This window comes from Bidens hawaiensis, unplaced genomic scaffold (assembly GCF_021521415.1).
Source record: "Bidens hawaiensis isolate Kalapana, Puna unplaced genomic scaffold, B.hawaiensis_p1.1 tig00012279_1, whole genome shotgun sequence".
Classification (NCBI taxonomy): Eukaryota; Viridiplantae; Streptophyta; class Magnoliopsida; order Asterales; family Asteraceae; genus Bidens; species Bidens hawaiensis.
Window position 1 is genome coordinate 547,982 of NW_027491998.1, and position 72,089 is coordinate 620,070.

At 36.8% G+C, this 72,089-nt stretch overlaps 2 protein-coding genes and 1 pseudogene across 4 annotated transcripts in view; 2 read left to right on the forward strand and 1 right to left on the reverse strand.

Annotated features, from left to right (window-relative positions):
* The first annotated feature begins 41,223 nt into the window (after window positions 1-41,223).
* On the forward strand, window positions 41,224-46,443 carry LOC143540569 (putative cyclic nucleotide-gated ion channel 5; annotated as a pseudogene). Its single transcript, XR_013136613.1, has 8 exons — window positions 41,224-41,410; window positions 42,734-42,784; window positions 42,917-43,493; window positions 44,219-44,431; window positions 44,509-44,810; window positions 44,892-45,003; window positions 45,092-45,328; window positions 45,581-46,443. The product of XR_013136613.1 is annotated as a putative cyclic nucleotide-gated ion channel 5 (transcript).
* A 4,336-nt stretch (window positions 46,444-50,779) lies between these two features.
* LOC143540570 (ARF guanine-nucleotide exchange factor GNOM-like) lies at window positions 50,780-57,743 on the forward strand. Its single transcript, XM_077033593.1, has 3 exons — window positions 50,780-50,828; window positions 52,486-54,947; window positions 55,750-57,743. Exons 2-3 carry the CDS (start codon window positions 52,516-52,518, stop codon window positions 57,413-57,415), a joined length of 4,098 nt encoding a protein of 1,365 aa, XP_076889708.1. The 5' UTR covers window positions 50,780-50,828; window positions 52,486-52,515; the 3' UTR covers window positions 57,416-57,743.
* A 9,062-nt stretch (window positions 57,744-66,805) lies between these two features.
* Window positions 66,806-72,089, reverse strand: part of LOC143540571 (uncharacterized) — a 7,425-nt gene continuing 2,141 nt past the window's right edge. The window contains exons 4-6 of one of the 2 annotated variants that reach the window (XM_077033595.1): window positions 68,448-68,855; window positions 68,215-68,361; window positions 66,806-67,470 (exon numbers count right to left, since the gene is read on the reverse strand). In XM_077033595.1, coding sequence (XP_076889710.1) covers window positions 67,326-67,470; window positions 68,215-68,361; window positions 68,448-68,855 — 700 coding nt within the window. In that variant the 3' untranslated portion in view covers window positions 66,806-67,325. Of the gene's footprint in view, window positions 67,471-68,214; window positions 68,371-68,447; window positions 68,856-72,089 lie in introns of both variants that reach the window. The other variant, XM_077033594.1, reaches the window with a different exon arrangement.

Consider the following 72,089-nt stretch of genomic DNA (forward strand, 5'->3'; position numbering starts at 1 on the left):
CATCCACAATCTCTCCCTCTTCAATCTCACTATCAATAACAATTTGCTCTCCTATCTTTTCTATCTCCTCAACAGGTAACACATCATCATCACCCACAACATCATCATCCAACATTTCTTCATCATCCACAACCACAACATCTTCACCACCTGATCCACCTGTTGTACCAGTTGACTCCCCCTGAGATGTGGAAGTCCCAAGAGTTTGTTCAGTTCTTGGCAACTCACCACCTGCACCTTTCGATGCATTGGGATCATCGTCTCTATCATGACTCTTCTTTGTTCTCAACTCGTCGCCCTTGCAGCTCGTCTCCCCCTGAGATGCTAAGAACTGCTTTAAAGCATCAAAAAGTTTACCGTGCTCAACCAGGAGGGACGATTGGATCTGATTTTCTGCTACAAGGCGCTGGATAGCTTTTGTCTGGATTAGATTTATTCTCGACTGTTCAGCAACCACCCTTTCAAGAGCCGCTATCCTTTCAGAATCAGACAAGGTAGCATCAAAATCAAACCGCATGTGAGAAACGTCTTGAGCATAAGGTGGAGGTATTCCCAGACTGACTGGAGTATCAGAAGCAGGCTGAACAATAACTGCGGGTGGTATTATGACAGATACAACCAATGTGGACTCAACAAATCTTGCAACAACCTCCGATGGAGTAACAGTAGGAGGTGGCAAGGAAACTATCTCTGGAGCCGGAAACTAAAATGAGGTTGGTGGAATACCAAATGATGATGATGTAGTCACGGGAACACTGGAGGTGATCGGTACTGTTACAGTCATCGAAGCTGAAACCATGGTCATACCAGATAACGAGGGTGGAGAGAAACGAACCACCCTTGAGCTTTCACCAGCTCCCGAACCCTCACCAGTTCTGGCCCTCTTTGATCGACATATCAACTGGTCTAACTCCTCCTCGAAGTCAGATTCACTTTCATCTGAGTCTTTCTTTCTCTTACCATGTATTCTTTCTTGTGTGACCAGAATCTGTCGTGCTTCAGCGATATCATCAGCGGAGGAGTCAGAGTCGGTTCTCTCAGAATCTGCTACAGACGTAGCTACCATCGAAACATTCACACCAGATGCCTCAGCTTCTGGTGCTTGAACCTCTGCAGCTGGATCAATCTGCTCCATATCAAAGAACCCTTGGCCACCAAAAGCAGCTTCAAGATCTACCTGTTCCTCTGGAGCTGCAACAGGATCAGCAGGCAAAGCCTGCTGTACCACAGGTGGTGGTCGAGGAACATCTGCCTGTTGCTGTGCCGGGTCCCGAAATTCATATCCACGAGGAGCAATATAAGCAGGGTTCACCAAATAACCAAACAATGGAGTGTGCCGCGGACGAAGCTCTGGTTTGCTACGTGCGCTTGACGACATACATTGCCCAAAGATCCCCTTACTTACACTCTCAACATAACGGGGCGTCGTTGAGGTAGCATAGGTGCTACATGATTCAAAATCATCTGTAAGAATCTGGGGTACATTAAAAATCTTTCACGAGCGACCGCGCGTCTCTGACGATCGATTTCATAAAACACCATCTGACTGAAGCTGTAGGGCTTGTTGTAAGTCAGGGCTGTCATAGCAGACTGCATCGTTGCCCCCATACCGTCAGTACCAGCTTTACGACCCGACATGCACACAATCATCACGTGCATCAGAAAACGCCACTGATCCAGCAAGAATCCCTTTCGCCTTTGAGTGTCACCCAAAGGACCCGAATAGCCCATAAGTAAAAATGCACCATCTCTGAATGGAGCTGAAAAATCTGTAGGATCATCTCTAGTTTCAGTCCTGAACTGCAAAGCGACTCTGATCTGATCTGTTGAGAACTGCACCTCCTGATTGTTCACTGTGGCGCGTATAACCGGAGGCTCAACTCTACAGTCATATTCTACCATTCGCCAGAAATCTTCAATATTCGATAGAGAAATGGGGAGAGTTGTAGTACTAGCGTGAAAGATACGTGAGCGAACTAGGAAGGAGATGATCTCGTGATAATCGTCGATACCACTAGCATCCGGATCCAAAGTAATGTACATGTTGTGACCCTGAAAGAACTGTCGGTTGTTGTCACCACCTTCGTCACCACCAGCACCACCAGCTCCTGCTACAACAGCCATATCTTCACAACAAACGATCTAAGTTAAAACATCGACAAAGCAGATCATAACTTCGCTTGGTACCATAAGCGAAGTTATGATAACATCTTATGTGCAGGCGAAGTTAACCATATGGCGAAGTTGAGTACCACTTCGCCTTAAACATAACTTCGCCTGATAACAAACTAGAACTTTTAAATTAAATAAGATTAGCAGCAGGCGAAGTTATGCATAAGGAGAAGTTGAGTATAACTTCGCCTAACCCTAACTTCGCCTGAGAACAACCAGACTAATTAATTAATTATGAGCAGGCGAAGTTATGCCTAGGGTGAAGTTAAGAACAACTTCGCCTAAAGCTAACTTCGCCTGAATCTGAAACGGCGTAAAACAGAGGTCCGATCATGGTTTGTTTGGTGTTTTTGTGATTGAAAAGATGTTACTATGGAGATCTAGACGATTTACTGAGTTACCAACACATTAGAAACAGATTGGTTTATCAATTGTTTAAAAGTTAGCATAAACAATGTCACACATCAAATCACCACGGCCCTTGATTATCACCATTAGTATGAATTACATGTAATACCGAGCCTACACACCTTTAACACGGATTGGAAACAGATAATACGGATTCAAGGATTAAGTACGCCGAGGGTTAGGAGTGTATATAAGTTCGCCGAGGGTTTGACCAGGTTGACCCTTATGTAGGTTTGAAAATGCAAGGGCGAAGTTAACTTTAACTTCACCCCTGTGACAACTTCGCTGGTCAACAGATTATCATTAACTTCGCTCAAGGTCAACCATGGTCAACTTCGCCTCTTTACAAGTTCGCCTAAAGTGTACTCGGAAGCAAAGTGTGTTCGGAAAACAAAGTGTACTCAGAAAACAAAGTGTGCTCGGAAGTAAAGTCTACTCGGAAGCAAAACACTTGTATTTTTCAATTTTTAACTAGCACAAAGTCTACCCGGAAGCACTTTCCTAGCACAAAGCGTACCCGGAAATCAAAACACTTGTGATTTTTCAATTTTCAACTAGCACAAAGTGTGCTCGGAAGTAAAGTCTACTCGGAAAGCAAAACACTTGTATTTTTCAATTTTTAACTAGCACAAAGTGTACCCGGAAGCACTTTCCTAGCACAAAGTGTACCCGGAAATCAAAACACTTGTGATTTTTCAATTTTCAACTAGCACAAAGTGTGCTCGGAAGTAAAGTGTGCTCGGATTACTTAGTGCTCGAAAACAAAGTGTGCTCGGATTACTTAGTGCTTTTTCGTTTTCTTTCACATAACACCAAGCATGCTCGGGAGCAAAAGTGTGCTCGGTAGCAAGGGTGTGCTCGGGAGTACTTGTGATTTTTCATTTTCTTTCACTTAACACCAAGCATGCTCGGGAGCAAAAGTGTGCTCGGAAGCAAAAGTGTGCTTGGTAGCAAGGGTGTGCTCGGGAGTACTTGTGATTTTTCATTTTCTTTCACTTAACACCAAGCATGGACAACTTCGCCTCTTTACCTTAACACAAGTTCGCCTAACTTAATTTACAAAACAGGACCTTATAAATTTGATCAAAGTACAACTGTCTTTTAAAATCCTCCGTTAAAGATTTAAACTTTACGATCAAATAACCAAGTGACCAAGTTTTAAACCATAAAACAAAATATGCGTGTGAAAATTGTAGTAAGTAAATAAAAGGGATCAAATTTCAGTCTTGACGAGAACCTGCATGTTTTAGTAAAGATCCGAACAGGAATCATACTAATTAAGTGGCTGTCACATAGATCCATGTTCAGCGGTATTGTGACATAAAGAAACAGGTTGTAAGCAGGTATAAAACTTAGTATGGTTTTCATCGCTTCTGTGATACGGATTAGGTTCAATTAAGCTCAAAATTTAGATGGACATCACATGAGAGATTATGATGCCTCCTATCTATTCTCAAAGTGTATTTGGCTTTCCCCAAGTCAACCCGAGTTGACCTTGACCCGTAGTGTCTGATTAAACAGTAAGTACATATCGATATTTAGAGTCTTCTTCCCGTTCTCTTTCTTGCCTCTTGGTTGATATTTGAAATAACATAAGCTTCAAAAAGGCTTAACAACATTTTTTTTTTAAATAAAGATATTAATACAGCTTCAAATAGTAGACGACTGCAAGTCCCGAATCTGGATCACTGCAAGTACTTGACACACCATCTTCTCAGGAATCAGAACACTCACGGGCTCGTGTATGACAGGGTAATCACTTTTCTGCCTATCATTCGAAAAGATGTATATGGAGACATGCACAATTCAGAATGATTCTCCATATTAAATCGAGGAGATTTAGTTTGTATCACTTCTACTTTTACGCACCATAACTTACAATGGCTGTTCTAGAGTCTTTTAGGCCTAATAACTTCACCAGTTAAGCACACAGAATTAGTTTTTCTATCACTTTCCATGGTTGGATCAATTTTCTTTTAAACATTGTATTGAAACTTCTTACGAAGTTATAGACTTGAAAAATTATATCCTCTCCCTTTTAAAAATTTTAAATTCTATCGCTCCGATCAAGTCAAAGTCTTCAGGTAAACGGTTATCCTGAAGATCCAATGGATCAGCTGAACCGACCACATACGAGTATGTGTCCTTCTAACTAAGTATGAATGACTATTTTTCAGCGAAAGAATAAAAACCCATCATAAACCGCCCCGGTCACTTTCAGTCATCTGGTTAATGGCTATCCTCATAATTTACTAGTAGAAGTAAGGACCAAACATATCCGAAGATATGTCCTTCAAACTGAAGCAACCGACATAATTCTAAGCGATAGTGATGTTTTTTTTTAAATAAAAACGAAAAAACAAGGTTACTCGGGATCGATCATCCCATTCAGCTCAACAAGATTTTGAAAACGGGATCGGTCAAACGCATTAGTAAAAATATCGGCGAAATTATCCAACGAATCAACCTTTTCAAGCACAATTAATTTCTTCTCAGCACAATCCCGTATAAAATGATGACGAATGTCAATATGTTTAGTTTTGCTGTGTTTGACGGGATTGTTAGTTACTGAGATTGCAGCAGTGTTATCAATGCAAATAGGAGTTTGAGTGAAATTCAGACCGTAATCGCGCAATTGCTGTTGTATCCAAAGAACCTGGGAGCAGCAGTTCGATGCTGCCATGTACTCTGCTTCGCAGGTGGAAATGGCTACTGAGGTCTGCTTTTTGCACTGCCACGACACCAATCTTTGTCACAAATCTGAGACACACTCAACAGGTTATGCTTCAACTCTTCTACAAAATTCACCTTCTCTAACTTCATTTTTCCATTTGTTACAGTTCCAATACCACTGATTCTACCTCCACTCTCTCCAGCGAAACTAACCCTACCACCTTGAACAGGTTTCCAATCACGTAACAATTTCTTGTTACCAGTCATGTGCCGGGAACAGCCACTATCCACAACCCACAGAGTGTTTACAGCCCTGTTCGACTGTTCCTGCACAATTAAAGAAAAAGATTAAAATCTGGGGACCCAAGATCTACTGGTCTTGGGTCGATTAAATCTGTTGACCGGCATCCAGTACTTTGGTTGCCCAAAGTCAGTTTGAGGATGATTTCTGTAAGTTCTGAAAGGAAACCTTTTCGAGGATTGACTATGAGGCCATCCAAACCTTAGTGAATTAACTGAATTATAATTGTTGGTTTGGTAGTTAACTGGGGAAAAATGAGACCGATTTCTTTGAAATCTTGGATTAGTCCAATATCTGAAATTTGATGAGTTCGCAATCTTACCCGTATTATAATTAAAATTCCTTTTATTCTCAGTTTTTGAAGGCCTCATACCTCTAAATATTCTCTGGTTTAGAGGACAATCAGCAATAAGGTGTCCTATTTGATTGCATCTGAAACAACTTATGTGTTCAACTTTCGTCTCAACAGTTGTTGCAGATGTCGAGGTTGCATTACTACCCGTTTGTCTAACATATGGTGGGACGAACGGGTTTAGGTAAGAATTCTTTTCATCAGGCTTATATTCCTCCCCACGTTTTAGTAACACTACCTCTTCTTTTATCTCACCCGATTCGGATGACTTGTCCGAATTTGATGAGACAGAGCTAGGAGCAGAAATCTCAACATTGGAAATTGGCTTACTCGTTTCGCTCTTATTAACTTCAGGTTCTTTAGTCGAAATTTTGACTGGAATTGTCTGACTAATCTCAACATCAGCAGAATCCTGATTACTAGGATTATAGGTATAGTTATTGTTATACGGTGGTGGAACTTCAGAAAATCCAATTCCCCCTTTGTTAACCGGGGAACGTTGAACACTTATGATGTGATCTAGCATAGCTGATGAATTTCTAAATTGTTCAATTTTTTTGTTTAGTTCCACCACTTTTACCTGGTAATCAGCTATTTGTTTATCTCTTTCAGCAATTAGTTTGGTTTTTTCTTCTAGCACTTCATAACTAAGATCAATTACTTGTATTTTATCAGCTAGACTGGCTTTAAGACTTCTGATATCTTTTTCACTAGCTTTTATTTTTACCGAGTAACTGTTTTCTCTAGTTTTATTATAGTGATGATCTTCTTTTAACGTTTAAAATTGTGCGCCCAAACTAACAAACTGATCAGTTATTGTTTTCAATTGTTCAGACAGATTTTCACATTGCATACAATGAAGTTCAGAACTTACCTCAGAGAGCTGATCGTTCACTTCTGCCATATATGCTTGATTTTCTCCCGTCTCCCTCTCACTTCCTCCAGTTTCGATGTTTACCAAATTCGCCTGTTCGAACACTTCCTCAACTTGTATATTCCAGTTGTAGCCACCATTCTATCTAGAAACCATAGCCCTATTCTCACTGCCTCCCCCATTCTGTTGTGCAGGCCTGTTCTGACTTCGTTCGACTCTCTCATTTGTACATTCCTTAGCAAAGTGACCATTTTGTTGACAATTGTAACATCGAACCTTTGATTTATCAAACCCTGGTCTTTCCCCAACGAACATCCTACCCGTTTTCTTCATGAATCTCTTTACCCTTCTTACTATCATAGCCATTTGCCACTGCAGATCCATCTCTTCTAAATCATCAGCATCAATCTGATCATAGTCTTCATCCAATGTTGCAGGGTCGACTATTTTACCTTTGATGTAGTTCTCATAAGATGCAATGAAGGATGCATAGAGAGCAAACTGTTATTCAGCTGATTTAACACTCATGGGCATCTGTGAGTAGTTGTAGCTCGGAACATTTGACGAGAAATTTCCCGTTGTGGCTTGAGGTTTTGAAGGATTACTACTTCCAGCTACGAAACATACATCGCCATCCATATTGAGAATCACATGACCATCTCGAGTTGAGGTTGAGTTTGATTCTCCCTTTGAGTGGTAGGCAGAGGATTCTGATTTTGAACTTGAGCTTGGAGTGACTTTCGCACCATACATTCCCGGATCCTGAACCTGATCAGTTGGTGTCTCCTTCCGAACCATGTTAAGTTCAAAATTTCGTAACTTATTGACTGCTGTTTCCAAATCAATATTGGCAAAGTCTTTATCCTCTCTCATCAAAACCGTGTACATTTCCCATTTCGGTGGAAGAGCATCAAGAAGTTTCTCTACTATCTCTTCTTCTTTGTATTCAATAGAGTAATTACTAAGTTCGGTCATCAGGTGATAATATCTTGTGACGATATCGTCAAGTGATTCATTTTTCAAATACTTGAATACAGAGAATTGGGTTTCTAGTAGCTTTGTCTTGGAGGCACGTATCCCCACATTACCTTCATAACGATTTTCTAGTGCTTCCCATAGCTCTCTAGCAGTTTTGTACTTCTTGAAGGTATGAAGAATCTCTTGTAGAAGAGCCATGGTTATTGCTGCATGAGCTTTACTCTCTGCCTCATACATTTTCTTTTCCTCCTCTTCCATCTTACTGTACTTCTTAATTTGATCACAACCTTCAAACAAGGATGTTGGTGGAATTTATCCATCTTGAATGCAAACCCACATCTTAGCGTCTTGATACTTCACGTACTGTTCAAACCGATCTTTCCATGCAACGAAATCGGTACCCTTAAGCATTTTTGGAGCCTTAGTAGCTGAACCGGCTTCAACCTCCATTTTTACTAGTTCTGTAATGTTTATTGAAGTCATAGTTGAAAGAAACACGACTCGAAATAACAAGAAAGTATTTAATATTTAAACAGTGACCAGACAGCGAAGTTGTGACAACTTCGCTTGTTAACTTCGCCTGATCCTAACTTCGCCTTCTCTATAACTTCGCTTAAACTCAACTTCGCTTAAATTCCTAACTTCGCTGCTTACAACTTCGCCTGCTCTTAACTTCGCCTTCTCTATAACTTCGCTTAAACCCTACAAACAGTGACGGCAACTTCGCCTGATGAACACAAGGTTTTTGCAGGTTTTAATTGGACGTATTGCGAGGTATGCGAGGGCGTAATGGGTTATATTTGATGGTTGGAGATGGGTAAGACACAAAAACTAGGTATTTCAACGTAAACTCGTTCCGCGAATAGTCAAACGGAACGATCTTAACACCCGTGTGATAATCCCGAACCACACAATCACGAGCAAAAGCTCTTATACCAATTGTAGGTTCCCAGCCGGATCTACACAGGAGTATCTCGTAACACGAGGGTGCCGAATCCCCACGTAATACGATACGAGCGTAAGATATATAATACGTTGAGACGATACACAAACACACGTTACAATACTAATAAACATGTTGTATTGCAACACTTCAACACGTGATCTCCAATATCACTTACACGTTCTGCCCTTAAACCTTTTCTAAACAAGCCAAAGTTAGGCATATATAGGCCTCGACAACTTCGCCTAACAGACTAGGCGAAGTTGTCTTAACTTCGCTTGTCCACAAGTTCGCTTACATCAGGCGAACTTGTGTGACACCATATCTAAAACTAAAACAACCAATCTAACACGATTACAGACACATACAAAACACTAGATACTGAACTACTGACATTATGCACCAACACGGAAGTCTAACACTGAGGCTAGTAACAGTGTGAATGGGTGGAATAGGAATAAGAATTCATTACTTAAAAAGTCAAAAGTTAACGGTTGTACTTACAAGGATTTCTTAGCCTGCAGCCAACCGAATTATCTGGAAATAAATAATCTATTTTAGCATCGCGTTGGTTAGATTAGACAGAAGCTATTATAAGAACCAGTAAATGTGTTGAAGAAGATAAGACATTGTATGCTTCTAATCACTTCATTAATGAAGCATTAGAATGGTGGAACACAATTCTCCAAGTAAAAGGCAGCAACATAATTTACACTATGACTTGGGAAGAATTCAAAGAAATGGTAGAAAGAAAACTTTGTCCTCCCAATGAAAGAGAAAAGATTGCTAAGATGTTCTTAAACCACAAGATGGAAGCTGTGAGTTGTCGTGAGTATACGAAATTCTTCGAATACGCAAGAATGGTACTGTCTTTGGCTTCGCTAGAATCAGTACTAATTTCTCGTTATATTTGCGGATTAGTATATGAAATTCGCGATCTAGTAAAGTCGGCTAGACCACAAACTATTGAAGAGACAGTTAAGCTAGCCAATACTATGACAGACGGATTAATCCGAACACAGGAAGAAAACAAAAAAGAATGATCTGGCCTAAATATTACCCAAGTATTTCGAAAGAAATGAGCAGATCAATCCTTTTCTCAGCCTTTCTGTAAAATCTACAAAAACAGGCACTCGGGAAGATGTGCTTTTAAGAAAATTAAGTATTGCAATTATTGCAAAATGCCAGGTCATACGGATGAAGAGGGTAGAAGAAAAGAGAACCTGTTTGCTACAACTGTGGAGAACCTGGTCACATCCGCCCAAAATGTCCAAAACTGACAAAGGTGCCTGACAACAAAGAAAAGAACACAGACGGACCTGAGAAGAATGCGTGAGATTTTCAGTTTACTGCACAAGAAGCAGCAATGATTCCAGACATCATTATGGGTATGTTTCTTGTTAATGATGTTTACGCTAAAGTATTGTTTGATTCCGAAGTAAATTAGAGTTTTATACATGCAACTTTTTGTCAAGCTTTAAATCATCATTTAACCAAACTTAATCAAGTTTGTACGGTAGAAATAGCCGACGGGAATTTCACTCATATTCGTGATGTACTTCAAGAAAAAAATATAGACTTGATAGGTCACAAGTTTAAAGAAAATTTACTTCTAATGAATTTGGCGGGATTCGATGTCATATTAGGAATTGACTGGTTAGCAGCCAATCATACTTGAATCTTATGTAATAAAAATTGTGTTGAGATTCTTACGCCAATAGGAGAGATTATTACAATTCAAGGAGACAAAATTTCTAAACCCACAAAGTTCATATCAGTAATGAAAGCGGAAAATTACCTAAGTAAACAAGGCGTAATGTATATGATTTGAGCTAAAGGAAATTCTGGTAGTATCGGAATATTCTGCTATTTTTCAAGAAGATTTACCTGAATAACCGCATGATCGTGAAGTAGAATTCAAAATTCATGTGATACAAGGAACATCACCAATTGCTAAAGCACCATATAGATTAGCACCAACAAAGTTGTTAGAATTAAAGAAGAAATTAAATGAATTGTTAGAAAATGGTTTCATACGGCCAAGCTCATCACCTTGGGTATCACCAGTACTGTTTGTCAAAAAGAAAGATGGGTCGATGCGTATGTATATCGATTATCGAGAATTAAATAGGTCACAATTAAGAATCAGTATCCACTACCGATACTTAATGATCTATTTGATCAACTTCAAGAAGCTCGATATTTTTCTAAGATCGATTTACGTTTAGGATATCATCAATTAAAAGTACAGGAAGAAGACATTCCTAAGACTACTTTCAGAACAAGATATGGTCACTATGAGTTTACAGTTATGTCATTTGGTCTAACCAATGCATCAACTGCATTTATGGATATGATTAATCGGATATGTATATTGGATAAATTTGTAATCTTTTTTATAGACGATATACTTATTTATTCCAAAACTAGTGATGATTATGTCAAACATCTTTATACACTTTTGAAACTATTGAGAAAAGAGAAGCTTTATGCTATATTCTCAAAGTGTGAGTTTTTGTTACAAGAAGTACACTTTTTAGGCCACTTGAGTAACCATGAAGGTATTCATGTGGACCCTACCAAAATAGAAGCTATCGCTAAATGGGAAATTCCTAAAACTCCTACTGAAATTCAAAGTTTCTTAGGATTAGCAGGATATTACAGACACTTCATTCAAAATTTTTCCCAAATACTAGGTCCGTTAACCAAGTTAACATGTAATTGTCAAGTTTGAATAGGGACCCAAGAAAGAAGAAGCTTTTACCTTGAAACAAAAGTTAACAAATGCCTCAATACTTGCATTACTAAAAGGAATTTAAGATTTCACAGTTTGTTATTATGCTTCCAAATCAGGATTGGGATGTGTATTAATGCAACGTGAAAATGTTATTGCTTACGCATCTAGATAACTAAAGAAGCATAAAGAGAATTACACAACACATGACTTGGAATTAGGAACAATAATTTTTGCCTTAAAGATCTAGAGACATTATCTGTATGGCAGTAAGTTTACTATATTTACAAGTCATAAACTTTAAAACATATTTTTGGGCAAAGGAGCTCAACATGAGCAAAGAAGCTGGATGGATATTCTTAACGATTATGATTGTGAAATCCAGTATCGTGAAGGTGAATCTAATGTACTAGCCGATGCATTAAGTAGAAAAGAGCATGAGAAACCTAAAAGAGTATGAGCTCTAAGGTTAAAACTTCATATCAATTTAATTGATGAAGAATAATGCTTATAAACAAGCAATGGATGAAAATAATATTGCTGGTGAGAAAATAAATGGTATCATTGATCAATTGTTCAAAGGAATGATGAAATTCTTCGAATAGAAAATATAATTTGGGTACCATGTATAGGAGGATAGCGATAAAGGATTCTCGACGAATCTCATAAATCCAAATGTACAATGCATCCCGGAGGAGATAAAATGTGTCAAGATTTGAAGAAAATCTATTGGTATATAGGAATCAAAAAGGACATAACTAATTATGTTTTGAAATGTGTAACTTATTCACAAGTTAAAGCTTAAAATCAAAAGTCATCAGGATTACTTTAACAATTAGAAATGCCATAATGAAAATGAGAATTAATAACAATGGATTTTGTTACTAAATTACCTATAACAAGAAGAGGTAATGACACAATCTAGGCGATTGTGGATAGATTAACTAAACCAGCTCATTTATACCAATGAATGAAACTTTTAAAATGGAACAATTAGTTAAACTGTATGTAGACAAAGTCATCTCATTACATGGAGTTTCATTATCCATTGTATCTAATCGGGATAGCCGTTTTACTTCTTATATTTGGAAAATTTCCAAATATCCATGAAAACAAGGTTAAAGTTGAGCACATCATACCATCCACAGACTGACGGTCAAAGTGAAAGGACCAAACAAAATGACGGTCAAAGTATAACAAAAGTTAGTGGAAATTAGGATGACCATTCTTCTATAATAACAGTTATCGTACAAGCATTAATTCTGCCCCATTTGAAGCACTTTATGGACGAAAGTGCAACAGTGTGTTGGGAAGAAATAGAAGTAAAACAATTATCAGGTCCTGAAATTATACAAGAAAGTACTAACAAGATAAATCAAGTCAAGGGAAATAATAAAGACTGCACGAGATCATCAGAAAAGTTATGCGGGCCATCGACGCAAACCATTAGAATTCCAAGTTGGAGATAAAGTGCTACTGAAAGTATCTCCATGGAAAGAAGTAATGCGATTCGATAAGAAAGGAAAGTTGAGTCCAAGGTTTGTTGGATCATTCCAAATTATTAAACGAATTAGACCAGTAGCCTATCAGCTAGAGTTACCAGAAGAAATGACATGTATATATGATGTATTTCATGTAAGCAACTTAAGGAAATGCCTCGCTGATGAATCACTAAAAGTACCCCTTCACGATATAAAAGTAAACGAAAACTTGAAATTCATTGGAAAACCTTTGCAAGTTGAAGATAGAAAGACCAAGAATCTCAAGTATAAAAGAATCGTTCTGGTCAATGTGAAGTGGGATTCAAGGCATGGACCAGAATATACTTGGGAATAGGAATCAGAAATGAAAAAAGAGTATCCACATTTATTCAAGTAGATCTCGAGGACGAGATTAAAAATAAGGATGGGAGACTATAACAACCAATAAAATAAGCAAAATGAAAAGTGAAGAGAATAAAAGAAGTAAACTCCATCCACATTGGCGGAGGAAAGAAAAAGGAATCCTTCCACCTTGGTATAAATAAGAAAGTGAGTTCTTAGCCCACATCGCTAGATTATAAAACTAGTAAGCTCAAGAAGGCTGGCTTATATGATACTATTCATATAAGACAAATCACACCCGGTCATCCTAGCGGAGGGTGAGAAGAACCTGACGCGCACATGCACAGACGAAGTGCGATGGGCGCAATGTGTCTCACTTCGCACGCTCGCATCGTTGCGAGCCGCTTTAGAGTCGCCATAGTATTTCTGTGGAAAACTAAAATTTTTAAATATCCTCCCATCGCGCTACGCGATGGATTTATATTTGTCTCATCGCGATATGCGATGACGTGTAAGTTATCCAGAAACTTTTCGCGACAGCCCCTTAAGTAACCCATCGTGATACGTGACGTGGAGGTTACGTTGACGAGACACGTTTCCTGCCACATGGCCTAGCTAGGGCTGACTCGACAGAGCTACAGGCTCATCACGATACGCGACAACCTTTGTTTATGTCCCTCACGATACGCGACCGGTTCCAAAATCAACTATAAATAGATTGGAAACGGGACATCCATTCCTCATTCAATCTCTCAAGATTTATGTCACACATTTTCTTATATTAAGACATTGGTATAATACCCTAGTGTTTGTAACGATACCCTCTCCGATCGAAAGAAACTTTTTATACACGAATCCGAAAGCCCTGCCTGAACATGGTAAAACATTGTGTCATCGTGTAAAGTTTCGAATCTCGTGATTATCGTTATGATTATGGGGTTAATACTAATTTAGATATGGTACATTGTGTTTAATATAGGTTCTTAATATAAGAAAGCTCTCTAATTATAAACTTACAATGTGAGACATTCGAGTTTTTGTACAGCTTACATTTGCATGAGACAACTGGTTTTCTAATATTGTCATGATGATTTTTAAACTTATAAAACTTATGATAGATAGTCAAGTGTTTTCAAATATATTTTCAAAGGGTTTCAATTACATTACAGTAATTAAGTCTCTCTAGACTTACGAGATGCTTACTACTGGTATTGTGGGGTTCTGTATACAAGGTTTTCCTGCTGAGCTATTACACGCTACCAATGGGACAAGTGTTAGCCAATAAGTAATATGACAACAATCACAGATACGGTCGAATAACAAATACATTTCAGTAATTTCTAAGCATACATATGTAAAAACATTTTAATGTTATAACTGTAAAATGTGTCATTTGTAAATTAATGTACTCACTAGTATTTCCTACTGATCAAATATTTTTAAACATATTTCAGTTGACTTGTTAGAGACAAAAGAATGATGCATGTGGGCTTCCAGGTTTAATAAGTGGCTTGTCACCAGAATTAAGAAACGTGTTTTGTAAATTAGGGTTTATCCCTATAATACTTATGTTTGTATAAAATGGGTTTTAATTACCATTTTATGAAATAAGAATCATGATGTTTTTATAACTCTGGTCATTTTTTATGACTACGGCCGGATGAGATATTCCGCTGCAAATTATTTTAATAAACACCTATACTACCAGAGTTGTGACAACGATGAGAATTTAAATACCACAACTGAGCCAAAATAAAAAGGTTTGCATACCTTAACGAGTAACAAAATATATAAGTACATATTTCAAATGACGATCAACTTTATAACAGCCTAGATAGAAAAAATAAAGTATTAGAATCAAAGAAGGAATGGTGGTCACAAAGAAAGAACGAGGGATTATGATTTAATGCCGCTTCTTTATTATTATTATTATTATTTTACTATTTTTTTTATTTGACTTTTAGCCCAATAATTTAAATTTGAATAAATGGATTATGGATAGATAAGAAGTTTAGGCCAAATTATTATAAGATAATCAAGATCTAATCATATTTTATAAGATTTATATTTTTAGTATATATAAAAAATCTACACACTCTTAATAAAATATTAACATATGATATGTCGTTTTCACGTTAACTCTCACAAATTATTTAATTATTAATTTAATTATTTAAATATGATAATTTATTAATACTATTTATTTGTCTATCTTTAAATATTGTATCTTTTATCTTTTTAAATCATTACTATTAATAATATATAAGTGAATTATAATTTTAGTAATTATAAATGAATCAATTCATTATTTCTTAAACTAACTTATGTTATTTATATTAAATAGTAAATTATCTGAAATCATGTAGTTAATTTTGCAAAATTTAATAGCATATACATACACCTCATAATTTTGACATTATAATAAAAAAATTAACTCTAAGGGATTTGACCATGATATTGCCATGGTCTCCTATTTAATTTAGTTACCACCCATCTATCAATTATTTTCAGAAAATTAATCAAACTCCATGTAGATAAATCATTTAAAAACTTTCCTATATGCAAAAAGGATTATTTATTGAGTATTTACCCTCTATTTTTATTTAAATAACGGTTTTAATTTTCATATCGCATGTAATCATTTTAACTAAATATCCTATATATCTGATAATTTTCAAATAATATGATACAATATAAAGATATTTAGAACCCTTTTAATTTACACATGTTATTCACTAAATAAATATGCTAAAATTTTTATAATATGTTTTATATTTTATAATATTTTCATATCTTAGGTATTTAAACTAATGTTTATGTTTGCCGAGAAACCCATAGATTGAGGATATTATGGTTGGATACAAAAAAAAGGTAAAATGGCTCTACCTCTTCGAATATAGAGTCTCAAAGTGTATTATGTTAGACCCATGTAGTCTCAAAGGAATACAATAACAAATAATGCCAGTTAACTATATAATTGTTTATATTTAAATTGTTAAAAATGCTTGATGACTTTGTGTTAACAGTGTATAATAAATATATTGCAAAAAATTGTATTTTATTATTTATTAAAGACAAAATAGCAAAACTAGTCATTTATGGTTGAACGTTTTTCAATGGACATCATTTAGCAAAAACATGGCAGAGAGCATATTTCGTGTTTCAGGTCCATTTCACGTTACGTCCTCTGGCTATAACCTAGCTAGTTTTTTTCATTAAATCTGGTCATGTGCCTTGCACATGAGGGTAGTTTTTTTAACTCTATCATTTTTGGAAATAAATGGAATAAATACATTTACGATCAAGCAAATCTCTCTCTCTTTCTCTCCCTCTCTCTCTCCCTCGATCTTTCTCTTAACAATCCATATTGTAGGTTCCCAGCCGGATCTACACGGAATATCTCGTTCTACGTAGGTGCAGAATCCCTACGTAAGACGTTACGAGCGTAGAAGACGATACGAGTTAACACTATCGAACACACGTTACAATAAGCAAAGACACTTTGTATTGCAACCGGAAACACGTGATATCAATCACTGATTACAGAACTTGTAAACACGTAAACTAAACTTGTTACAAAATAAGCCGTAACCTAATGAATATATATCACGACAACTTCGCATGGCATGTTCAGGCGAAGTTGTCACTAACTTCGCTTATCTAACAAGTTCGCCTATATCAGCGAACTTGTTAGCTAACTTCGCTTACATACAAACACAAATCCAAACGACTCGATTACAGACACTATATACTGAACTACTGACATCATGCACCAACACATATCCACCAATTTCCTTCTCTCACTCTCTAACATTCAAACCCACCACTACCACATGCCACCGCCACCACCAGCCTTCACATGTCACCGTGACCACCAATTTCAACCAACAACAGAACCTTCAGTTCTCCACTACACGCTTTGAGAACAGCTTCCCGTTTACACTCGCTGCCTTTTTTAATATATAATGCATCGACGTAAAGCCGACAAGTTGTCGTAGGTGATTCAGTGTTCTTGTCGGCGTCTAAATTAGTCGAACCAGACATGTCATCATCACTTTCACTCCTCGTGGTGAGCATGGAGCATCACCGCATGTCATCGAGCAAGTAGAATCGAGCATATTAGGGTTCTAGGGTTTCTAACTTTAAGTGAAAACATGAAACATACCTGGTGGTCAGATGGTGGTGCACGGTGATGGCTTCTTGAGGGTATATATATATATATATATATATATATATATATATATATATATATATATATATATATATATGGGTGGGATCTAGAGAGAACTCCTCTTAAAGAGAGAACTAGAAAACTAGAAAAGAATTATTTTTAACTATTTTTAAAAAATTATTTTGTGATTTTTTTTCTTTCCTCATTCTAATAAGATGATATTGTTCCTAAAAAAAAGAGACCTTCGATGTAATGCGTATGTGCATTAATGTGTATTATATACATATATATAAAATAGTGTTTTATTGCATATAATACAACACAAATACATTATCCAATACACACTATTGTATATATGCAAATACGACACTAATAATTGTATGCAAAACACATTATTGCATATATGTGATACAACACTAATGCACATATGTACTATATCGATTTTTTTAATTTTTGTATATAATATAACACTATTGCAAATATACAATACAAATAACTATATATATGCTATTCAACACTATTTCAAATATTAAAATGCACACTATTGCAAATATGCATTATAAAAAAAGTCGATGTATTGCATTACAACGTTAATTTTTTAATTTTTTTTTATTTTTTTATTTTTATATTTTTTTGTGGTGAAGAATAACAACATAAAAGAAGGATGAAAGAAAAAAAATTAAAAAAATATTTTTTTAATTAAATTAAAAATACGTCATTATTAGTTCTTTATTTCTCTCCATAAAATGGAGTTCTCTCATGATCCTCTCCCTATATATATATATATATATATATATATAGTTTTAATTATTTAATTAATTAATAAATATGTGAAATTACAAAACTACCCTCATGTGCCTTGCACATTACCATATTTAACAATAAAAGTTAACTAGGTTAGAACTAAAGAATGTAACGTGAAATTGATTTGAAACATGAAGTATGTTTTTGGCAATTTCTTTTGCTAAATGATGTCTATTGAATAAACATTTAAAAATAAAGAACTAATTTTGCTATTCTGTCTTTATTGAATATCTAACTTCAACTAATTCCTGTTGTAATACAACAGTCTCAAGCTAGTGTATGTATATAATCTCCCCCTCCCCCCCTAAAAATTTGTAACATCCTGATTTTGATAAGAATAATAAAATAAGTTTCGTTTATTTAGTAGTGTATCGTTTATCGGTTTAGATAAATAAAATATGAGTTGGGCTTGTGTTGGGTAAATAGATGTGATTATGGACTTGGCTTAAAAAGGAAAGAGATAAAGACCATGGGCTTAAGCCCACGACCCATCATATATAAACAATAATTAACCCTTAATCCATTCATTTACACATATTCCATACACCACCCAAACACACACTTAAGCTCTCTCTCTAGTTTCTCTCTTTTCTCTAGCCGAACCCAGAAGGAAAACCTATCCCGACCCGAGGTAATGAAAGTATGATGTTGAATGGACCCAAACCCGTTAGATCTAGCCGCGAAATGATGAACTGACACCCTCAACCGTTAAAGTCACGAGATCCGGATGGAATCGGGTATAAACCGGTTAAAAGATGAGCTTCGGGGTCACCCTAGCTCAGATCTGGATCGATCGGGACGAAAAACGGTGAAACATGGTGTAAAATGGGGTAAAACACGTTTTTCCGGCCACCGCCCGATTTTCTGGCACGGTGGCGCGATTATTTAAGGTTGTCAGAAAATGTTTCGGACATTCTTTGACCTAACCTAACCCTAATTCGTTACGAGAACATAACGAACTAACCCCAGTTCGTTATGCCAATTCGCTAGGAAAAGGTGACGAATTAACCCCAATTCGTTATGACCGTTCATTAAAAGAAGATAACGAATTAGAAGGTTCAATTCGTTACAGAGGGGTCATTCGTTATGCTGACCAGTTCGTTATATGGGTTCAATTCGCTATGATGTTCAATTCGCTAACCAGACCAAACGAATGAGGTCCAATTCGTTATAAGGACCAGTTCGTTATAAGGCCCAATTCGTTACAAGGACCAGTTCGTTATAATAGTCAATTCATTATAAAGTAACGAATGGGTTCATTCGTTATGAACCCAATTCATTAAGAACTGTGTAACGAACCAGAAGTTTGATAAAATGACAGAACAGTCCCTGGACTTATAAAAGAATGATTTAATTACAAAGAAGCCCTTGAACTTTTAAGTTTGCAAATTAATTAATGATTTAAAATTCTAATGGAAAATGTGTTAAGACAGTTAATGGAAATAAAATTTTTCCAAGCTGACCTGGCAGCCCGACCCCAGCCAGGGGCTCTGCCCCTTGGACCCTGCTAGGGGGCTGCCACCCCTAGACCCCGCTGCCAGGGGCGCTGCCCCCAGACCCCGTTCGTTGGGGGTTATAAATAAACTAGAGACACGTTATAGGTAGCGATAGATAATTGATACGTGTAATTGTTATACAGTTAGTCGTGCACAACTCAAGAAAGGAATAATCATAAACGGTGAACATAACCGCATTCAGGTGAGTTTCTAGCCCCATTCCTTGTTATGTTTTCGGGGCTGTGTGCATACTCAATGTGATTTGTAAATACACTTATCCTAAGTGATAAGTGTTTATCCTATGTGAATTATGTGAAAGGTATGATTGACTGCTTATCGGTACGTGAATGATCTTCGGATATTGCACGTATTGTCAAGTTATGATTATGGATATAATGCTATGTATAATGTATGAATGATATGTATGCATGTCATGAATGAATGTAAGAGGTAGTCAGGTACAGAAGAAAGGGACTGAGCCCTAATAATACTCAAGGCAGAAAAAGGGACCGGGCCCTAATAATATCCGAAGCAGAATAGAATAAAGTAAAGTAGAATTTAGAATAAGTATGAAGGTAAGTATGTATATTATGTACGAAGTATGAGAATATAAAGTATGTACGAAAGTATGTAGTAATGAATGTATTGTATGTTGTATGATTAACTAGAACTCACTCAGCGTAGCTGACTTTTAGGATGCACGCAGATGAGTAGAATGAGACAGCTGGCTTGAGCAGGGACACATGGCAGAAGAATAAGGGACTGGCATCCTATGACTCAAGTCATTTTACAATTTACGTTTTGATTTGAAAGACAATATGTTTGATAAGACAAGTTATGGATTAATGTGTAATGTTTTATGAATGTTTTAATATTCCCTGAATGTTTTTATTAACTCTGATGATTAGAACTATGTTAATGAGTAAATCCAACGTCTAAATGTCAAGCACCTGTAACGGTGTCTTACAAAAATACGAGTCTCGGCTAAGGGTGTGGCTTTCACACCTCTCTGGGCGCCTTTGTGCATGGGGTTGATGACCCGCATGCATGGTAAACCGGTTCGAGTCAAAGGAACTGAAAGTCCTATGACGTGTACGGATCGAAACACCGAGTAGCGAGTCTACTATATATAGCACAATATGTGTAAAACATTGTGAGATAAAGAAAACAATAAGATTTCACTTTCTAATATACTTTATGTTTCACTTTAAGCTTCAACAATACAAAGGATATGATAGATCAAATCAATACAAGAATGAATCACTCTTTAGAATGAATGGATATATCTTATATTCATAGACATGCCTATCCAGCGGATAAGACTTATCCAGCGGATATGACATATCCGCCGTATAAGTACTTATACGTTGGATATCAACATATACGTTCATTTTACATTTAAGCCTATTACAAAATACAAGATTCTAGCATTAGACATTATGTAATAACAAACTCCCCCTTGGATGATGCTAGATCTTGATCTCTTCATAGTGTCATCCCAAAAACTTTTGCCCTGTACGTTTTGCGTGTTTCCTCAAATGAAGGTTGTGTAGATCCTCCTTGACCTTTCGGCCTAGAAACACCAACATGTATATAGTTAAACCTGTTCCACGAAGATCTCGTCATCTTTTCTTTATGTTCTGCTTCAGTCTCAGCTTCCTTCCTATCTTCTTCCTTCCCAACAGTTATTCGACTTGTTTCCCAGACTCTTCCAGAATGAATCTTGTTCACAACTCGTTGGAACTGTTGAGCCTGCACTTCACCTTTATCATAATACACTTGAATCTTATGATTCTGAAGCACTTTAATGTCTTTTTCAGAACAATTTATCAACCACATAGGATCCAGAACAGCTATAACATCATACTTTTTGTTTCCTCGGTCCATGTTAATCACAGATTCCCCTATTGATTCATTATAGTACCATCATAGAATGAATCATGAAAATTCTATTCCATTGGATACAATAGTATGAGTTTCAAAGAATCAAGTTTCGAATATCTCAAAGTCTTGACAAAATCCCCTGTTTCGGGTTCTTTCTTAACTTGAGAAACATGAAGCTTAGGTTTCTGTGGAGTCCAACTCTTGAATCCACACTTTGACTTTCGAACAATGAAATCCCATATCTCTGTAACATAGCCTTCCTTTGGAGCATACAACTATTTCTTTTAACAAATATCAAACACATCTTGCCATGGTAACGATTGTAGCTCCATTAGACTTTCAAATTACTGCATTCCAAATTGTCTATTCACAACCATCTTTTGAATTTTCTTCAAATAAGCAATACCTATGCATTTTTCCAAAGCAATGTCTTTCTTTGTCTTCTTATAATACTTGACTGGTCTGAGACATTGTTTCTCAGGTTCAACTTGGTGGTCTTTGAACCATTCATTCTTTCTTTTGCTTGTAACCTCATCGTCAATAGGTTTACCAAATCCATCGAATTCTTGACTAATTATTTCAATCTCTTCATCTAAATCTTCATCGAATTCACCAAATTCTCGATCATCAGGTGTAACATATCTAACAGGTTCTTTTTTCAATACCTCTTCTAACAAAGAATCATCAAAAGGTATGAACTCCTGTTTATCATAACAAACTCCACCTATGTCTCGTTCAATATCAAAATTAAACTCTTCTTCAGTGACATTCAGCATTTTAGCTAGATCAGCTCGAGTCATAACAATCTCACCCTCCTCGGCTTCATATACATTACCTTTATTTTGAAATAACGTTGTTGCAATCGGATAAACTTCATAGATCTCAGTATCTTCAATTGTCTTATCTTCAATACTATCATGTTGTGCATGATCTTCGACTCTTATTGTCGAACATGAACTTCACGAGTTTTACCACCTGTTGAACTAACTAACCAACTAGTTTCACCACTAGAGCCATCATCGTCATCATTATCAAGATCATCATAATATTCACCAACAGAGAAATCTATTTTACCTTCATCTTCCTCATCTTCATCATCATTCTCTTCAACAATCAGTTCAAATGGTACTAACTCCAAAGGTTCTATAGTCAACGGTTCATTAACTTTTGATTTATAAGCAACCAAATCCATCACAAGTTTATCTACCACAGGTTGTTTGTGCCACTCATTGTTGACGACGATCCAACATTCTGTTTAGGAATATCTTCAGGTAAATTGATAGGTTCTTCTTCCACCTTACCTTTACCCTTTGGATCAACTTTCTCTATATCATATATCATCCGGAACTCACATTCCTCTAACCCAACATCTCCTCCATATACACGCTCAAAGACAGTATCATCGGCCATCTCTGTTTCAGAAAATAAACATATACCCAACTTTTCTTCAATAATAACAAAGTATTTCATATGTTGGTTGAGTAGATCTGCTTGTAAGTAAGTTTCCTTTCACTTTCTGTCAATCTTGCTTTTATCTCAATATTATCTTTCTTCAATCTTCCATTTTCCTCAGATAAGCTCTCAATTCGTACATCTTGTTCTTTAACATGACCTTTCAATATATCAAATTCTTGTTTAGAAGGTCCATCAATGAACATATTTGATCAATTTCAGGAAAACTACCAAAAGATTGGCCTTGAGATGTAAAATTTGGTGTAAGGCCCCGTTACTGGTGCCTCACATTTGGGCGTTGGATTTACTCATCAACATAGTTCTATTCATCAGAGTTAATAAAAACATACGCGGAATATAAAAACTTTCATAAAACATTACATTAATCCATAACTTGTCTTAAAATAAACATTCTTTTCTTTCAAGATATCCTAACATTAAACATAAACGTCTGGAGTCTTCCAATGTCAGCCTCTTATTCAATGTCACGTGTTCCCCTCAAGCGAGCTGTCTCATCCTACTCATCTGCGTGCATACTAAAAGTCAGCTACGCTGAGTGAGTTCTAGTTAATAACATAACATACTTTACATACATACATACATACATACTTTCATTCATACTTTCATAATTCAAATTCTACTTTACTTTATTATATTCTACCCCGGATATTATTAGGTTTCGGTCCCATTTCTGCCTTGGATATTATTAGGGTCCAGTCCCTTTTCTGCCTCGAGATTATTAAAGGGCTCGGTCCCTTTTCTGCCTTGGTTATTATTAGGGCTCGGTCCCTTTTCTGCCTCGAGACTATTAAAGGGCTCGGTCCCTTTTCTGCCTTGGATATTATTAGGGTCCAGTCCCTTTTTCTACCTTTCTATCTCTTACATTCATTCATAGCATACATGCATATCATTCATATTTCATACATAACATTATAACTTGACAGTACGTGCAATATCCGAAGATCGTTCACGTACCGACAAGCAATCATTCTTACCTTTCACATAATCACATAAAGCATACATTTCTCACTTAGGATAAATGTATTAACAATCACATCGAGTATGCACACAGCCCCGAAACATAACACGGAAATGGGGCTAGAAACTCACCTAGATCATGTTTCTTTCTCCGTTAATCGTTATTCTCTTCTTTAACTGTGCCCGGCTAACTATTAAATATATATTTGTTAATTAACCATATAATTATTTAAGTTGGTATTTTAGTTAACCAATGTATTTTCTAAGTTGGGCTTGTTGTCTAATTATTACACATGGGTCAATTTGGTAGATCAGGCCCATTGTTCATTGTAGCCTCTGGGCCCAACTGACCAGACCTAAAGTCAACAGAAAACTATGTTGATCGAGAACCTAATCTGGCCAAGAACTCGGGTCTGACCGAGATCTCAGGTTTGACCGAGAACTCCTGCTTGACCGAAATCTTTGGTGACCGAGAACCCTGGTCACCGAGAACTCTGACCGAGAACTCTGGTCACCGAGAACTCTCATTGACCGAGAACTCCAATCAACCGGGTTCTCGCGTTAACTGAGAACTCAAGGTGGAGGCTCAGGTCACCGAGAACCCGTGTCTGATGCTTTCAGATCTTATTTTCCTATCTTTAAATCCATTCTAGGCTCAAATAACGGTTAACGGTCCATTATTACACTTTTAACCACCTATATCCCATCCTCCTTAACCGTTTTACATTCGTTATCAACCCATCATCAAGACTTAACCCTTTTCTAGCATAAAGCTTGAACCTTTATGGCTAAAACGTTCAAAACTAGATCTGGGGTTTATTTAAACGAGCCGTTCATACCATGAATTCGTTAAGTCCATTTTAATCTTCAAGTTTGCAACTTTACGATTTTTCTTGACCCGATCTATCATCCTACCAATTTTCATGTAAATCCGTTCATGAAAAGTAAACCTTTTTAACAAAAACATACCTTTGAGGTTTTTGTTTGAAATCACTCGAGAGGTCCAAAACCATATCAAACGAACTCCAATTTAAGTGATTCAAGCGGCCAAGGAACCCTCTTGTCCCGATCTACATACCTATCAGCTTGCCTTCTCCGGAAACCACCGCTACAGTCGCTGGAATAGCTGAACAGTCGCCGGAATCTTCACTTTTGAGTTGCTATGGTTTTGCTGATAAAAACCGGACTTCCCGACCTCTGATCGACAATCTAATAGGTGGGAATATTTATTTATATACCGTGAACACTCAGTTAAAATTTGAGACCGATCTGACGGTTAGATATCCGGGAATATTTGTGTCTTTGCAGGTGGTTTTCTCAAAAACGGGAATTGAAGAAATGTGTGTTTTTGATGGTGTAGGCTATGGTGTAGAGATGTATGAAAATGGAAAGAATTAGGGTTTTAAGGGGTATTTATACTCCATTAAGCCCATTGACCTTAGGCCCATCTTTCCTTTTTGGTCCATAATTAATTACATCTAATTAGCCTACTTATTCTTCCATCGTTATCATTTTACTATTTTCAATTAACTCAAGTAAACTTTTCCATCTTAAATAAATAATATATTAATTATTTATTCTTAGAAATTTCGGGATGTTACATTTGGTGTAAATTTTGATATAGGCTTCTTTGGAGTTGGTTTCTTTGGTGTTGATTTCTTTGGTGTTGGTGTTGCTTTAACTTCTGGAGTCTTCAAAATACTATCATTTCAACTCAAATGAACAGCCGGTTCCATGTCAATATCTAATTCTGGAACAAACTTTCCAGTCACTACTACAAGTTCAACAGTCTCCCCCTCAGGGTTTGATTCTTCATCAGTCAGATTCAAAGATGGTTTCGCCATATATTTCTTACACTATCTCTTCTTTTTCTCTTTCACTAACTCAGGAACAAATGTTTTATCGTTTCTTCTTCTGTTTTCTTTCGTTTTCGTTCATTTCGTAAATCTGCCATAGCACGTGGATCTGCATACAAATTGTTCTTCAGTTCTGTGTCAAATTCAGTTTCGTGGTCATCTTTACCCGATGTAGCAGAATACACAGGTTTATCAGACATTGGTGTAACCTCGGGTGAAACTACTTCAACCTTTACAGCAGCTTTCTTTCTTTTTATCTTACCTTTCTGTGAAACGTCCACCACATCATCCTCTGTTACAAACCATTTACTTCTCCCAATAGCCTTGAATTTATCCATGATCTTGTTTTCACTCTCCCGATCTGAGTCACTATTATCATGCCTCCAGTTATTCCCTTCCGGGGCAACATACTCAGCATTTTTCAAATGTCCAAACAAACCTCGAAATTTTGGAATATCATCTTCACCCTTGTTCTTATATTAAGCCAATTTCGCACAATTATTTCCAGCCATGTGTGACAAATGAATCTTTTCTCCAATTTTCTTAACTTCTAGATATTGGTCTTCCACAATCCATTGAATAAATCGAGGATACATTTCTCATTTCTCATTTCCAATTTAATGTTTCATATTGTCAAATATCACTTTGGCGAAGTTATACTTCATGTTTAGACTTAATGCAGCAATGATACACATCTGGTAATCCAAGATTTCCTCATAACATCCTTTCTTGTGTCCCAAACACTGTACTGCCACATGTACCAAAAATTTGTAAAGACGTGGAAATCATGTCTTTAAATAAGGTCCTCAGTTGATATCGTTCTGAAACCCCATTCTGATTAAGCATCCTTTAACCAAACGCTCATCCAAAGTATCATGATCAGTTTCAACATCCCAAAACTCCAATATCCTTCTGATAACACTTTCAGATATAGCAATATCTTTGCCTTGAACTTTAGACTCAATTTATGATCCTCCATCAATAGCATTCTTCCAAAACTCAGCCACCACATTCCGATAAGGCTCACAATGCACAGTAATCGCCTTATAGATCCTCGAACGTAATAAGAACGGAATGATAGCCTTGAAGTGTTGAGTTTTCTTATCTTCCAAATCTAGATATGAACAAATATTATGCATCGGATCAGTCTCTTTCCCTTTATGAGCCATCTGTATTATGAGTAAAATTAGTTAGAATCTGGAACCAATTAAACGTATAATTCAGTTAATCACAACGTATAAGATTATATAAACAGATATGACACAGTCAACGAATAAGATCTGAAGAGCGGATATAAGCATTCATACGTATAATTTATACCACGTATAAGTCAATAATGACTTATCCGCCGTATAAGTCAAGTATATTATTTACACTTATGCCCGAATATGTCAAAATGACATATCCGACGTATAGGGCTCATACGCATAACTTAAACATCAAAATTCAAATTAATAAACAATGATCCAACATTTTATCAAATCAATGATCTAAACAAGTATCGTTCAATCCTAAAACATTATCAATTTTAACAATTTTCAGTTTAATCTCAGTTTTAGTTAATAGATCAGAACTGCTTCAGATCTCCCAATGATTAACAATCAAATTGGATCAGTTAAAACGGTGTCAATCTATCCTCAATGAAGTTTAATCGACGAATCCATCATCGATTTATATCACATCAGATCTGGAACTGAAGTTAAAGCCAACACCCTGTAAAATAAGAAGAATCAGTACAAAATACCTTTCACAATTATAAAGGTGTGTATATCACCAGTATAATCAACGTATACAATTGCAACTGATATGAACTCATAGAACTTTGAGAGACAATGAACGCATATGAAAGCATAAACGGATATAATGAGTCAAACGTATAAATCTCTAATATATATACCACAGACTTATCCGCCGTATGTGTCTTAATAAGACATATGTGTCGTATATGTATTATGCATATACGGCCTATATGCAATACATCACATATACGACGTATGAATACATATCCGTCGGATATGTAGTATTAAACATAAAATTCACACTTTCGAGTCCAATCAAGTCCAAATTATTGACCTTGATTAAGCTATTATGACAACAACTCTCTTTTTTAAATCTTTTTGAAAAAATCAAGTCCAAATTAATGACCTTGAGCTTTGAAAATGTTTTTCAAAACAACACCCCAATTTGAAATTCTCAACATTTCATCCCAAAATATAGCAAACCATTCATCCATAGTTAAAAATAACTCAGAACTGTAAAATATTTTTGGTTTTAACAACAATTAAGAAAAAAAATCAAACTATTTACATCCAAATTTTTGTGAGTTTGAGCAAGGAATCATATTGACAAATCGTATTTCCATCACAATTTTATATTTCAGCATTATTATGGCTGAAGTTAAGTCGGTCATTGGTATTGTTGTCAACTTAAACTTTAACAACAAGGTTTTCAGAAATTTCAGTGGTATGATTAAGGTTCAATTAAGCACAAAATATCAGAAAATGATCAGTCTCTATCTTGATTCAGGCTTATATTGATTTTTACCTTGTCACCCCAACTTGACTTAAACCTTAGAACCAACATATCAAAACATTTCAAATTTTTAACAACCTTCACAACAAGGTATACCTCCGTTATCAAGCAATACCCCAACTTTCCTTAACCATTAATGAGTATGAATTATTTCATATGTATGGCTTGCAGACATCGTATCCCCCTGGGGTCCGTTTTTTAATGGTATTAAGGCGCGCGCAAGGGAGGAACAATGTATGTCTAACAAAGTGGTTGATCAAGTCAGTACTGAATTTGTACAAAGTATAGAAGTGATCAAGTTTAATGACTTTGGGTTCACTTAGAAAGCAATTTAATATTCACACTTTGTGAATACCCATATGATAAACCGCACAAAGACTCAATAGTATCCGGAACTTTGAAGCATCCCATCAATACAGGATTCAAGGCCATAAAACCATATACCACTGATGATCCAATCATTCATTGAAACATTTAAAAGATTTTTATTTTTGTGATCATTCTAAAACATAAGGCTTGAGTATGACAGGCTATTAGATTCTGCGTTCATTACCAAGATTTTTGTTAGAGAACTAACCTCCCCTTTCATCTTGGTTATTTAAGTTTATATCACTTAATCTTTCTTGTTTGTTTTAAAGCCTACCAATGCACTACTGCATTTAAGCACACAACCTTTTAAACCTATTTCTTATAGGATTTGAGACTAGATGATCAATGAACTATCATTCATCTTCCCTTTTTGCTTCAAAGACTCTTTTCGAGGAGCAAACTTTTTCACATGTTTTTGACATTTTATAAATTTCAAATGTTTTTTGCTTTTTCATATATTTGAATGTTTTTGGATTTTCTAGAAATATCTCCCCCTAAAATCAAAAACCAATATGAAAAACATATTTACAAACCCAAATTTAAAACAAAATTTGACCCAGATGAATGTTTACTCATGATCAGAGTCCATAACCTCGGGATCATTCTCTTTCCCACTATCCAGTTTCTTAATATCGTTAAGCTTTAAAAGATATAAAAATCTGTTTTTATTAAAAGCTTTAGTAAAAAATATCTGCTTTTTGCTCGTCGGTGTAAATTTTATCTAGTGTAATCAACTTTTTTTCGTAGCAATCACGAATGAAGTAATACGTCATTTCAGTGTGTTTAGTTTTAGAATGATTTACCGGGTTTTTCGTTATGGAAATAGCTGTAGAATTATCTACAAAAAAAGGAGTGGTCAGAAATTCAAACGGTAGTCACGCATCTATTGTTGAATCCAAAGAACCTGAGAACAACAACTAGAAGCAGCTACATACTCAGTTTTGCAAGTAGACAACAAGACGGTTGTTTACTTCTTCCATTGCCACGTGACCAACCTACTGCCGAAGAATTGACATCCAGCAATTGTAGACTTCGCGTTCAGCTTACAGCTTCCATAACTAGAATCTGAAAAAGCTCTCAGCACAAACTCATCTTATTTAGGATACCACAAACTGATTCCAGGACATCCTAGCTTTAAGATACCTCAGTATCCTCTTCACTATCATGAGGTGCGAAACTTTTGGATTGGACTGACATCGAGCACACAAGCACGTTGGGTACATAATATCTGGCTGAGAAGCGGTTAAATACAGGAGTGAGCCAATCATGGAACGGTAAAGCGTTTGATCAACCTTCTCCCCGGTGGGATCAGGACTTATTCCATGATTCAATGGTAGAGGGGTGCTAATCGTCGTTCAATCAGCAGCCATGCTGAATTTCGCTAGGATATCATTGACATACTTCGTTTGGTGAATAAAGATACCATTGGGTTACCGCTCCACCTAAAGACCTAGGAAAAACTTCAACTCTCCCATTGCACTCATCTCGAATTTGGATTTCATAACCTCCTCAAATTCTTTGCACAGAGTGTTGTTTGTTGACCCAAAAATGATATCATCTACATATACTTCAACAATCAATAAATGCCCATCCACCATCTTGGTAAATAGTGTACAATCAACGGTTCCTAGAACAAAGTGATTATCCAACAGATGTTGAAATAATGTCTCGTACCAAGCTCTCGGGGCTTGATGTAAACCGTATAAAGCTTTATCCAGCAAGTACACCGTGTCTTTGTGGATCGGATCGACAAACCCCGGTGTTTTTTCTACGTAGACTTCTTCACTAAGTTTCCCGTTAAGAAAAGCATATTTGATATCTAGTTGATAAACTTTAAACCCTTTCCATGAAGCAAATGCTAGAAAAATTCGAATCGCTTCAAGTCTTGCAACCGGAGCATATTCTCGTTGATTAAATCCGAGAACGACTAACAGAGCTTTGTTTCGAACAATGATTCCATTTTCATCCCGCTTGCACTTGACCACCCATTTTTTGTTAATATGTTTCTTATCATCAGGTAAATAAACAAGCTTCCACACTCCAAACTTCTCAAATTGTTGAAGTTCCTCTTGCATAGCATTCACCCAGCTTTCCTCAGTCAAAGCTTCTCTGTATATCTTTGGTACTATTTGAGAAATAAAGCACTTGAACGAGAACAGATTTTGTAAAGTTGACACTTGAGTATAGAAACATTGAAGACTTTGTTTAATTTGACTTCTTGTACAAACCTCGGTATGTATATCTCTAATGATATTCTCTTCAGGATGATATGACAATGTTCGTGGAATAATTTCGGTTAACACACTAACATCTTCTTGTAAATTTGTCACATTTTCTTCTCCAAATACTGCATTTGAACTTGGAGTAGCCACTGATTCAATCATGTTATCATGAAATTCACCATCATCATCAAATGAAGGAGTAGATGGAATAGCAATAGGATCAGGATCATTATGACTTACTTCACTGAAAATTGGGGAATTTTCAGTTGATGCAGATTCTTGAGTGCAATCATAATTCAAATATTGTTAAAACAACAATGACATAGCTTCATCAGATAAATCATCTCCCTGTAGATTGAAACTCTTCCACAGATTATCATAGTCAAACAACCATGCAACTCCTAGTTTTTAAGTAGGTATGTTGTATCTTTGACAATCAACATGTTGTACTTGCACGATACGGTTGATGCGTGGAAGAAATACTCTTCTCAATGGACTTGCATATCCCACAAAGAATCCACCAAACAGATTTTGCACCAAATTTGTCATTAGGATCCAGAACCGTACTTTGTGACCCAAAAGGTTCGAGCCACTTCAGATTTGGCTTTCTTTGGTTCAAGTTCAAAACATGTTTTACAAACTTCTTCATAGTGAAAACACCGTTCAAAGTATACCAAGCAGCAGCCACAGCCTCAGTCCAAAATTTACAGGCAATTTTGAGTCCGCTAGCATGGCTCTTGCTGTTTCAATGAGAGTTCTATTCTTCCTCTCAGCCACCCCATTTTGTTTTGGAGTATAAGGTGCACTAAATTCATGAAGAATACCATGTTCATTACAATATTCCATCATTTTATTATTCTTGAACTCGGAACCATTGTCACTTCTGATTCTTCAGATCGACAAATTCTCACATGTTTCATCTTTTGATTCTAAGAACATCACCCATAAGAATCTTGAATAATCATCAGTGACCACTAGGCAATAAAGTTCGCCAGTGATACTCTTGACATTCACAGGTCCAAATAAATCCATACAGACTCTCTCAAATGGTAAGTTGATTGAGTTCAAAGCTTTTAATGGATGTGACTTCTTTTTCTATTTCCCCATTTTGCAACTCAGGCAATCATCACTTAAGTGAAATCCTTTCACATTTACCCCATCAACGAGTTGATTATGAACCTAATAGTTCATCTTTCTCACATGAATGTGACTCATTCTCCGGTGCCATAAAATCGATTCCTTTTATGATGATTTGGAGACAAAACATTGGACAGTCTTGTTGATTGTGCTAGCAACACTCATGTTGAGAACATACATATCATTCTCATGAGGTGCTTTCATCAAAACCCATTCATCTGGTATCTTGTATCCCGGTTTCAAAAGATACATTCTCGATCAGTGAAATGTGTGGAGAATCCTTTGTCATAGATTTGTGAAATACTCAATAATTTGTTCTCCAATTCAGCAATGTGGTTGACTTTATCGAACATTATTGTACCATTCGACAGTATTCCTTCCACCACAATTTGTCCTCCTTAATTACCCGCAAATCCGACATAGCCTCTTCTAATTGATTTAACATCTTTCGATAAATGAAAAGGTACCAATCATATGTCCAGAGGCTTCACTATCCATTATCCAACGTGAATCATGAATCTTGGAAGCCCCTACACATCAAGTAACCAATTAGTGAAACAAGGAAACCCAAGGCTTCTTAGTCTTGGGTTGTTTGAATTTCTCATACAACTTAGCTTCACACAATTCATCATATACACTCTTAAATGATGAATAGTCACTAGATATTTCAGAAACATAAAAAATCTCACAAACAATTTTAGAATCTTTAACAACACCAGAATTCTCGTCATTAGAATTCTTACACACTTTAGGTAAAAAAAAACTAGGTATTAAATCATTACTTTTAACTTTTGCAACCCAATTTTGACCTTTAGTATGTTTCTTGATGTAAAATTTTGTCCTTTTAAATTTTCTCCAATTTCAAACACATTTTTAGCACTTTTAACCAAACTTTCTTCTCTTTCAAGAATTTTGGTTGGTACACATTTAATGTTGTGTTTAACTTGCATTTTTCTTAAAAACTTTGACTTATTTCTTGTGAACATGATCATGTTGAAGCCGATTAGGAAAAGCATAAAACAAATGTCCTATCTCATTGCAATTGAAACATCTTCTTCAGTCTACTACAAATTCAACCGGTGAAGATTGTTTTTCAGCTTGATAACGTTGTTGTTTTTGCTTGAAAAATCTTCATTACTTTGCTTTCCAAAAACAACATCTTTTTCAGAGTTAGTTGTACCAGCTTTAATAAACACAATCTTTTTAAACGGTTTGACTTGTGTCTTATTATAAAAACTTGTTTTTGAAAACCTCTTGTTCTCAGTTTTAATCTCAGACACAGACTCATTCAACACTTGTCACACAAACTTCACTTTCACACTCAGACTTACTCACAGATCTTTCAAATTCAACATCTATTGAATCAGAAAAAACTGTTTCATAATCATTCTTTGAAATTAATCTCCAAGTTCAAAGCCTTGAGAAAACCTTTCGGTTCTTTTGGAATAAATGAATTCCAAATCGGAGGCGGAACTGAATGATACCCTAAACAAGTTTGTTCATGATCCCCATTATTCTTTGAAGGAATTATGTGATCAAAAACATATGATGAGGGCGAATAACTCTTAAGCTTTTAACCAACTCTCTCAGTTTCAACCTTTACAGATTGTAACTCTTGCTCAAGAGTGACATTCTCATCAATGTGCCTATTAATAGCAATCTGTTTATCTTCTAGAGTATGTTTCATCATGAGAATGATTTTCTCATCTTGTTGAATTCTGTTCCATAAACTTTCTCACATTTTTGTAATTTTTCAAAAGCATCTTTTATCTTGTTACTATCTTTAACAGTTCTATCAAAACTGCTTTAAGAAATTTGATTTCATAATCCTTAATCTCATACTCTTCACAATCTAGATGACAATTCATACATTTAATCACATTAGATTGTGAACATACATGATTTTCCATAAGCTCATGCTACTCATTCTTTTTCAACATGTTCCAAGTTCATTTCTCTTAGATCCTCTTCTTGATCTTGAACTTGCTCTTATTGATTTTGATCCAATTCTTCATCCACTTCTCCAAAATGTATTTTCCCATGAGGTACTTCTTATCCATTAAACCAACCTGCAAAACTTTCAATAATATCAGGTGGAAAAATAAATTGAAAATAATCAGAAGGAATATGATAAATCATGTCATATTTGCACAATTCAACATCTTCAAGCTCCTTTTCAGCAGTTCCATTTTCAAGCTCCTTTTTGAAATCAACAATTACATCCTCAACCTTTCAGCTACATCTTCAAAAACCTCTTCAATAACCACTTATCTTACTTCCTCAGCTACCACCTCAACTACCTTTTGAACATCAAAAACCTCAGCAACATTTTCTTGTTGGACATAATTGTTCCAACTAAACCCCTCATCCACTTGAGCAGCATGATATGCTTTTGAGGTTGATGCTTCAACTTCCATTGGTTTCTTTCCAGCATCAGGTGACTTGTTAGGAGAGATTTGATGGTAAATGGCTTGCCGGTTGTAATCTCTTCCAAACATATTGGCATTACTATCTCCAACTTCCTTGTTTGTACATTCCCTTTTGAAATGCCCTTTTTCTTTACATCGAAAGCCTCTCACCTTGGATTTTTCAAAACCCAACTTAGACCATTTTACATCAAGACAATTTTTCCCAGTAATTTTCTTGAATATTTGAGCTCTTCGGATGACACTAGCCATGCACCATTTAATGTCAAGCATTTCCATTTCCTCACGATCTATTTGATCATAATCTTATTTTGTCATGTTATAATTGCCAATATGTCCAGCAACCAAACTTTCATATGACTCCAAGACAGATCCAAGAAATTCCATTTGCTCTTTGACATTTTCAGCATATAAACCATTTAAATTCTTGAGATTTACAGCAATGTTACAGTGTAAAACCTTAGGATTTTAGTTCTTGGGCCAAGTGTTCTGTTCAGCGGGCAAAGTTCCAGAATAACTACTTGAATATTGAGTGGTTGAAGTAACTTGAGATCCACCAATTGAATTTCCCACAAATGCATTTCCATCGATGTAAAGGGTTGTTTGAATCTTTGGACTGGACGTAGGATTGGAGTAGTACAGTCCAATATCTTGAATAGCAGCAGAACTCTTCATCTTTTATTTCTTTGTCAGCTCTAATTCTTGTGCCTCTAGCTTCTCAATAAAGCTAGCAAGAGTAAGACATGCATAAGCAATGGGATTTGATTATTGAGTCATAATGAAAGTCTCTCATTCTCCAGGAAACACATCAGCTAACTTATCAATGTATTCATAATCCGGTTTATCAATTCTCGTTTTTTTCATTTAATTAACCAAATGACAGCATCTTTCAATCAGCTAAGCAAAAGTTTCACCTTTAACCAATGTAAAGATATCAAATTATTTCTTCAACAATGCCATTTTAGACTTTATCATGTCAAGATTACCTCTATCCTTGTTTAATAATGCTCTCCAAATACAGTAACAAGGCCCATTATGTTGAAGCATTTGGAATATTCAGCTTTGATCGCTTGTTGAAATAGATTCAACATTTTCTTTTCTCTAATGTACAAATCTTTGTCAGCCTCATCAATTTGTGACAATCGATAATTTGTCTCGTTCTCATTCTTTGAAATCACATATTCTTCTTCAATAGCCAACCAAGTATCATAGTTTCCAGCTTGAACGTGAGTCTCAAATTTGTCAGCCCAGTTTGGATAATCTTCCATTCTGAGAAGTTTAGGTGGCTTATTGGTATTCCCCATCTTATTATCCAAATTCAAACTTTGAAGCAAAGTTGATGGTTGTGACAAGAAAGCATTCAAATTATCCATCTTTATCAAATTCAAAACACATAGTCCGAATATGATGGTCAAACAACGGATATGTCTTGGTCAAACGGATAACTAGATCAACAGATATCTTGGTCAACGGATAACACCAGGTCAACGGATAACAACTTATCTATACGTATAAGTCTTATACGCTAATATTGACTTATCCGCTATAGTAACCGGTCATCATGTTTTTGCAATTTTGAAGATGCAAATGGTCTTTTTTTGAGCTGAAATTTTGAAAGATTGATCGCGAACATTAGGTGTTCATGATATGTGACAATCGGACGTTTTTTACGGTGAAAACTTGTTGAATTGTGAAATCAAGTAGATATTAAGGACATTTTTGTATAAATCTTCAATCTTGTGATCTTTTAAGTAGAAATGATCCTATGCTCTGATACCACTTGAAAGTCCTATGACGTGTACGGATCGAAACACCGAGTAACCAATCTACTATATAACACAATGTGCGGAATACATTGTGAGATAAAGAACACAATAAGATTTCACTTTCTAATATACTTTATATTTCACTTTAAGCTTCAACAGTATAAAGGATATGACAGATCAAATCAGTACAAGAATGAATCACTCTTAGAATGAACGGATATGTCTCATATTTATAGACATACCTATCCAGCAGATAAGACTTATCCGGCGGATATGACATATCCTCCTATAAGTACTTATACGTTGGATATCAACATATACGTTCATTTTACATTTAAGCCTATTATAAAATACAAAATACAAGATCCTAGCATTAGACATTATGTACTAACAGGAACCCACCAAGTCACGAATGACTTGGTTCGTTGAGTTGGGTTAGGTTAGATTACAAACATGAGTTGAAACTAAACGAGTTGGATTATGGACATGGGTTAAAAGTAAACCTTGGTTTAATAGGAAAAATAACTAAGAAACAATAAAACCAATAAGGAAAACGTAAGATATTTTTTTAACGAGCGGACGAATCCTTCAAATGAGCTACGGGCTATATTCACCACATCAGGATAAACTAGTTTTTCGATCCAGAAAAAACCCTCACCTAAGGCCAATGCACGTGAACACTGGCCCGAAGGCACGATAGTGCGGTGAGATAAAATTTGTTCAGGTCAAGGATCCAACTAGTGAAAGCCACCTACTCGCCTAGTCTCCCACATTGGTGCCTCTGAAACTAAACGCCGATGGCAGAAATCAAACATGGGTCAAATGGAATACCAAGTCTCTACATTATCACTTCACCACTAACTACATTGACGACAATTTCCAATTTATATGATGCTGAGAATTTAAATGCATTTAAAGCATACATTAAATTGAAAAACATCATAAAAAATCACAGATTCTGGTCATGAAGATGAAGAGAATTTATGTTCAATTGAAAGAAGAATCAATAAACAAAAACATTCAATGTTATCGTAATTGCTTTTGTGATTCTAAAAAAATGACGTTAAAATACAAATTATTCAAATAGAAGAATATTTGTTTATAAAATATAAAGTAAATAAATCAAGAAAATATAATTGTTAATACTCTAAACGAAAATAGAGTGAATGGAATATTATCACACTAGTTTGATCCTCTCGTGTTACGAGAGTTTATTCAGGTTTTTGTTTTTAATCGTTTTGATATTTTATGATGATTTATTTTATTTTTTAACGTAGTTTTGTTTTAATTTAATACGCATATATTAGTTTGTTATTATATTTTTAGCGTTTGGATTTTTTCAATTGAGATGTGTATGTTTTTTAGTTTTTTAACGAACAAACATAAACGAACATGTGCATGTTGATTTTTTTAAATGAACAAACATGAACACAAATATTTGTCTAATGAAAAGGGGGACGTTGATGTAGTTGACGATGGTGGGTAGTGTCGGAAGTTAACCGGCGAAGGAGATGATAGACCAACAACGGAGAACATGTAAAAGAGATAAATTAAATCAGGGTTTAACGACGAAAGTGTTTACCAATAAATGAGATTCTATAACCCATTTAAGGGCTATTAGGGTTTGGTATGACCTATAACCCGTGGAAATTATTCTTTGATGATTAAGGGATTATTTCACAAATAAATAAGATGTTATAACCCGTTTAAGGGTTATCCGGGTTTGGTGAGATCCATGACCCACAAAATATATTGTTTGATTATGAAAGAGTTTCACAAATAAATGAGATATTATAACCCATTTAAAGACTATCCGGGTTTGGTAAGACCCATACCCGCGAATTCAAGTCAAATGCATGAGAAGCCTCCATTTACAAATCAAGCAATCTGGTGGCTTTAGAGAATGAGGGGAGCAACCTGAGAGTGACACGTAGGATTTCATAGTAGGCAATTATATAGATAGTTAGATACAATACGCCAACTAGTAATAATTAAAAAAAACTAATTAAGAGTTATATAATTGATTTATAAAGATTTTTAGTTTTCTCAAAACCTTTATAACTATCTAGCTACATCTTCAAGTCCACTTTCAACTTTTCTCTCCTTTTCTTTTTTGTTTAACAGCATTATAATCCCATGATAAGCCATTAGACCTACCAATCATCAATACATGAATTCGAACTCTATGATAAAATTTAAAACGTCTATTATTAGTTTGAAACACAAGATATTTAAGCCCAGGACCACTCAAAAAGGAAATCCATAGGGCTGTGTGTTATGGAATAAGTAGTTTTGCTAATTGTCAAGTCACTGTCACGTAGGCAGAGAGGCAATCTAATGTATTATGCGTTGTGGGATAACCCAGTTTTGCTAGTTATCATGGCACGTATCAAATGCCACACAATTGTTATTTATTTAATTTGTTTAAGAAATATAAGTTTACTTAAACTAAAAGTCTAAGATAATATAAAAAGAAATAGCCAATGTTCAATTAAAAAAAACGATACAAATTAAAGTTAAATAAAAGGTAAATAATAAAAATACAAATCAAAGTTTAAATAAAAAAAACTACGAATCAAATCCACCACGGCGAAACATCCTACAGTTAGGGTTGTTATAAAATGTCAGACACGACATGATAAGACACGATGACATGTTGTGCTAAACACGAACACAACAACTAATCATGTCATTTTTTTTCAAACACTAACACGAACCTGTTTAGTAGCATGTTAACCTGTTAAGACCTGTTAAGGGACCTGTTTAAAGACACAATGAATAATACATGTGTAACGAAACCAAAATTTTCAAAACGAACATAAAAGTCTTAACTAATAGATACTAGAAGCAAATCCATATTTGCAACAAAAGACGACAAAAAACCACAACTCCATAACATACTAGAAACAAAAGACGACAGATACATAATATATTTGAAACAAAACCATATATGCAAATCATAACATCCATAAAAAATATAATATCGGGTTCTGATTGGTATTAGTGAAATATCGTTTGTAAGTATAACTTTAGGTTTAAGACTTTAGGAATGTGTATATATATTTATTTTTCTAAAATAAATATCTACACAGGTTAACATGTATTTAACCTGTTAGGACACGGATTTAAACATGTCTTAAACAGGTTGACCTGTTTAAGACATGAAACATATTAAGCTCAAGCCCAAACCTGTTAAAACTCGTGTCGTGTTAACAAGTCCGTGTCATAAATTGATAGCCCTACCTACGGTAAACTTATTTCTCTTGTTCCATTAAAGCCCGGTCCTCCGGTGGCGGATGCGAGAAGTCTCTCCCGATAAAAGCCAAAGCGTCCTTTCTTGCACGGGCTCTTTTTCGATCCTCTAATAGCTTTTGTCTCTCGTCGTGCATTTTTTTCTTTCCAATGACAATGTTTTGTTAATCGAGACATTTTCTTCAAGTTTAAGGCCCATACGATCAAGTTGGTTTTACCTTCTGGATCCATTGTGCTTGATCTTTTACTAGACGATCCTCCTCGTGTTCTCGTCGCCTCCTTGCTTTTATCTTTACCTGTTGAGCGAATTGGTTCTTCCGGTTCAGCTTCTTCAAATTCAAGGTCGTCAGGGTAACTTTAAGTCTATAGTATGTGAACGAGCAGCCGACGTGCTTGAGAGTAACTTGGTTCGCTCAAGCTAGATGTTGTTTTGGACCATTTAGCGTGTCTTCTCACATGAAGTGGTGGTACAAGATGCCACTTTAGTGAAGGCCGAAGAAGTTTCCAAGGTTCTATCAACGTAAACGCCGCTTTAAATTGTTTATGGGTGTCATCCATCACATAAGGATCACTTGAACCGCTTGCTCTATGTCGGCTATTTTTACGTCGCCTATGAATGTTGTTGAAGTTGGTGAGTTTGGTTTGCATTTGCGACCATTTTTCGGACACGGAGTCGGGCATGCGGTATTCACGCCGCCCCGTTTCTTGGAAAGCCTTAGCCCTTGCCTCCCGCCAATATTGTTTACTAGCCTACTATCCCCTATAAAAATATATGTAAAAAAGAATATGTAGTATGTATGTGTGTGTGTGTGTGTGTATATATATATTACCTTCGATATAATTTTCCGACAAGTCAATGCCAATTCCTCCTCGGGTGTCCAAATCTCTCTCTCGGGTTGAGGTTCTTTCGGTTAATCGCTTGGTTTTTTGTGTGTTTTCGTTTGGATGTTGTCGGTTTGTTTTGCGTAAGTAAAGGTTGGATTTGGTACTTGAGTGGATGACGATTGAAACTCGGGTGCTTGAGTAGAAAATGGCGGGGACTCATGAAGTAGTTGGGGTGGGAGCATTAGTTCGGGTGGTAATATCGGCCGATACACCATATCTTGCGTGCGTTGGTTCAAGAAATACGGGTTGTTTGGATCACCAGGTGTTATATATAATTTGTTTGGTTCAAGTAGACAAGAGATTTTGGTGTAGCTTGAAAAGTAAAATAAGTGTGGTGTCAAGTATAATTTGTGTTGGTTTATATAATGGTTTATAATAATTATTAAGTTTTTTTTATTTTTAATAAAGTCGTTGTCTAAGGGCTAGAAATGGAGGGATGATACCACATTTTGCATAAACAAAAGAAGAATAAAGCCGTTATGCTTATGGCAGTGGCTAATGGATGGTGTCGTCTGATGAAGAACAACATGATGTTCACGACGCGGTCCAACATACATGACATGTTATAGTTATTTTGACTTTAACCAACATGGTAAAAGTAAAACTTTTATGCCCCACGTCAATAGTGTAAACAACAACAAATAGTGAACCAATCATGACTTATAACAAATCTCCAGGGTCAGCTACAAAACACATTAAATAGTTTAGTATTAATTAATTAATTAATTAATTAATACTAATCGAAAAAGAAAGTCATTTGACTATTTCTCCCTATTTTCGGTGTTTGTGTCGCCAATTTCGTCTCTTTGTCTCAAACAAACCTGTCTTCTTATTCTTTTTCTTATTATTAATATTAATTCTTTCACTCTTCTCGATGATGATGCTTTAGTCCGCCGGACCTTCTTTTGTTCTTCCGTTCACTGTAAGTCAACTGTCTTTCAGGTTCTTCTTTTAATTGTTTGTTTGTGCTTGTGATTGATGCTGCTTGCCTGTATTTGACTTTGGTAATTCGAGGTGAATTTTGGATTCTGGTGGCTCAATTTTGCTGCTTTTGAAGTTAGTTCTTCATGTATTTGTTGGGTTTTGTTAATTGTTGAGTTTTGATTAACAACAGCTGAATAGATGATGAATAAATTTAGGGTTTTTATCAGTTTTGCTATGATTTAATATTAATATTTGTTCAAGTGAGCAGAATTGAAATTGGTCTTGTGTAGGGATTGTGAAATAAGGTTTTATTTGATTTTATTGAATATTTAGGGGCAATTGATCTTTATAATAATTTTGTGGTTTTAGGTTTAGTACTTTTAATGTCTGAGTGGATAGTTCAGAATTTGCCCTTATCATGGTGAAAGAAGGATCAAGGATTTTTCCAACTATTAGATGTAATAGTAAGGGTTTATTGTTAATAATAATCTCTACCATAATTAACAGATTTTTATTTTATTAGGTTTCCTTTGTAATTAACCTCATCATATCTATATATATAATTGATTAATTAATTATTACAAAGTACCTCACGTTTCTTTTGATTAGGCTTTCTTTGTAATTATTCTCAATTGAACTTTGTGATAATCCTCATTGTGTGTGTGTGTGTGTGTATGCATATATATATGTATGTGTATGTGTGTTTGTGTGTATATGAACTCATTCTTTGTGAGAAAACCAAAAAAATTCGTATTACATATATGCAACCTATAGGAATTCTTGGAGACGTAGAATTAAGGTTCAGGACATTTAGGGGACACATATAGCTTTTTGTTACAAATGTGTCTCGGGGTTTTGGCTGTACGGTCCATTATTCATTACTATTATCACTATTTTTGTTTATCTACTTATTATTATGAGTACTATGACTATTATTATTAATACTACTACTACCTATTTATTTATTGTATTTATTTGTTTTTTTTTCTGCTAGCTAGAGGTCTAGTGTTTGAACTTTGTGTCACTTTTATTCAGTCTCATACATATGGTTTTCAAGCTGGGGGGTCTCCCTGGAAGCAACCTATCTATTCTTTGGGACAGAGGTACGGTTTGCCTACATCCCACCCTCCCCAGACCCTGGATTTTTACTGGGTATGGTTGTTGTTGTATATGCAGTATACCCTCATTGTATGATATACTGTATATACTGCCAACAACGTATATGTAGTGTAGGTTTCTCACGAAGAAGAGTTTTCTCATGATCTCTCCTCTTAACATATGCACATTTGTTCATTAATATTATCTTATTTGTTGGTGGCAGTTGGGATTTCGTTAGATGCAACATGTTTGGCCAAAAAGACAAGTTTGTGAGGTAAACTTTGTCTTCACTGGTAATAACTCATATCCTTCATATTCAACCACTATTACTCTAATTAATTCATTATTACTTTAGAACAAGTACATCCACTTTTAACATGAAATAACACCTATCATTTCATTTTAGGTTGGATGATTTAGACTCTAGATTATCGTCACCCACTTCATCAGCTGGAATGAACAAATGTGGATTTGATGGATTAACCCTTAACCGTCCACGACAAACAACCGCCACCCCCACACGATCGTTTAAAAATGGAATTAGAAAAGGGTCAGAAGGGCTTAAATCAATCCTTGGATTTAGGGGATCTCATGCGGTTTTCCCTGAAGATCTTAAAGTGTCGGGGAAAAAGATATTTGACCCGCAAGATAAATTCCTTTTAACATGGAACAAATTCTATGTTGTGTCATGTATCTTGGCTGTGTCTATTGACCCCTTGTTTTTTTATCTTCCGGTTTTTGATAAAACCAAAACGTGTCTCGGTATTGACCGGAAGCTGGCCATTATTGCTACAACGTTGAGAACGGTTGTTGATGCGTTTTATCTTATTCATATGGTGCTTGAGTTTAGGACTGCTTATATTGCTCCATCGTCGCGTGTGTTTGGACGGGGTGAACTTGTGATAGATCAGGGACAAATTGCTAAGAGATACTTGCGTTGGTATTTCATCATTGATTTTCTTTCTGTGCTCCCTCTGCCACAGGTAAGATTAGTAATTTTTTCTATACTCTTCAACTTGAGTTACTGGTTATTTTGGATCAAATTGCATAGTCAAAATGATGACATGGCAGTTGATGTTTTCTTAAATTTAACCATGCTGACTTTTATCTTTTTTGTAATAAATGACATAGCAGCTGATGTGTCTTTAAATTTTGCCATGCTGACTTTTCTTGGTAAAGATGACATGGCTTTTTAACCTGTGCTTAAATTTGACTTTTTCTCTAAAAGATGACATGCCAGCTGATGTATCCTTAAATTTGACCATGATGACTTTTTTTTCTCTGAAAGATGACATGGGACGTGCGCTTATATTTAACCATCTTGACTTTTTTTTGTTGTTGAAGATAACACGACAGCTGATATGTCCTTAAATTTGACATGCTGACTTTTTTATTTTATTTTATTTTTTTTGTTTTGTAAAAGATTATTATATTTGAGCATGTTAACTTTTTTTATAAAAGATGAAATGGTAGCTGACGTGTTCTTAAATTTGACCTTGGCGTTTTATTTTTTAAAAGATGACATGGCTGCTATTGTGTTCTTAAGTTTGACCATATTGACTTTTTTTTATATAAGATGGCATGGCAGCTGATGTGTCCTTAAAATTGACCATGTTAACTTTTTTATATAAGATGACGTGGCAGCTGGCGTGTTCTTTAAGTATGCACTAATATGAATGCTTAAAATTATTTTTTTATCTGTTTCCAGATTGTTATATGGAGGTATCTGCAGAGGTCTACAGGTTCAGATGTACTGGCTACAAAAGAGGCCTTACTATTTATCGTATTAATTCAATACATCCCCAGATTTGCCCGAATCATACCCTTGACTTCAGAACTAAAAAGGACCGCAGGTGTCCTTGCCGAAACCGCTTGGGCAGGAGCTGCTTATTATTTGTTGCTCTACATGCTCGCCAGTCATGTAACCTACTATTTAATCTGCTCTTTTATGTTAATGTACTGATTACTGTATATATATTAACCAATTGTCTTTTGCAGATAGTTGGGGCCTTCTGGTATTTACTGTCCGTTGAACGTAACGATACATGCTGGAAGAAAGCTTATGAAAATACTAAATACGATTCAGATTTATTATACTGTGGAAACGAGCACTTGAAAGATTATGCCAGCTGGATCAGTAACAGCACCAATGTTTTAAACGAGGCTTGCGCTACAAGTGATGATAAACCGCCATTTGATTTTGGAATTTTCACACAGGCTTTATCATCAGGCATAGTGTTCTCCACAAAATTCGTTCAAAAATACTGTTACTGCTTGTGGTGGGGCCTGCAAAATTTGAGGTAAATTGAGTTTTCTTTTGAATTCGATAGCTCGAAATACTTTTTGTCCCAATTTTAATATTATTTTTGGTTTTCTGTCAGCACGTTAGGACAAGGGCTGCAAACGAGCACTTATCCCGGAGAGACAATATTCTCAATTGCACTAGCCATATCGGGGCTCATTCTATTTGCTCTGTTGATTGGAAACATGCAGGTCGTGTCATAACTCACAACTACTTATTCTGGTTAATCATTTTGTAATTTTGACTGAATTTGGGTTGTTGACCGTTGACTGTTGACAGACGTATCTTCAATCTTTGACCATCCGGCTTGAAGAGATGAGGGTTAAGAGGCGCGACTCAGAGCAGTGGATGCATCATCGGTTACTTCCAGAGGATCTTCAGGAGCGTGTTAGACGGTACGATCAGTACAAGTGGTTAGAAACTCGTGGTGTCGATGAGGAGAATTTGGTTCAGTCGTTACCCAAGGATCTTAGAAGGGATATTAAACGTCATCTTTGTCTTGCGTTGGTCAAAAGGGTAATTTTGCTAATTCTTAAATTTTGACTTTTCAGAGTCAATGGATGGAGTCATATGAGTTTTTCATAATTTCAAATAAGTTTGTATTTTAAATCAAATAAGTTTACCATTTTATTAAGCATGATTTGTATTATGACCATTATACCCTTATTCCTTTCTTATACTTCAAACTCTTATTACCTAAATACATACATAGAGAAGCGTATTTATGTGAAAAACATATTTAATTCTTTTTTGAAAATTCCTTTGCAGGTTCCTCTGTTTGAGAACATGGATGAGAGGCTACTAGACGCCATTTGCGAGCGGCTAAAACCCTGTTTATATACAGACCCTGTTTATATACAGACGGAAGCTACATCGTCCGTGAAGGAGATCCTGTTGATGAAATGCTTTTCATCATACGTGGCCGCCTCGAGAGTGTGACCACCGATGGCGGCAGAAGTGGGTTTTTCAACCGCAGTTTGTTAAAAGAAGGCGATTTCTGCGGTGAGGAGCTTCTCACGTGGGCCCTGGACCCCAAATCAGGTGCCAATCTGCCATCGTCTACAAGAACCGTGAAGGCGTTAAGAGAAGTGGAAGCTTTTGCCCTACCAGCCGACGAGCTTAAATTCGTCGCCAGTCAGTTCCGGCGGCTTCACAGTCGGCAGGTGCAACACACTTTCCGGTTTTACTCACAGCAGTGGTGCACATGGGCGGCCTGTTTCATTCAGGCGGCGTGGCGGAGGTATTCTAAGAGGAAGATATTGGAGCAGCGACGAAAGGAGGAAGAGGAAGAGGCGGCGCGAAATAATCCTGGCGGCAGTGGTGGCCCGTCTTATAGCCTTGGGGCGGCGTTTTTGGCTTCGAAGTTTGCTGCAAATGCGCTTCGTGGGATCCAGCTGAACCGGAATTTGAGGACTGCTAGGGAGTTGATGAAATTGCAAAAGCCTCCCGAGCCTGATTTTACTGTTGATGGTGTTTAGTTTTTGTGTATTGTTTGTACTTTTTAAGATTGGAATATATAGATTTTATGAAATACTGAATGTGGTTTGGTGAGACGGTTTGAAAGTGTACCATAGTTGCTGTAAAAATGATTGTATAAATTATTATTATTATTATTATTATTATTATTATAATTATTATATTATTATTGGTATAATTGTTGTTATTAATTGTGAGTCTTCCAACGATGAATTTCTTCTGGTATTTGTGACTGGTCTAGTCACTATGCGATCACAGACGTAGTGGCCTTGTGTTGAATGTTGATGGGACGTGCCACCCGTGCTTTGTTCGCCTTTAGGTTGAGGGGTGTGGGGGGCTCTAACGGGGGCGCGAGTGGGGGCTCCAGCCAATAATATTGTGACGTGTGGCAGAGAGAGAAACTGGATAAGGTGGGTGTTGGAGCCCCCGCTGGAGCCCCTGGCCCTGGTGTGGAGGGGCTCCAGCAGGGGCTCCAGCGGATTTTTTTTTTTATTTTTTTATAAATATATTCAAAAAACGTATTATTAAAAAAACTCATAAATTATTAAAAAAAACACACATTAATATCTAAAAATAAAATAAAAATTAAAGTACTAAAAAAAACATTATTCTTATTCTTCGGCTTGGTCTTCTTCGATCAACCTCTTTCGGATACGTTCCTTTTGCTTTTCCATCAGCATTTGATCGACCGGATTTAGGTTACTGAAGTCTCTTGTAAGGAAGTCCAAATCTCTCATTCGACTTTTTTCCTTTTTGTCATTAGAGACCACCTCCATGGTTTTGTTGAATTTATTGAGGGATTCAACAAGATTGACGATGTTTACGCCCCCCCCCCCTCAGCCGGTTTTTTCCCCTTGGCGTCCCGTCCCAATGGCCGCCTCCTCGGCGGTGAAGACGTTTCCTCCCCCGCAATGTTTAGGTCGAATCCAACGCGGCAATCCGACCCGGCGGAAGTGCTATACGCTCCAGACGAACTAGTTTTAGTCCGTTTCGGACCACCGACCCGAAATCATATCGGCGTTTCGCTCTGTACTCCCAACGAGCGTATAGAACGTCTCCCTAACCTTTGTCCAAAAAACCTTGCTTTTTTGGTAGTCGGCTGCAAAATGAATAATTAAATTAGATTTCCAGTTAACTTTTTTATTTAACTTTTTTATTAAAAATCATTTTTAAAAACTTTAAAACAATTACCGCAACGCCAATCCTCAGAAATGACTATCTAAGCCCGACACAAGGCTTCCTTCTCATCCGATGACCACGGAGTGGTTTTCCGTTTCGTCCTCGGAGTCGAAGCCGGTCCCGGCCCGTCCGTTGCAAGTTGTTTTTTCCGGTGGACGCGTCGTCTTGCTCCCGTAGCATCATCGTGTTCGTGTGATTCTTGTGTCTCTGGAACAACAAAGTTAGGAGACGGTTGTATGTTGGATGGTTGAAAGCCGGATGTTTCTTGCGGCCCCGAATAAAACATCGATTGGTCTGGTGACGACCATAAATCGTCGTAACTATAAGCTGAATCTAGGTTTGGGTACCAATTTCCAGACATTTTTGGGTATTATATAGGAGTTTGGGATATTATATATAAGTTTGGAGATTGAAGTTGTGTTTTGATATGGTTGAAATGGGTTGATTTTGGGGTATTATATAGGAGTTTTTAATGTTTTTTTTAAAAAAAAAATCGGAGCTCAACGGCTCTTTTGGGCGGGCCCACCAGCTTTTCCTCTCTCTTCTCCCGCGACCACACTCACGCCTGCCTGGGGGCTCGCGCTCGCGCCCCGTTCGCGCCCAGGTTCGCGCCCGGTGGTGTGGGGTTAGCGCCTGGGGGCGCGAGCGGAGGGGCTCACGCGCCCAGGTTAGCGCCCCACACCCCTCAGCCTTAGAAAAACAAAACTTTTAAGCTGAATTACAGACATAAATGTAACCGAAGTATTAAGACCCAACCCACTTGCGTTGAGAGACTACTAATATAGATTATTATTATTTTTATTTTTATTATTATTATTATTTTGCTTCTTCTAATGACAATGAGAGTATATATATAAAGTAAGCCCCTTTCGAATGCGCTTTGTTAAGTATATATCTTTACTATATATAATATACGAGTGAAGACAATTCTTTAAGGGGGTGTTTGGTACAGAGAATGGAAAAGGAGAGAAAATAGAAATGGAAATGGAATTGTAGAGAAAGAGAATTGGTATGGAGAATGAGAATCATTTCTCTTGTTTGGTACACGAGAAAATAAACAGAGAACTCTACCATACCCAACCCCACCTCCACCCAACCTGACACCACTCACCACCGCAGCCCCACCACCACAGCCCCACACCACCAGCACCACCACCACAGCCCTTTCTTCAACCACAGCCCACCACCACCGGCTGCCGCCACCAAATCCCCTTCTTCAACCACAGTACACAAGAAATTAAAAAGATTCAAATTTTTGGAACATAAGATATAGAAAAAGGAGGCTCAGATCTGTCATCACTGCCTCTTTGGAGATTTTGTGGTGGTGGTTGTGGTGGCGATGATGATGATGATAATCAGAAGCCACCTGCGACCACCGCCGATTTCCACCACCACTGTCACCCACCTGCGACCACAATCACCCGACCATCTGAAAACCCTAACCTACCACGAACCACCACTTGAAACCCTAATCTCCGTTCACCCGTACCACCTGCAACCTACAACCGGTTACCATCTCTGTGTTCACCACTGCGAACGGCGGAGACGGGGTGGTGGTTGCAGACTTGGAGACGAGGTGGCGGTTGCAGACTTGGAGACGAGGTGGCGGTTGCAGACTTGGAGACGAGGTGGCGGCCGGAGACGAGGTGTTGGCCGGAGACGGGGTGGTGACCGGAGACGAGGTGGTGGCCGGAGACGAGGTGGTGACATGCTATGAGGAGGCTGCTGAGAAATGGATTTCTCTTTGTTTTAAAGAGAAATGGAATTCTCTAGTTTTAGAGAAATAGAAAGAGAAATAGAAATGAAAAGTGGAAAACAAACAAAAGAAATATTTCTAATTTCATTTCTCCCCAATCAAATCCCTCTACCAAACACCCCCTAAGCATATGGTACAAGTTTGAAGAGGGACAAAATGGTAATTTGAAACACAAATATCACGTGTATTTCTTATTTTACCAATATAGTTACAATTTTAGTCTCTCTACTTTAACCAACTTTATGCAAATGTAAAGAATAGTTACAAATTCAACCTCTATCTTTTATATATCTACTATTTTAATTTTCACTTTTAACCCAACTTCCCCCGCGATTTTTAAACGGGCATAACTTTTTCGTATATTAATATTTTAAAAAAAAAAATTAAACTATAAAAACGAAAATTTTATTCTCTTTAATTTGAGTATGATATTGCCATATTTTGTTTAACTTATATAAATAGCATTTTATGTATAGGTGTTTGTGGTCCGTTTTTGATGGTTTTGAATTAAAATGTGAGCCACATCATTAGTAATGGTATTTTATCGTTGAAAACTGAAACCGGACCGTTGAAAATTGAAACCAACCAAACTGAATTATTACCAACGATTTGGTTCCGATTTCGATAATAAATTGAGTTTAAAATAAGAATTATTAGTCTACATATACCAACAAACGATTTCACTGTTTCAAATAAAACAATAAACGGCCATAAATCTGTTACGTTATTACCAAATTATGTGTTTCCCGCTGCATCGCGCGGGCACCCGTCTAGTATGTATATAATGGGGGACGTCGAGGGTCCAAAATGATTATTACAACCAACGGTTTCTCAACTCATTCTTGTAATACAACATATGTGTCAATGGGTCATTCACATGCTTCACTCTCGGTTCTCGAAATTCACACAAATCATACTAAGTTCTTATCGTCTGAGTTTTATCCGATTGAGTATTTAAAGAACCACCAAATTTACTTCAATCTGAAAGTGCTATACGACTCTCAGATTAATTAAATCTGAATCCTTAACACATCATTTCTCTAAAACATTTCGAAGTGTATATTTTCAACAAATTGAAAGACCTTATGAAATAGTTTACAGAATATAGAATTAACCCTCAATATGTATCAAGTTATAATAACAAAACTTATACACAAATAACAAAATACTTAACTTTGTTCCCAAGTTTCATTTAAAGAAGGAAATGAAGAATAGAAAAACAATATTCATGAGTTTCATTTAAAGAAGGAAAATGAAGGAAAAACTAAAAATAAGTGTTTTCGAGTTTCATTAAAAGAAAGGAAAGAAAAGGACAGAAGATAAAATGATTGGTAAAGTAGAGAATTTGTATCTTTCCAAAATGAAAAGATTTGAAAGAAAACAAAACCGGAAAGAAAAAGCTGATGCCAAAGAGAAAGTAAAAAAAGGATGCTTTTTTTATTCATGTTTTTCGGTAAGAGTAAGAAATTAGAATTAAAGTTAGGTGGTGGTTTGATGAAGCCGCATTTTCAATTACAGCCCCACTGACTGAGTCTGAGTCTTGACTTGACCCACCCAAACTCCGACGACTACCGGATCTCCATCTCCATCTCCATCTCCATCTCCGTTACTTTAAGGTAGTAGTAATAATTATATTATATTGTATTATATCAATCTACTTTCTATTGGAATCTGTGCTTCTCTTCCTGATATTAACCAACAGATCGGCAGGATTATCTTCAAATTAGGCTCTTATTTCAATGCAATGCAATGGTTTAGGTTTATCCTCCTGCTGAATATTAATTACTTAGGTTATTTAACTTACTTCACTACATACATGATGATTATTATTATTATTAGTTGCTAAGTAGAATAAATTTAGGTCTCCGTTTGGTCATAGGTCCCAGATTTAGGCTATGCACTCGATATCGTCTATATATCAGCGGTATATCGGATATTATTGGCAGATATATCACCGATGTCAGTTTTTTTCAGTCTTAATAAGTTCCTACTTGCTTGCTACAATTGTTAGTGTTTTGTAAGTTGCTATAGCTTAATTTGTTAATGGTAGGAGGAGAGTATACTGAATTGTTAATGTTAATTTGCTATATGTATATCAATTCTGCATGATATTAAAATTACCGATTCTCACCGCGATAACCAAGATCTCAAAATAATGATTAAAAGTAATAGTTGTGTTATGTAAACACGATACTTGGTGGTTGTTATTTTCTTTTTCTTTTTTATAATGCCTTTTGAGTGTGCATCGCCCAAACATGTTTCAGTTAGGTTGTTTTTTGTTTCTTTTTTGTGTGAAAAACTACAATAAATGGTATATGTGGAAGTGTTCGGTTATTTGTCAAGTGTCCAAAATATCAACTGTTGAACTAAATATTAATCTCGTGGGTGAATTTAGATACGGAAACAGATAAGACTTTTTCCATGAAGTGCACTTAGTACGAGAGAAATGAAGGAAAAACAGACCATGGTTTTCGTTGATCTTTTACGATGTCATGAGTTGTATACAGTTTCTAGTATTGATATATGTGTTCATTGGTGGTGCTTTACTGTGGTCTGTATATAGGTTTGTTGATGAGATGTGCCTGATAAGTTGTATGCAGTTTCTAGTAGTTATATATGTGTGCATTGGTGGTGCTTTACTATGGTATATCGTTTGTTGACAGTGGCAACGATTGTTTTTCGTGTAGTATATATAATAAGATGAGCCCGACAACAAAGTGTGAACTCTTAAACTATAGTTGAGGATATACTTTGAAGGCGGGAATACAACTTTCATGACTATTAAGGAAATACTGATAATACGGGTGACCCCAGTCGCTTTCAGGGTCCTCATTATGCACAGTCTGCTAAACGGTTTCCTGTATTCATATTGTCCCCATTATAAACAGGTTAGCAGACTATGTATAGACTATGTATAAACTGTAGCTCTGAAGGAGACAAGGGCCAGCTGTGTTATGTGTATTTCCATTAGTCAAAGTTGGATTGTGACCTTTAAAGTATATTCCCAGCAAAGTTTGAGAGTTTACACTTTGTTGTTGGGCTCATCTTATTATATACTATAAAACACACGTTACCATTATCAACAGACCTATATACCATAGCAAAGCACCACCAATGAACACATATATCACTGCTAGAAACTGTAAAATGGAAATGTTGCAATTCTTGTGGTTGAGGGAGTAGTATTCTATTTTATTACAATTCCAGTTGGAAATAATCCACTCTTTAGTTTGACTAAATGTTATCCAATCGTCTTTTTTAGGTCGTAATCCATATATCAGATAGTCATCAAATGGGGCGATTAAAGATACAACCTGGAATCAATGCAATTGAAGAAGAACCAGAAGAAAACGAGAACAACATTTCTGATAATAAAGCTGCTTTAGGATGCATGATTAACTCAGAAATTGGTGCTGTGTTAGCTGTCATGAGAAGAAATGTAAGATGGGGAGGTCGTTACATGTCGGGTGATGATCAGCTAGAACACACTCTCATTCAATCTCTCAAAGCATTAAGAAAACAAACACTTTCATGGCAGCATCCATTGCATACTGTAAATCCAACCATTTATCTACAACCATTTTTAGATGTGATCCAATCTGATGAAACTGGTGCACCAATAACAGGTGTCGCATTGTCATCCATTTATAAGATCTTGACCCTTGATGTGTTTGATCTGAAAACCATTAATGTTGAGGATGCCATGCAGTTGGTAGTCGATGCTGTCACAAGCTGCAGGTTTGAGGTAACCGATCCGGTTTCTGAAGAAGTAGTTTTAATGAAGATCCTACAAGTTTTACTTGCTTGCATGACAAGTAAAGCTTCGGTTATGTTGAGTAACCAACACGTTTGTACCATATTCAACACGTGTTTCCGTGTCGTTCATCAAGCAGGCACAAAAGGTGAGCTGTTGCAGCGAATGGCCCGCCATACGATGCATGAACTTGTGAGGTGTATCTTTTCACATCTTCCTGATACTGTTTCAGATGATTTGAGTTTAATGACTGAACCGTACGGGGTGCCTTGTATGGTACAAATATTTCAATTTTTATGTCAGTTATTAAACTCGGTTGACCACATGGCAGCAAGTCAAAGATCAAACGCTATAGATTTTGATGAAGACGTGCCTCTTTTCGCTTTAGGTTTAATCAATTCAGCAATTGAGTTAGGTGGGCCCACCATACGCCTTCACCCTGGATTATTAACCCTAGTTCAAGACAATCTGTTTCATAATCTGATGCAATTTGGATTATCACCGAGCCCGTTAATTCTTTCAATGACATGCAGCATTGTGTTAAACCTATATCAACATTTGCGAACTGAACTCAAACTACAACTTGAAGCTTTCTTTTCGTGTGTGATTTTAAGGCTCGCACAGAGCAAATATGGAGCTTCTTATCAACAACAAGAAGTTGCTATGGAGGCGCTTATTGACTTTTGTAGAGTCAACTCTTTCATGGTCGAGATGTACGCCAATCTAGATTGTGATATCACATGCAGCAATATATTTGAAGAACTTGCTAGCTTGTTGTCTAGAAGTGCATTCCCGGTAAACTGCCCATTATCCGCTTCGCATATTCTCGCGTTAGACGGTTTAATCGCTGTAGTTAAGGGTATGGCTGAGAGAATAACCAACGCGCCTGTTAGTTCCGAGTTAGTTCCAGTTAACCTTGACGAGTATACGCCTTTTTGGATGGTGAAATGTGATGATTACAGTGATCCCAATAAGTGGGTCCCGTTTGTACGCCGGAGAAAATATATAAAAAAGAGGCTAATGATCGGAGCTGATCATTTTAACAGAGACCCAAAAAAAGGGCTGGAGTTTCTTCAAGGGACGCATCTTTTACCAGGAAAACTTGATCCCGAAAGTGTGGCTTGTTTTTTCAGGTACACTGGTGGTTTAGATAAGAATCTTGTTGGCGACTTTTTGGGTAATCATGATGAGTTTTGTGTTCAAGTTCTTCATGAATTTGCTCAAACTTTTGATTTTCAAGATATGAATTTGGATACCGCGTTGAGACTGTTTCTAGAGACGTTTAGGCTACCGGGAGAATCTCAAAAGATTCAAAGAGTGTTGGAGGCATTTTCTGAAAGATATTATGAGCAATCGCCTCAGATTCTTGCTAACAAAGATGCTGCACTTTTGTTATCTTATTCCATTATTATGCTCAACACAGATCAGCATAATGTTCAAGTTAAGAAAAAGATGACAGAAGAGGATTTTATTAAAAATAACCGTCATATTAACGGTGGAAACGATCTGCCTCGCGAATTCTTGTCTGAGCTCTATGATTCAATTAGCAAAAACGAGATACGAACGATTCCTGACCAAAGTGCAGCTTTCCCTGAAATGAATCCGAGCCGTTGGATCGATTTAATGCACAAGTTAAAGAAAAGTGCTCCCTTTATTGTGTCGGATTCTAAGAGTCATCTTGACCGTGATATGTTTGCTATAATGTCTGGCCCCACGATTGCTGCTATATCTGTTGTGTTTGACCATGCTGAGGTAGAAGATGTGTTTCAAACTTGCATTGATGGGTTCTTGGCGGTTGCAAAGATTTCTGCATGCCATCATCTTGAAGATGTTTTGGATGATTTGGTTGTTTCTCTATGCAAATTTACTACACTTTTGAACGCCTCGTCTGCTGAGGAACCAGTTTTAGCTTTTGGTGATGATGCAAAAGCCCGGATGGCGACTGTAACGGTTTTCACCATCGCTAACAGGTTACCATGATTTCTTTATGTTCCTATGAGATAATAGATAAGGCAACGTGGACAGGTTGTTCAAAGCTGGCCATTCTTGAATGCGGGTTGAAAAAGCCCGATTGACTCGCAAACACTTTTATGTTCTTTTTTAGTTTTTAATAAATAGTAAGAGACAATATTATTTCTATAATAATCTGAATCTTTGAATAAAACAATTTAGACAGCTGCTTACATTAAAAACAGACTAGGGTGACTTTCAAACCACTGAACCCCTTAACCACTCTCTTTTTGAAATAACACACGACTAGGGGTGTAATCAAGCCGAGCCCGTGCTTGACTAGGCTCTAGGACGGCTCATTCAACTTATGGAGCTCAAGCTCTATTTCTAAAGCTGAAGTTCGGCTCTTTTATTATTTAATAGTTAATTATATAGTTTTTCTATATAACATAATATAAATATTTTTAGTTATTTTTATCATAATTTTATATAGAATAATTGTTGTATAAATATCTATTTAATACATTAAATATAAGTTATATAAATAAAAGACTCGTTTAAGCTCACGAGCCGGCTTGAGCTTGATAAATGAATCGCGGGCTCTTGTGCTTGTTTATTAAACAAGCTTATTTTTAGGCTCAACCTGAGGCTCGTTTAAGCTTTGGCTGGATTCAAGGTTTTGACGAGCCACAATCTCGAGTAGCTCATGAGGCCTCCCCTAAATAGTAAATACGACCCATCCATAAGTAGATAGATGGAAATATCAACACCAAATAATGATAATATCACTTGCTAAAGATGTAACTGTCAAATTATAAACAGGTACGGTGACTTCATCCGTGCGGGGTGGAGAAACATTCTTGATTGCACTTTAAAGCTTCACAAGCTCGGCCTCCTTCCCGCACGAGTTGCTAGTGATGCAGCCGATGACTCAGAGCTTTTATCCGAACCCGGTCATGGTAAACCTTTAACAAACTCCTTATCCAATACCCACATGCCAGCTGTCAGCACCCCAAGAAGATCATCTGGGCTAATGGGCCGGTTTAGCCAACTCCTGTCTCTCGAAACTGATGAACCACGCCTCAAACCCACCGAGCAACAGCTGGCCGCTCACCAACGCACGCTTCAAACAATCCAAAAATGCCATATCGACAGTATTTTTACCGAGAGCAAGTTTCTTCAAGCGGACTCATTAATACACCTCGCGCGGGCCCTCGTGTGGGTATCGGGCCGGGCCCAGAAGGGTAATGGCTCACCAGAAGATGAAGATACTGCGGTTTTCTGCTTAGAATTATTAATTGCAATCACATTAAACAATCGGGACAGAATCGTAATTCTTTGGCAGGGTGTTTATGAACACATCGCGAATATTATTCACACAACTGCAATGCCATGTGCACTTATTGAAAAAGCGGTTTTTGGACTTTTAAGAATATGTCAACGGCTTCTTCCTTATAAAGAGAATCTAGCAGATGATCTTTTGAGGTCACTTCAACTTGTTTTGAAACTTGATGCGCGCGTGGCAGATGCGTATTGTGAGCAGATAATACAAGAAGTGAGCCGGTTAGTGAAGGCAAACGCGTCTCACATTCGGTCCCAAATCGGGTGGAGGACGATTACGTCTCTGATTTCCAACACTGCGCGTGACCCGGAAGCTTCTGAAGTTGGATTTGATGCACTTGTGTTTATCATGTCGGATGGGGCCAACTTAATGCCGGTCAACTTCACCGCATGTGTCGATGCAGCACGACAATTTTCCGAGTCACGTGTTCAAGCTGACCGGTCGGTTCGTGCACTCGACCTTATGTCGGGGTCCATAACCTGCCTAGCTCAGTGGGCCCATGAGGCCCGAGAAGCATCAGGAGAAACCGAGGCTGCAAAAACGTGTCAAGATATTGGTGAAATGTGGTTGAGACTCGTGCAAGGTTTAAGAAAAGTTTGTTTGGATCAACGAGAAGATGTTAGGAACCACGCGCTTTCATCGTTACAAATGTGTTTGACTGGGGTTGACCAGGTCAACATCCAGAACGGGCTTTGGTTACAGTGTTTTGATATGGTCATCTTTACGGTTCTTGATGACTTACTAGAAATCTCACAAGGCCACTCTCAAAAAGAGTTTAGAAACATGGAAGGAACCCTCGTTTTGGCAATAAAGCTTCTTTCGAAAGTGTTTTTACATCTCGTTACCGAGCTTTCACAAGTAACTACTTTTTGCAAACTATGGTTGGGTGTTCTTAATAGGATGGAAAAGTATATGAAAGTCAAAGTCAAAGGTAAGAAGAACGAGAAACTTCTTGAACTTGTCCCCGAGCTGTTAAAGAACATTTTAATTGTGATGAAAAACAAAGGCGTGTTGGTTCAAAGAACTGCCCTCGGTGGAGATAGCTTATGGGAACTCACTTGGCTTCATGTAAATAATATTTCTCCGTTGATCCAGTCAGAAGTTTTCCCGGATCTTTCTAATGAAAATGGACAAGAAACAACCTGATGAATTGAATCGAGCATTTTGATTGTTATTGTTATTGTTATAATTTTATGTTTTCCGGTCTATATGTATGTATGTATGAAACTCGGTTGCCTGGTTTTAAAAAGCGCGGTCTCGGGCCTGTGCAGGCTCAGATGAAGTAGTTTAGTCTGGTTTGCTTTTACTTTATTGTAGTCGTGGCTTTTAGTGAAAGTAGTTAATTACCATGAGACAAAGCGAGATTTGAGGTTTGAAGACATGGTCTTTATGAGAGTAAAAAGTTTCTAACATCTGTACTTGATTGTAGTTGCAGGAATGAAAATATTGTTTTCAGACTGGGGTGTTACCTAGTCTGTACACTGTTATGCATGATGTGGGTATTTTTAGAAGTGACTTGTAAAATTTGATATATAATGTTAAATAATTTGCATTTGTGGGTAAATCATTAGATTGGTTTATGTGTGATGTCATTAGATTGATTTGTAGGTTGGTATATCCTTACTCTTGAAACACTCCATCCTGAAACAGGAGTTTGTATCATAGTTACTAAATCGAAGATTTGTAGATGCATGTGAAAAATCGACATATGGCTGGACGTCGATCACCAAATGTCTACCAAACAAAAGGAATAAATATGTTAAGTCATGATATCAAATCAGATTGGATCTCATTGGTATGTCCGGAAGCAAGAACCGTTGTGGCAGGGACACAAAAGAGAACTATGTCGCATGAGAAATGGCACCAACCCGGCAAACAATAAATGTAAAGGTCTCATGGTTCTGCATATAACTGCAATATCCACAAGATAAAGGCCCGTTGTCTACTGCTTCGGCGGTGAAAACTCTTATTATTCTATGTACCAATCCTTACATCTCCTACTACCGGTGGGGTGACAGCTAGTTTTGGTATGTTGGGGGATATCATTATTGCTGAACCCAATGCCTACATTGCCTTTGTGATGAATAACGTAAAGTGAACTCTTGAAAGGTATTTACGCCTCTCTTTCTAGCGAGAAACATTCGATTTACCCTCAATTTATTTTGGCCACAGCAGCGAACATAATATAACGAAAGGAACATAACAACAAATAAGACTAAAGAGTGAACACGTAACTTTTAAAGCATAAGATGTTCTGAATATACCAAGACATATATTTTGTCGTCCAACTTTACACAAAAAAGTAGATGCAACATTTCACCAAACCATCATCATTATCTTACTCAGTAAATCCCACCAATAGCAAAGTTATGGTAAAGTCTGAGGAGGGTAAGATGTAGACAACCTTACCTCTACCCCTTATGAATAGAGAGGCTGATTCCGGTGAGATCCCCAGCTCGATTTTGTAGTGGACCCGGATTTATCCTCAAACTCATTTTTGAAAAGCTATTTTTAAAACAAGTTTTAGATTTTTAAAAATACCCCTCAACCATGGACAAAATTGTTTAAATTGTGATGATAGACAAAAGCTTGACCACATTGTTTAAAATGGACATTTTGGGGATTTTCTCTTGATTTAATATAGCACAACAAGTTTTATCTCCATTTTTTTCTTCTTCCTTTTATGTACATACATATACATACATACATAATGTGTGAGTTGTGTGTGTAATCAAAGGGGGCATGAACCAAGGTTGTAAACTTATTAGAAAGATTGCATGGAAAAATGGGACTGGTGCCCATGACTCCCTTTTTGTTTTGCTTTGTTTTTTATCAAGAATCTTACTCTAAAACATGTGGAGGAATCTTGGGGTGTATGATGTAATTTGTCAAGGGAATCAAAATATGGAGTCTCTTAGATGGATTTCATATATTCAAAGTTGAACCCCCCTGTTTTTTCCCTTGCGAGTTTTCATTTAGTGCTTAAAAGTAGGGTGTTGTGACAGTATCATAATATACATTAAGCTTAAATAAAATCTATTAGGAGAGTATAATCACTAGTCGTGAAGTGTAAAGACAAAAGAGAGTAACAAGTTAATCAACAACTATATATAACAAGAGTTAAAAACATGTGACCGGCTTTTTTTTTATTATAAAGATGTTTATAAAGTTTGGACCTCACTAAACTTAGTTTCTTTGTTTGACCTCAAAAGTCAATAGTAAATCTTTTGACCAAATATTTACATGTTCTTTTCACACTACTTGCTTTTAAGAGAACATGGTGTTAAATGTTGATGATATGGGAGATGCACGACCCGATGCTCAGTTGAGGAATGGCGATACGATCGTTTGGTTATGTTTTGAAACAACTGCTTACTAACAGGATGTTTGTATGTATGTTATAGAATCGTAAAACTCGAATTTGCAAGAATGATTATTGAATAATCAATTCTTCACGTTTGGATACACAAATTATGCTTCTCATGAGTATATCATCAACTGGTACGCCTTACACGGTTACTAGAGTGGTGGAAAAGATCCGATGTCGAGATGTTGATCGAGGAAATATATGACAACATGGGTATGTATGAGATCGACCCGATGTTGTCGACGGAAGCGATGGAATATTTCAACAAATCCCTTCAAGAACTTTATGATCATTATTTCTGACTTTATGGTCCAAGCTCAAAGTCGTCTTTTGTGAGGCAAGAAACAATAAGTAGGCCATGTAAGGACAAAGCCTATAAATATAATGAATGTTGTTCGTGAGTCGGCGGCTAAGCAGCAAAGGGGAAACACGCCAACAAGTGAACTTGGTCGATATAGTGGAGCAAACTATGTTGAAGGTGCAATAGTCGATGAAATTCGCAACCTTGATATTCTGGCTTGGTGGAAATGAAAGCAAAACGAATTTCCTATTCTTTTTGCCATGGCTCGTGACTTGCTTAGTATCCAAGCTTCAAAGGTAGCTTCTGTATCGGTTTTTTCTCTTAGTGGAAGGATTTTATTTATGCGAAGAACAAAACTCACTCTGGAGTCTCTAGAGATGTGTATTTGCCTAAAGGATCATTTGGACGTGATGGATCGTAAACAACACAAGGCAAACTTTGAAGATAAAATACCACTAGAACGTCCAATTTATTATGAGGAGGTGGAAGAAGGGCTTTCTTCCGGACTATCGGGTGGTGAAGAAGACGAAGGCGAAGACTAAGAAGAAGAGTTTGAAGACATGTAATTTTTATTTGTTTTAGTCATGTAATATGTAACACAAACCAATCGATCCACTTTCTAAGTAATTTTTATTTGTTTTATTAATCATGCTTTATTTATTATTAGTAATGCTTTATTTTTTTATTAGTCTTTCAAGTACCTAGTTGTTAATAAACTTTTTGTTGGTGCATTTTGTGACCGTCGCTATGCAATTCTGACTAGATGGGACGTGTCGGTGAAGTTAGCACAACATCATGTGTTGGTGAAGTTAGAACAACTTCACTATAGGCCCTAGCCCAAACCCGCGAAGATATTAGTCTATATATATGTGTAATGTTTAGGGTTTAGAGTTAGTTTTTCAGTTGTTTTAGTGAAAAAAAAGAGAGAGTATTTCTGAGAGAGAAACCGAGAGGGGTAGTTGCGTGGGACGGCCCGAGGTAGAGCTCACCTCGGGTCGGTCGTCTTTTGTTTTCCGTGTTCGGTATGTAATGTGTTATGATTATTATATAAAGGATCTGCAGATTCGTTTTATCCCATTCGTGTATTTGTTTGTGTGTAATCGTGTTCTTCGTCTTCCAACACTATAAACGAGTCTAGGAGGATTCCGCACTCCTAGACCTCGTGCGGATCTCGTATCGATCACCATCGACCCGCGGGGACTTACAAGTGGTATCATAGCCTTAGGCTCTTATGCTATGGTTCGAGATATGCGTTTTGGTGTTTTTGGCACACTTCAGATCGATCTTTGGTCAGGGCAGAAGTCGTCGGCGAAGTTATAGGGTTCAAGCGAAGTTGTCGCTAAAATTTTAGGGTTTTGGTGAAGTTACTGGTTGGTGAAGTTACTGGTTGGCGAAGTTATTGAATGGCGAAGTTATCTGGTGGTGAAGTTATCTGATGGTGAAGTTAACAGGTGATGAAGTTATCAGCTGGTGAAGTTAACAGGTGGTGAAGTTATCAGCTGGTGAAGTTAAAGAGGGGTGAAGTTATCTGGTGAAGTTATTAAGTGAAGTTGACTTTTTGGCGAAGTTGACTTTTGGCGAAGTTGACTTTTGGCGAAGTTAAAAAATAAAATAAAATAAAATAAATAAAAAAATAAAATTAAAAAAAAATAATATTTGTTTGGAGTTTTCGTCTGTATGGCCAGGTGGACACGATTATTGTGAGACCGAAAATGTTGTTCCAACAAAGAGAGACAATTGGTATCTCTTGGTCTTACGTGTGAACAAATACGGGTCAACTATGGATATGTAGTTGAAGTTGCGAATGGGATATTGATTGAAATTGGATATTGACACATATTTGGTTATTTGGGTGTTTTTGGGCTAAGAAATAAGTGTTGTTCGAGGTTGACCAACTGAAGAAAGTCAAATTTTGTTCGGGTTTTCGTCATTACTGGATCGCGGTCAGAGCATATTATTTATGTTATTTTCAAGGCGTTCGAGAATTGGATCCTGAAAACGTGGGATACGAGCATCCGGGATGCTTATTTATTAAGGTGAAAATTTTGGAACAAGTTGGATTTAATCGGGAATTAAATTGTTTAAGCTCTCAACCTGAAAATGTGGGATACGAGTATCTGGGATACTTATTTATTAGGGGTGAGCTACTTAAATAAATTCATTCTCGGAAATAATAAGAAAGTTTTTTATCGTTATCCCTGGTATTGAAGATGCTTCGGCTTTATCGGGAAACCCGTTAAATATTTTTGGTCATGTGTGTTAGATTCTGTCAAGGTGTGTAAGGCCCCGTCACCGGTAACCCTACTTTCGTGTTGGATTTACTCATAAACGCAGTTCTAAATATCAGAGTTAATTAAAACATTCGCGGAATTTAAAAACTTTCATAAAACATTTCATAACAAAACACGTCTTGTCTTAAAACATCATTTTGTCTTTCAAAATAAACGAAACATTAAACTTAAACGTCTTGAGTCTTTCGATGCCAGCCTCTTATTCAGTGCCACGTGTCTCCTCAAGCGAGCTGCCACATCCTACTCACCTGCGTGCATACTAAAAGTCAGCTACGCTGAGTGAGTTCTAGTTAATCACATAATCATACAATACATTCTTACATTTCATACTTAACCTCTTAACTTTCTTTCGTACACACCTAAGTGCATATACTTTCATTCTTACCTTCGTACTTTCTTTACATACATAATCATACGTTTTAAAGAGCCTTTCGCCCTATAACCTCACAGATATTATAAGGGTCTGGTCCCTAACATCACAAATATTATAAGGGTCTGGTCCCTAACATCACAGATATTATAAGGGTCTGGTCCCTAACATCACAGATATTATAAGGGTCTGGTCCCTAACATCACAGATATTATAAGGGTCTGGTCCCTAACATCACAGATATTATAAGGGTCTGGTCCCTAGTTCTCGAATATTAGTAGGGTTCGATTCCCTCTTCGTTACCATACAACCATACATCATACCTCGAGTATTATTAGAGCTCGGTACCCTTTTCGTAACCATACAACCATACAACCGTCTTTTCCTTCTTTTATTAACTTTATTACATTCATACACATAAGCATACATATCATACTTACCTTATACATAGCGTTACAACCTGACGGTACGTGCAATATCCGAAGATCGTTCACTTACCATCAAGCAATCATTCATACATATCACATATATCACATATGGCATACACTTATCACTTAGGATAAATGTATTAACAACACATCGAGTATGCACACAGCCCCGAAAACATAACAAGGAATGGGGCTAGAAACTCACCTGAACACGGTTACGTTCACCGTTAATCGTAATCCCTTTCTTCAGTTGTGCACGGCTGACTGTATAACAAGTATACGCATCAATTAACTATCACTTCTCATATTGCATTTCTATCTTTATATGACCCACAACGAACGGGGGTCCGGGGGCAGCGCCCCTGGCAGCGGGGTCTAGGGGCGGCAGCCCCTAGCAGGGTCCAAGGGGCAGAGCCCCTGGCTGGGGTCGAGCTGCCAGGTCAGCTTGGAAAAATTTTATTTCCATTAACTGTCTTAACACATTTTTCATTAGGTTTTTAATTTATTTCCTAATCGAACTTGACTTTAAGCGAAGTTAAACCTTAGGCGAACTTAGCTTTAAGCGAAGTTAAACCTTAAGCGAACTTAGCTTTAGGCGAAGTTATCAGTTAGGCGAACTTGGCCGTAAGCGAAGTTATCAATTAGGCGAACTTGGCCTCAGGCGAAGTTACCAGTTAGGCGAACTTGGCCGTAAGCGAAGTTATCAATTAGGCGAACTTGGCCTCAGGCGAAGTTACCAGTTAGGCGAACTTGGCCGTAAGCGAAGTTATCAATTAGGCGAACTTGGCCTCAGGCGAAGTTACCAGTTAGGCGAACTTGGCCGTAAGCGAAGTTATCAATTAGGCGAACTTGGCCTCAGGCGAAGTTATCGCTTTGAAGGCGAAGTTATCGCTTTGAAGGCGAAGTTGCCCAGTTCAGCCGCTGTTTGGTTTCTATCAAGCATTTTTGGCGATTTTAACACCCTTGTTATGGTTCGACATCACCCACTACGCTCCCCAACCGTTTTCGGTCGTATAAACACTATAAAGCTTGGATCTTTAAACTTCAAAGATCAAGAATCATACATTTTTGTGCTTGTTTGGATCTCGTTTAACTTGTTTAATCACAACTAATCGCTCACTCTCTCTCGGATCACGCTCGTTCCTCTCCCTCGGCCGCCGGCGGTGTGAGTGGTGTGGGTGTGTTTTGGAGTGTTAGAGAATAAGATGGAATGAGTGATGTTTTAGGGTTTAGGGGATATTTATATCCCTTAAGCCCATGGACCTAAGGCCCATTCTCATTTAACTCATCTCAATTAATCTAAGTCCATGATCCGCTCCTTACTCGATATTAAATAATCAATAACGCGAAATCACTAAACATAACTTTCTTTATTCAACCTTAAAATTTTAGGATGTTACAAGGTGGTTTTGTAATGAAACTGATCACTTGCTGTTGAGTAGTTGAAGATTGAACCTTATTTTACAAATCGATTATGGTTGAGACAACTGATTAGGTACCGGGATTGTCACGAACAAAGATCTCGATCGAAGTAATCTGGAGGTGCTTACACTGAAGGGGAGATTTGATATGGAAGACATCAGGTGATTGGTAGATTTGTAAAGCTTCATGACAGATTCAGACACTGCTGGTTGATTGAGTCCTACCAGAAGAAGAACACAGAAGAGCGACGGAAAAGGGGGAGTCCGTTGGTGCATGGTTTGTAACAGATAATCTTTTATGTTTGTTAGAATTGAGAGCAACGGTTAAGGGGGGAGTCTGTTGGTGCATTTTGTGACCGTCGCTATGCAATTCTGACTAGATAGGACGTGTCAGTGAAGTTAGCACAACATCACGTGTTGGTGAAGTTAGCACAACTTCACGTGTTGGTGAAGTTAGAACAACTTCACCATAGGCCCAAGCCCAAGCCCGCGAAGATATTAGTCTAAATGTTTATGGTTTGGAGTTAGTTTTTCAGTTGTTTTAGTGAAAAAAAAAAAGAGAGAGTATTTCTGAGAGAGAAACCGAGAGGGGTAGTTGTGTGGGACGGCCCGAGGTAGAGCTCACCTCGGGTCAGCCGTCTTTTGTTTTTCGTGTTCGGTATGTAATGTGTTATGATTATTATATAAAGGATCTGCAGATTCGTTTTATCCCATTCGTGTATTTGTTTGTGTGTAATCGTGTTCTTCGTCTTCCAACACCATAAACGAGTCTAGGAGGATTCCGCACTCCTAGACCTCGTGCGGATCTCGTATCGATCACCATCGACCCGCGGGGACTTACACTTTTTATAACTAACAAAAAACAACCACTTCATTACATTAACGACAAATATTTTATTATAAAAAAACAACGTATTACAAACATTATTAATCATAACTACTTAAAATAATACTTATTGGTATGCTTTCGGAAAGTGGAGTTCGACCCCGCTTTCAGAAACTTAAAACAACACTCGCACCGCGCCATTCCATGTGAGTCGGTCATAACACACAAATCATAATGACCCCAAACCTCGGAGCATCTTGGTGTGTCGATGACCATAACAACATTCTCATTGGTTGTCATTGATTGCTTGTTTAAGCGTAATTGTGATTTAAAGTGTGTTTTAGAGTTTTAAAAGTGGTTTATCAAGTTCTACACCAAACCTAGCTATTTATAGTATGTGTGTATATGTTATACAGTTAAAAACCAGTTCCAACGGTCCAAAAACGGCTATATAGCTGTTGGAACCAGTTCCTAACGGTTACTTTCTTTTTAAAATTCAAATACCCGGTGTACCTGGTTTTCGGGTATAAACCGGACCCGGTTCCTACTCTACCCAGTTCCACTGGGTTCTCATATTCTCCTACCGGGTCGGGTCCGGTTCCTACTCGGTTCTTGACTGGAACTGGTTCCATTTTGTACCCAATAAAAAAAACCCATTTACTACCTGTTTTTCCGGGTTTTCATAATACCCGATTTGTGCACGTCTACCTTAAACTAACTTTCTGGTCACACCGTTAATTAGAGGTGTTCATCGAATCGAATAACGAATTTTTAAGTTAATCAAATCGAATAATTCGAATAATTTTTTTTGCTGGTATTCGTATTCGATTTATATTCGTTTAAAAGTTGGATTATTCGATTCGTATTCGTATTATATCTCATATTCGAAATTCGATTCTATTCGTATTTGAAACTCGAATTCGAATTGATTCAAGTTCACCTTTGTCAAAAACTTCAAAAACCATAATCATCGATGTAAACATACATAAATATATGTTTAAAGTAGCTACAATACCACATGATAATACATTTAAAATTAAGTATTGACAAAATTAAAAAAAATCAGTATGGTTATTGGGATTAATTATGATGTTTTGGGCATTTATTATTTACAGATATGACCAAAATTAATAAATTAAATATATATTATTAATATATTATATAATTTGAATTCGAATTTCGAATCGAATAAAAAATCATAAATTCGTATTCGACTACTATACTCGAATACGAATCAATTCGAATATTTTGAAATCGAATCGAGTCGAATGTTTCGAATTCGAATCAAATTTTGAACAGTCCTACCGTTAATCCCTATCAAACTCTTGGAGGTTTATATATAAGTTTTCAATTAAATGTTATATTTACCTTGTGGTTGTGTGAACTCAGACTCACAAAACTCTAGAACTACATTTAATCAGTGTGTATTCCAGGTTTAAAAACCACCTCATCTGGATTTGGAAGGCTGCCAATTCCTTCTTCAAACACACGCATGCTAATTTTATTTTATCTTATTTTTTTGCACATCAATATCATTATAATAACAAAGGTGCAGGCGTCTCCCGTGGGAAGCTGGATCACGGTACAAGCAAGGAAATGAAACAGAAAAAACCGAAAAACATCAAGCAAGAAACAAAGTCGACCGCCTTTCACACCTCGAAGCAAGACACCGATAAATTGACCCAAACCAACCAATCCAAAACGCATGCTAAATATAATAATTAAATGTCATGCAATACTAAACGGTCCATAACACCTAGCTTTGAACCCAAAAACGGGTCAAATCAATGTGTTCCATCAACAAGCCACCTTAGTAAATTAGGAAGAATCATCGGCAGACCAGACCACTCCACCACAGAGAGTCTACACCGTATCACAACCATCCAAATATCCGATCAACCACAAAAACTCATGCACAACTAAACGGGCCAATGACTGCTACCATTTAAAGGAAACGGGTTATAACTTACCTAATCGTGGCTCTTAGCAATGTCTGATTTAATATTAGATCATTACCATAACTAGTCTAATATTTAATAATAAGACTGCTCGCTAGGTGGGTCCATCCTTGTTTGGTGCTGGGATGTTGTGATTATGCAGGCCTTTGTATGTTATGATCACTTGTGATGAACCATCAACAGCTTTCTGGACGTGTTTCTTGACTGTACATCCAGCATAAGTGCACTTGTAGCAGTTCCTGAAACAAACATACATGCCCAAATATCAACAGATAATACCGATGTATCTAGAGGCTAGAGCTAAGGTCATACAATTAAAACATACTTTCATTTATGTTCGAATATGGTACATGCACTATCTTATTGCACATAGTTTAACAATATATCTAGGATTAAGGCCATACAATAGAAACATACATTCTTTTACGTCCACATGTTGCACATTAGGTCATTAAAGTTTCAAGTTATGAACAACGTAATCGTTGTGACATGATGTGGCTTTTGCTGCTCATTTGTTGGCATCCATGTGGCTTTTGTTGCTGATGTGGCAATAAAAAAATATAAATATATATATGACTATTTTCAAATAAAAAAAAAAGTAAATCTTGTAAAGAAAAACTTAGTTCTTTTAAATAAATAACATCTATATATAAAATTAACGCTTATTTCTCAAGACATGCCACATCTGTATAACCGATAATCAGTCACCACATTCAAATAGAATTTGAATGTTTAATGATTGTATTGACAATAAAATAGTACCCATACATATTTGGACAAAAGTGAAAACACATTGCCATTGTATGACCTTAACCCACAAATCTATATTTCACTCTAAAGTGTTGACACAGACCAAGTACTAAGAAACAAAAAGTAAAAGTTTTAACAAAACAAGCAATTTACTTGGAAGAATTATCCATACTATTTCATTGTTCAGTTGTATCATATTTGTGTGAGAAATGGTAAAGGAATGAGTAATGCACCTGGGGTGAGGGTATCCCTTCACCATCTTCTGCCCATACTTCCTCCATTTGTAGCCATCTGCTGATATTTTCATGTCCGCAGCTGCATGTACAATAAACTTGGGTGGTTTTTTTGGATGTTTGAAGACATAGCTTTCTGAGCCGTTTCTTTTAAAACTGATTATCAATCAAAAGGATACAACTAAGTTAATACCATATAACAAGATAATATTAACATGACATTCATAGCTTACCTCTGCTTCAATTCTGAATCATCAACTTGCACAACTTCAATAAAGTATTCCTTCGATTCAGGGGTTGAGATTGATTTCCTTTTTAGTAATTTTGCAGTCAATATAACATTATCTTCATCCAAAACTGGATCATGTTTGTGCTCGTTTTTATAAACTACATTTATAAGAGAATTAAACTGATCACACAACTCCACCTTCTTAGCACGACAGGTACTGTATTCACATTTATAATAGCTCCGAGAACCTTCAGGACTCTTCACTTTAGTCTGACCATATTTTATCCAGGCGTAACTGTCGGTCGGTATCTTAACAGGTTCTGAAGCAGATAACGATTTGTAACCAGTGGAGTCCTTGTCGGGTGTGTTTGGGTGTTTGAGGACAAAACTTTCTGAGCTGTTTGCCTTTAATCTGATTATCAATCAAAGAAATGCAGTTAAGTTAACACCATAAAGTGATAAATCAAACAAACACGGCCCATGCAGCAGGTTAGGATAATCAAAAGAAAAGAAAAAAACAAAAAAATGTTTATTATGAGTCTTTTATATGTTTCATAGTTTAGAAGATTTTAGCTTAATCTACAAGTTTTGTTTTCGTTGGATATAGTTGATAGTTACATTGTAATTAGGTTTTCAGTCCCTCAATTATCAATAAACCAGAAAACAGCCATGGGTAGTTCCCCACAAAAATACATGTTTACTGCCTTAGTCTGATTGTTCTCTACAAGTGGTATCAGAGCCAGGTTATCCGATCCAGAGTAAACATATTACATGGGAATCATAGTTGTTAATAGCGTATAGCGAACGACGAAATAGCGGTCGCTAATTTATGTTTAGCGATACACTAGAGGAAAACTTTATAAATATTTTATATGTATATTATATCCAAAACGCTGTTTTATATGTATATTTAACAAAAAACCTAAAATCCTGCTATTTTATATGCATATTTTATTTAATCGCTATATATATTAAAACAGAAAGAACCTAAATTTCTACTATTTTCACGCTATGGAGGCACCATAATCGGATAGTGTCACATCAGCGCTTCGCTATGCTATAGCGCTCGCTATGAACGCTTTTAATAACTATGATGGGAATAAAGGTGAAACAAGACAAGACAGGCACTACACTGAAGCAAACTGGATATGCCACAAAGATCTTCAAAGATGCAAATTTGTGGGAATGCAACTCTACAAAATATTCCATGGACCCAGATTTCAAGATTGGGAAAGATAAGGATCAAGAGTGTGTTAACGTGTTATGACCAAAGCCTAGGAAACCGGTCCATCTGCAGCTGAACAGCCCGCATGTAATCGGTCCGCGAGAATAATTAAAATGCCAGCTCGTTATATGCATGATTAAAGTTAGGGATGGAATATTTGGAGAATTATCATCTCTTTTAATTATTGTTATCTTTATACTTTGAAATTGAGTTTGATTGCGGTTGTTTTTTATTTATCCTTAGTGTATGTTTCCTTTATTTATATATTGTTCAAACTTTCATTATTAATCGAGTATTACTATTTGGTTTCTCTCTTCTTCTTCTTCTACTATTGTTCTTGGGAGATTTTCAGTTGTCACGAAGAATCGTATCATCATATCAAGTATCATGATACGGTTCTCCGAGACAACCGAAAAAGAACGGTATCATGATATCAAGAACAATAGAAGAAGAGAGAAACCCAAATAGTAATCGATTAATAACGAAAGTTCGAACCATATATAAAGGAAACATACAATACAATAAGATATATCAAAAACAACCATAATCAAACTCAAAGTATAAAGATAATACTAATTAAAAGAGATGATAATTCTCCAAAACTTCCATCCTTATCTTCAATCATGAATATAACGAGCTGGCTTTTTAATTATTCTCACGGACCGGCTACATGTGGGCTGTTCGTAACATATTGTCAGTGAATATATGAATCATTGATTGTTGTCGGTACTTAACACACACACGCCTGACATCAGGTATGCAGTTAGCATAACTAGTCGATTTATGGTCCCCAAACACATCACATTCGCAAGCTGTGAAACATGTGACTCCCAGATTGAATCGGTAAATCAAGAACAAACGAACTGGATAACTCCCAAATGTACACCAAGCTGTGAAACATGTGACTCACAGATTGAATTGGTTTAAATCCCAGGTACCTTGAGCTTAGTCCGCAATTACAGCATGCTCTGATAAGGCACATGATCGATAAACACTTTATTATTGCAATAGAAAACTAACACAAAAGCTCGTTAAAAATAATTTTCTATTGATCGCTCGTCCAAAACCTCTACCTAAGTCATATACTTATAGACCTAACCCTAACTTGGTGACCAAGACAATACCATACTAATCCTACTACAATTAGTCAATTAGGAAACTAAACTAACTTGGCCGACTTGTCAACTTATGTCCTTCCATATTCACCGACTTATGAATACGTTCCAAAGTTATCAACTATGACCCCCACAATTTCGGAACCGTAACATTTAACTCAATTTTTCTTGTTCATCAGCCTTTGATCACAGGTCAGATCTTATTTCCGATTTGAAATCGAAATGCGAATCGTTTAATTGAGAGAATCAAACAACAGTCCTGTCTTCTTCTGGTCACTAACTTAGGCAACTAGCTTACTTCGGCTTTGGTTCACAATTCCTGACATTAATAAACAAGATCGGACACTGCTTCCTGAAGTAATCGATCGGCAGTCCCTAAAGCTTCCTTGACGTCTTTGATTAGTTGGCCCTAGATCTCTTCACGAGAGCAACAAGCTATACCACGTGACGGCTAGATCTTGGTTTCAAATTTCAATCCCGGGTACCTCAAGCTTACCAAGCTTTGATACCACTTCAAAGCACACGATTGAGAAACACTTATTACTGCAAGAGAAAAATGACTGAACTAGTTGCAATAATTATCTATTAATTACTCATCCAAAGCCTCTACCCAAGCCCTATATCTATAGATCTAATCCTAACTAGGTAACCAACACATTACCATATATTTTTGTTTTTGAAGGAAAGACATTACCATACTAATCCAATTACAATTAGGAAGCTTAACCAACTTGGTCGAGTTGTCAACTTAGGTCCTTCCATATTCACCTACTTGTGAATACGTTCCAGAATTACCAACAGTGATGAAGCATGAAAGGGGAACAACTGACCTCGGGCTTTGTAACAGGAGACATGGTGATGGAGCTTCGGTGGGTTATACTAACAGCTCACATGTGCCAAGTAGAGCTGATGGCAAGAGTACCGCTGAATGATGTTCATTTATGGGAGTGGTCTGATCGCATGGTGCAACCAAAAGCAGAGTACGGTTACACTTTCATCTTGTGAGGCTAAGTCCATGGGTCAAAGTGTGAAATCCATAACACTCCGTGTGGATAAGAAGTCTCCTATCTTGTGTTGGAGAATCCGGCGTTCCATGGGCAGAGTCAACATACAGATGCTCAATATCAATTTATCCAGGAATGTGTCAAGAAAGCGCTAGTGATGACCGAGCGAGTTAATGAAGATGAGAAAAAACCGATATTTTGACCAAAGCGTTGCCGAGAGTCAAGCTTATCGAAATGAGACAGATGAGGGGTGTTGAAGACTTGATGGCAATGAGGACAGGAATCAAGGGGTGAATGTTAGT

Bases quoted from the DNA above. Each gene is read 5' to 3' on its own strand.
- LOC143540570 (XM_077033593.1), top strand. From the start codon at position 52,516: ATGGGGCGATTAAAGATACAACCTGGAATCAATGCAATTGAAGAAGAA. The intron at 54,948-55,749 runs GTTACCATGATT...AATTATAAACAG, and splicing joins GTTTTCACCATCGCTAACAG to GTACGGTGACTTCATCCGTG.